Source organism: Ranitomeya imitator, chromosome 3 (assembly GCF_032444005.1).
Source record: "Ranitomeya imitator isolate aRanImi1 chromosome 3, aRanImi1.pri, whole genome shotgun sequence".
NCBI classification, from domain to species: domain Eukaryota; kingdom Metazoa; phylum Chordata; class Amphibia; order Anura; family Dendrobatidae; genus Ranitomeya; species Ranitomeya imitator.
In genome coordinates this window covers 522,764,085-522,836,173 of record NC_091284.1, presented here as the reverse complement: position 1 = coordinate 522,836,173, position 72,089 = coordinate 522,764,085, and positions in this window count along the sequence as shown.

The window sequence follows — 72,089 nt, the reverse complement described above, 5'->3', positions numbered from 1 at the left end:
ATCTCTCATAGCTACCCGCAACCCGGACCCAGATTCATTAACCCCTTCATGACCCAGCCTATTTTGACCTTAAAGACCTTGCCGTTTTTTGCAATTCTGACCAGTGTCCCTTTATGAGGTAATAACTCAGGAACGCTTCAATGGATCCTAGCGGTTCTAAGACTGTTTTTTCGTGACATATTGGGCTTCATGTTAGTGGTAAATTTAGGTCAATAAATTCTGTGTTTATTTGTGATAAAAACGGAAATTTGGCAAAAATTTTGAAAATTTCGCAATTTTCACATTTTGAATTTTTATTCTGTTAAACCAGAGAGTTATGTGACACAAAATAGTTAATAAATAACATTTCCCACATGTATACTTTACATCAGCACAATTTTGGAAACAAAATTTTTTTTTGCTAGGAAGTTATAAGGGTTAAAATTTGACCAGCGATTTCTCATTTTTACAACGAAATTTACAAATCCATTTTTTTTAGGGACCACCTCACATTTGAAGTCAGATTGAGGGGTCTATATGGCTGAAAATACCCAAAAGTGACATCATTCTAAAAACTGCACCCCTCAAGGTGCACAAAACCACATTCAAGAAGTTTATTAACCCTTCAGGTGATTCACAGCAGCAGAAGCAATATGGAAGGAAAAAATGAACATTTAACTTTTTAGTCACAAAAATGATTTTTCAGCAACAATTTTCTTATTTTCCCAATGGTAAAAGGAGAAACTGAACCACGAAAGCAGTTGTCCAATTTGTCCTGAGTACGTTGATACTTCATATGTGGGGGTAAACCACTGTTTGGGCGCACGGCAGGGCTTGGAAAGGAAGGAGCGCCATTTGACTTTTTGAATGAAAAATTGGCTGCACTCTTTAGGGGACACCATGTCACATTTGGAGAGCCCCCGTGTGCCTAAAAATTGGAGCTCCCCCACAAGTGACCCCATTTTGGAAACTAGACGCCCCAAGGAACTTATCTAGATGCATAGTGAGCACTTTAAAGCCCCAGGTGCTTCACAAATTGATCCGTAAAAATGAAAAAGTACTTTTTTTCACAAAAAAATTCTTTTAGCCTCAATTTTTTCATTTTCACATGGGCAACAGGATAAAATGGATCCTAAAATGTTGGGCAAATTCTCCTGAGTACACCGATACCTCACATGTGGGGGTAAACCACTGTTTGGGCACATGGTAAGGCTCGGAAGGGAAGGAGCGCCATTTGACTTTTTGAATGAAAAATTATCTCCATCGTTAGCGGACACCATGTCGCGTTTGGAGAGACCCTGTGTGCCTAAACATTGGAACTCCCCCACAAGTGACCCCATTTTGGAAACTGGACCCCCCAAAGAACTTATATAGATGCCTAGTGAGCACTTTAAACCCTCAGGTGCTTCACAAATTGATCCGTAAAAATGAAAAAGTACTTTTTTTTCACAAAAAATTTCTTTTCGCCTCAATTTTTTCATTTTCACATGGGCAATAGGATAAAATGGATCCTAAAATTTGTTGGGCAATTTCTCCCGAGTACGCTGATACTTCATATGTGGGGGTAAACCACTGTTTGGGCACACGGCAGGGCTCGGAAGGGAAGGCGCGCCTTTTGACGTTTTAAATGGAAAATTAGCTCCAATTGTTAGTGGACACCATGTCGCGTTTGGAGAGCCCCTGTGTGCCTATGCATTGGAGCTCCCCCACAAGTGACCCCATTTTGGAAACTAGACCCCCCAAGGAACTTATCTAGATGCAAACTGAGCACTTGAAACCCACAGGTGCTTCACAGAAGTTTATAACGCAGAGCCATGAAAATAAAAAATATTTTTTCTTTCCTCAAAAATGATTTTTTAGCCTGGAATTTCCTATTTTGCCAACGGTAATAGGAGAAATTGGACCATAAAAGTTGTTGTCCAGTTTGTCTTGAGTACGCAGATCCCCCATATGTGGGGGTAAGCCACTGTTTGGGCGCACGGCAGGGCTCGGAAGGGAAGCACGCCATTTGGCTTTTTAAATGGAAAATTAGCTCCAATCATTAGCGGACACCATGTCGCGTTTGGAGAGCCCCTGTGTGCCTAAACATTGGAGATCCCCCACAATTGACCCCATTTTGGAAACTAGAACCCCAAAGGAACTAATCTAGATGTGTGGTGAGCACTTTGAACCCTCAAGTGCTTCACAGAAGTTTATAACGCAGAGCCATGAAAAACAAAAAAAAATTTCTTTTCTCAAAAATGATTTTTTAGCCCGCAATTCATTATTTTCGCAAGGGTAACAGGAGAAATTTGACCCCAATATTTGTTGTCCAGTTTCTCATGAGTATAATGATACCCCATATGTGGGGGTAAACTACTGTTTGGGCACATGCCGGGGCTCGGAAGTGAAGTAGTGAAGTTTTAAAATGCAGACTTTGATGGAATGCTCTACGGGCGTCACGTTGCGTTTGCAGAGCCCCTGATGTGGCTAAACAGTAGAAACCCCCCACAAGTGACCCCATTTTGGAAACTAGACACTGAAAGGAACTTATCTAGATGTGAGGTGAGCACTTTGAACCTCCAAGTGTTTCACAGAAGTTTATAACACAGAGCAGTGAAAATAATAAATACGTTTTCTTTCCTCAAAAATAATTTTTTAGCCCAGAATTTTTTAATTTTCCCAAGGGTAACAGGAAAAATTTGACCCCAATATTTGTTGTTCAGTTTCTCCTGAGTACGGTGATACCCCATATGTGGGGGTAAACTACTGTTTGGGCACACGTCGGGGCTCGGAAGTGAAGTAGTGAAGTTTTGAAATGCAGACTTTGATGGAATGCTCTACAGGCGTCACGTTGCGTTTGCAGAGCCCCTGATGTGGCTAAACAGTAGAAACCCCCCACAAGTGACCCCATTTTGGAAACTAGACCCGGAAAGGAACTAATCTAGATATGAGGTGAGCACTTTCAACCCCCAAGTGCTTCACAGAAGTTTATAACGCAGAGCCGTGAAAATAATAAATACGTTTTCTTTCCTCAAAAATAAATTTTAGCCCAGAATTTTTTATTTTCCCAAGGGTTACAGGAGAAATTGGACCCCAAAAGTTGTTGTCCAGTTTCTCCTGAGTACGCTGATACCCCATGTGTGGGAGTAAACCACTGTTTGGGCACACGTCGGGGCTCAGAAGGGAAGTAGTGACTTTTGAAATGCAGACTTTGATGGAATGGTCTGCGGGCGTCACGTTGCGTTTGCAGAGCCCCTGGTGTGCCTAAATAGTAGAAACCCCCCACAAGTGACCCCATTTTGGAAAATGGACCCCCCAAGGAACTTATTTAGATGCCTAGTGAGCACTTTAAACCCTCAGGTGCTTCACAAATTGATCCGTAAAAATGAAAAAGTAATTTTTTTTCACAAAAAATTTCTTTTCGCCTCAATTTTTTCATTTTCACATGGGCAATAGGATAAAATGGACCCTAAAATTTGTTGGGCAATTTCTCCCGAGTACGCTGATACTTCATATGTGGGGGTAAACCACTGTTTGGGCACACGGCAGGGCTCGGAAGGGAAGGCGCGCCTTTTGACTTTTTGAATGGAAAATTAGCTCCAATTGTTAGCGGACACCATGTCGCGTTTGGAGAGCCCCTGTGTGCCTATGCATTGGAGCTCCCCCACAAGTGACCCCATTTTGGAAACTAGACCCCCCAAGGAACTTATCAAGATGCATACTGAGCACTTTAAACCCCCAGGTGCTTCACAGAAGTTTATAACGCAGAGCCATGAAAATGAAAAATAATTTTTCTTTCCTCAAAAATGATTTTTTAGCCTGAAATTTCCTTTTTTGCCAACGGTAATAGGAGAAATTGGACCATAAATGTTGTTGTCCAGTTTGTCTTGAGTACGCAGATACCCCATATGTGGGGGTAAACCACTGTTTGGGCGCACGGCAGGGCTCGGAAGGGAAGGCACGCCATTTGGCTTTTTAAATGGAAAATTAGCTCCAATCATTAGCGGACACCATGTCGCGTTTGGAGAGCCCCTGTGTGCCTAAACATTGGAGATCCCCCAGAATTGACCCCATTTTGGAAACTAGACCCCCAAAGGAACTAATCTAGATGTGTGGTGAGCACTTTGAACCCTCAAGTGCTTCACAGAAGTTTATAACGCAGAGCCATGAAAATAAAATAAAAAATTTCTTTTCTCAAAAATGATTTTTTAGCCCGCAATTCTTTATTTTCCCAAGGGTAACAGGAGAAATTTGACCCCAATATTTGTTGTCCAGTTTCTCATGAGTATAATGATACCCCATATGTGGGGGTAAACTACTGTTTGGGCACATGCCGGGGCTCGGAAGTGAAGTAGTGAAGTTTTAAAATGCAGACTTTGATGGAATGCTCTACGGGCGTCACGTTGCGTTTGCAGAGCCCCTGATGTGGCTAAACAGTAGAAACCCCCCACAAGTGACCCCATTTTGGAAACTAGACCCTGAAAGGAACTTATCTAGATGTGAGGTGAGCTGTTGTGAGTTCTGTTTTTGGGCTCCCTCTGCTGGTTACTGATGGTACTGGGTGATTTGTGTTCTGCTGTCTCTGGTGTCCACCTGTTCTATTAGGATTTGGGAGTTTCCTATTTAACCGGGCTTTCTTGTCATTTCCCCGCCGGCTATCAAGGTTATCAGAGTGTTTTGTTACCTCAGCTTCTGGCTTCAGTAATCTTCAGGACAAGCTAAGTTTTGATTTTCTTGTTCCACGTTTTGCTTTATTTTTGTCTTGTCCAGCTTGCATATAATTGTCTCTTTGCTGCTGGTTGCTTTAGTGGGCTATAATTGCTCCTCATGTTCCATGAGTTGGAACATGAGTTCAAGTAATTACAGGATGGTTTTTTGAAGGGTTTTTTGCTGACCGCACAGTTTACTTTTGTATCCTCTGCTATCTAGTTTTAGCGGGCCTCATTTTGCGGAATCTGTTTTCATACTGTGTATGTGCCTTCCTCTCATTTCACCGTCATTATATGTGGGGGGCTGCTATTTCTGTGGGGTATTTCTCTGGAGGCAAGAGAGGTCTGTGTTTCTTCTAATAGGGGAAGTTAGATCTTTGGCTGGTGCGAGACGTCTAGGATCAACGTAGGCACGTTCCCCGGCTATTGTTATTTGTGTGTTCAGGTTTAGGGTCGCGGTCAGCTCAGGTTCCATCACCCTAGAGCTCATTGGTGCTTGTCCTTTTGTGATTCCCTGCCATTGGAATCATGACAGTATAGCCGGCCAAAATGTTTGGGCTGAAGTAGGAGGAAAAGTAGTCTGAGGAAGTTTTTTTTTTTTTTTTTCTCCTCTGAGGTTGCTGCCTAGCCTTAATTGCAGCCAGGCTGATTTTTCTTTTTTTTCCTCCTCTTAATCCTTGAATGGCTCTGACCTTAGCTGTTTATCATGGACGTCCAGAGTTTAGCTTCCAGCTTGAATAATCTTGCTGCTAAGGTTCAAAATATACAAGATTTTGTTGTACATGCTCCTATGTCTGAACCTAGAATTCCTATTCCAGAGTTCTTTGCTGGAGATAGATCTAGTTTTCTGAATTTTAGGAACAATTGCAAGCTGTTCCTTTCTTTGAAATCTCGCTCTTCTGGAGACCCTGCTCAGCAGGTTAAGATTATTATATCTTTCCTGCGGGGTGACCCTCAAAATTGGGCATTTGCATTGGCACCAGGGGATCCTGCGTTGCTTAATGTGGATGCGTTTTTTCTGGCATTGGGTTTGCTCTATGAGGAACCTAACCAGGAGATTCAGGCTGAAAAAGCTTTATTAGCTCTCTCTCAGGGGCAAGATGAAGCAGAAATATATTGTCAAATATTTCGGAAATGGTCAGTGCTTACTCAGTGGAATGAGTGCGCCCTGGCTGCAAAGTTCAGAGATGGCCTTTCTGAGGCCATTAAAGATGTTATGGTGGGGTTCCCTGCGCCTACGGGTCTGAATGAGTCTATGACTAAGGCTATTCAGATTGATCGGCGTTTACGGGAGCGCAAACCTGTGCACCATTTGGCGGTGTCTTCTGAACAGGCACTTGAGACAATGCAATGTGATAGAGTTCAGTCTAGAAGTGAACGGCAAAACTATAGGCGGAAAAATGGGTTGTGCTTTTATTGTGGTGATTCAGCTCATGTTATATCAGCATGCTCTAAACGCACAAAAAAGGTTGATAAGTCTGTTGCCATTAGTACGTTACAGTCTAAGTTCATTCTGTCTGTGACTCTGATTTGCTCATTATCATCCATTTCCGTCGATGCCTATGTAGATTCAGGCGCTGCCCTGAGTCTTATGGATTGGTCATTTGCCAAGCGATGTGGGTTATGTCTTGAGCCTCTGGAAGTCCCTATTCCTTTGAAGGGAATTGACTCTACACCTTTAGCTATGAATAAACCTCAGTACTGGACACAAGTGACCATGCGTATGACTCCCGTTCATCAGGAGGTGATTCGCTTCCTGGTATTGTATAATTTACATGATGTTCTAGTACTTGGTCTGCCATGGTTACAAACTCATAATCCAGTCTTTGACTGGAAAACAATGTCTGTGTTAAGCTGGGGATGTCAGGGGGTTCATGATGATGCACCTCCGATTTCTATCGCTTCATCTACTCCTTCTGAGGTTCCTGTATTTTTGTCTGATTATCGGGATGTTTTTGAGGAGCCTAAGCTCAGTTCGCTTCCTCCTCACAGGGATTGCGATTGTGCTATAGATTTAATTCCTGGTAGTAAATTTCCTAAAGGTCGTTTGTTCAATCTGTCAGTGCCAGAGCATACTGCTATGCGGGATTATGTTAAGGAGTCCTTGGAAAAGGGACATATCCGTCCATCTTCGTCCCCTTTGGGAGCAGGTTTTTTTTTCGTGGCCAAAAAAGATGGGTCCTTGAGGCCTTGTATAGATTATCGTCTTTTGAATAAGATTACCGTAAAATATCAGTATCCTTTGCCTTTGTTGACTGATTTGTTTGCTCGCATTAAGGGGGCTAAATGGTTCACTAAGATTGATCTTCGGGGTGCGTATAATCTTATACGAATAAAGCAAGGTGATGAGTGGAAAACCGCATTTAATACGCCTGAGGGCCATTTTGAGTATTTGGTAATGCCTTTCGGACTTTCTAATGCTCCTTCAGTCTTCCAGTCCTTTATGCACGATATTTTCCGTGAATATCTGGATAAATTTATGATTGTGTATTTGGATGATATTTTGTTTTTTTCTGATGACTGGGAGTCTCATGTTCAGCAGGTCAGGAAAGTGTTTCAGGTCCTGCGGGCTAATTCCTTGTTTGTAAAGGGCTCAAAGTGTCTCTTTGGAGTCCAGAAGATTTCTTTCTTGGGGTATATTTTTTCCCCTTCTACTATTGAGATGGATCCCGTCAAGGTTCGGGCTATTTGTGACTGGACGCAGCCTGCATCTCTTAAGAGTCTGCAGAAGTTCTTAGGCTTTGCTAATTTCTATCGTCGTTTTATAACTAATTTTTCTAGTGTTGTTAAGCCTTTGACGGATTTGACTAAGAAGGGTGCTGATGTTGCTGATTGGTCTCCTGCGGCTGTGGAGGCCTTTCGGGAACTTAAACGCCGGTTTTCTTCTGCTCCTGTGTTGCGTCAGCCTGATGTTTCGCTTCCTTTCCAAGTTGAGGTTGATGCTTCCGAGATTGGAGCGGGGGCGGTTTTGTCACAGAGAAGCTCCGATTGCTCGGTGATGAAGCCATGTGCGTTCTTTTCTAGAAAATTTTCACCCGCTGAGCGGAATTATGATGTGGGTAATCGGGAACTTTTGGCCATGAAGTGGGCATTTGAGGAGTGGCGTCATTGGCTGGAGGGTGCTAGACATCGTGTGGTGGTCTTGACTGATCACAAAAATCTGATTTACCTTGAGTCTGCCAGGCGTCTGAATCCTAGACAGGCTCGTTGGTCACTGTTTTTCTCTCGTTTCAATTTTGTGGCTTCATACCTGCCAGGTTCAAAGAATGTGAAGGCGGATGCTCTTTCTAGGAGTTTTGTGCCTGACTCCCCTGGAAATTCTAAGCCCACTGGTATCCTTAGGGATGGGGTGATTTTGTCGGCCGTCTTCCCAGACTTGCGACGTGCTTTGCAGGAGTTTCAGGCGGGTAAACCTGATCGTTGTCCGCCTGAGAGACTGTTTGTTCCGGATAGTTGGACCAGTAGAGTCATCTCCGAGGTCCATTCTTCTGCGTTGGCAGGTCATCCTGGAATATTTGGTACTAGAGACTTGGTGGCCAGGTCTTTTTGGTGGCCTTCCTTGTCGAGGGATGTGCGTTCTTTTGTGCAGTCTTGTGAGGTTTGTGCTCGGGCTAAGCCTTGCTGTTCTCGAGCCAGTGGATTGTTGTCACCTTTGCCTATCCCGAAGAGGCCTTGGACGCACATTTCCATGGACTTTATTTCGGATCTCCCTGTCTCTCAAAAAATGTCTGTCATCTGGGTTGTGTGTGACCGCTTTTCTAAAATGGTTCATCTTGTACCCTTGCCTAAGTTGCCTTCCTCCTCTGAGTTGGTCCCTCTGTTTTTCCAGAACGTGGTTCGTTTGCATGGGATTCCGGAGAACATCGTTTCTGACAGGGGATCCCAGTTTGTGTCTAGATTTTGGCGGACGTTCTGTGCTAAGATGGGCATTGATTTGTCCTTTTCGTCTGCATTCCATCCTCAGACGAATGGCCAGACGGAGCGAACTAATCAGACCTTGGAAACTTATTTGAGGTGTTTTGTTTCTGCTGATCAGGATGACTGGGTTACCTTTTTGCCGCTTGCCGAATTTGCCCTTAATAATCGGGCTAGTTCTGCTACCTTGGTTTCTCCTTTCTTTTGTAATTTGGGGTTTCATCCTCGTTTTTCCTCTGGTCAGGTGGAGCCTTCTGATTATCCTGGAGTGGACATGGTGGTGGATGGGTTGCATCGGATTTGGAGTCATGTGGTGGACAATTTGAAGTTGTCCCAGGAGAAGGCTCAGCAGTTTGCTAATCGCCGTCGCCGCGTGGGTCCTCGACTTCGTGTTGGGGACTTGGTGTGGTTGTCTTCTCGTTTTGTTCCTATGAAGGTCTCTTCTCCTAAGTTCAAGCTTCGGTTCATCGGTCCTTATAGGATCTTGGAAATTCTTAACCCTGTGTCGTTTCGTTTGCATCTCCCGGCATCGTTTGCTATTCATAATGTGTTCCATCGGTCGTTGTTGCGGAGGTATGAGGTACCTGTTGTTCCTTCGCTTGAGCCTCCTGCTCCGGTGCTGGTGGAGGGAGAATGGAGTATGTTGTGGAGAAGATCTTGGATTCTCGTGTTTCCAGACGGAAACTCCAGTATTTGGTCAAGTGGAGGGGTTATGGTCAGGAGGATAATTCTTGGGTGGTTGCCTCTGATGTTCATGCTGATGATTTGGTCCGCGCTTTTCATAGGGCTCATCCTGGTCGCCCTGGTGGTTCTCGTGAGGGTTCGGTGACCCCTCCTCAAGGGGGGGGTACTGTTGTGAGTTCTGTTTTTGGGCTCCCTCTGGTGGTTACTGATGGTACTGGGTGATTTGTGTTCTGCTGTCTCTGGTGTCCACCTGTTTTATTAGGATTTGGGAGTTTCCTATTTAACCGGGCTTTCTTGTCATTTCCCCGCCGGCTATCAAGGTTATCAGAGTGTTTTGTTACCTCAGCTTCTGGCTTCAGTAATCTTCAGGATAAGCTAAGTTTTGATTTTCTTGTTCCACGTTTTGCTTTATTTTTGTCTTGTCCAGCTTGCATATAATTGTCTCTTTGCTGCTGGTTGCTTTAGTGGGCTATAATTGCTCCTCATGTTCCATGAGTTGGAACATGAGTTCAAGTAATTACAGGATGGTTTTTTGAAGGGTTTTTTGCTGACCGCGCAGTTTACTTTTGTATCCTCTGCTATCTAGTTTTAGCGGGCCTCATTTTGCGGAATCTGTTTTCATACTGTGTATGTGCCTTCCTCTCATTATATGTGGGGGGCTGCTATTTCTGTGGGGTATTTCTCTGGAGGCAAGAGAGGTCTGTGTTTCTTCTAATAGGGGAAGTTAGATCTTCGGCTGGTGCGAGACGTCTAGGATCAACGTAGGCACGTTCCCCGGCTATTGTTATTTGTGTGTTCAGGTTTAGGGTCGCGGTCAGCTCAGGTTCCATCACCCTAGAGCTCGTTGGTGCTTGTCCTTTTGTGATTCCCTGCCATTGGAATCATGACAGTGAGCACTTTGAACCCCCAAGTGTTTCACAGAAGTTTATAACACAGAGCAGTGAAAATAATAAATACGTTTTCTTTCCTCAAAAATAATTTTTTAGCCCAGAATTTTTTAATTTTCCCAAGGGTAACAGGAAAAATTTGACCCCAATATTTGTTGTTCAGTTTCTCCTGAGTACGGTGATACCCCATATGTGGGGGTAAACTACTGTTTGGGCACACGTCGGGGCTCGGAAGTGAAGTAGTGAAGTTTTGAAATGCAGACTTTGATGGAATGCTCTACAGGCGTCACGTTGCGTTTGCAGAGCCCCTGATGTGGCTAAACAGTAGAAACCCCCCACAAGTGACCCCATTTTGGAAACTAGACCCGGAAAGGAACTAATCTAGATATGAGGTGAGCACTTTCAACCCCCAAGTGCTTCACAGAAGTTTATAACGCAGAGCCGTGAAAATAATAAATAATAAATACGTTTTCTTTCCTCAAAAATAAATTTTAGCCCAGAATTTTTTATTTTCCCAAGGGTTACAGGAGAAATTGGACCCCAAAAGTTGTTGTCCAGTTTCTCCTGAGTACGCTGATACCCCATGTGTGGGGGTAAACCACTGTTTGGGCACACGTCGGGGCTCAGAAGGGAAGTAGTGACTTTTGAAATGCAGACTTTGATGGAATGGTCAAGTGACCCCATTTTGGAAAATGGACCCCCCAAGGAACTTATTTAGATGCCTAGTGAGCACTTTAAACCCTCAGGTGCTTCACAAATTGATCCGTAAAAATGAAAAAGTACTTTTTTTTCACAAAAAATTTCTTTTCGCCTCAATTTTTTCATTTTCACATGGGCAATAGGATAAAATGGATCCTAAAATTTGTTGGGCAATTTCTCCCGAGTACGCTGATACTTCATATGTGGGGGTAAACCACTGTTTGGGCACACGGCAGGTCTCGGAAGGCAAGGCGCGCCTTTTGACTTTTTGAATGGTAAATTAACTCCAATTGTTAGCGGACACCATGTCGCGTTTGGAGAGCCCCTGTGTGCCTATGCATTGGAGCTCCCCCACAAGTGACCCCATTTTGGAAACTAGACCCCCCAAGGAACTTATCAAAATGCATACTGAGCACTTTAAACCCCCAGGTGCTTCACAGAAGTTTATAACGCAGAGCCATGAAAATGAAAAATAATTTTTCTTTCCTCAAAAATGACTTTTTAGCCTGGAATTTCCTTTTTTGCCAACGGTAATAGGAGAAATTGGACCATAAATGTTGTTGTCCAGTTTGTCTTGAGTACGCAGATACCCCATATGTGGGGGTAAACCACTGTTTGGGCGCACGGCAGGGCTCGGAAGGGAAGGCACGCCATTTGGCTTTTTAAATGGAAAATTAGCTCCAATCATTAGCGGACACCATGTCGCGTTTGGAGAGCCCCTGTGTGCCTAAACATTGGAGATCCCCCACAAATGACCCCATTTTGGAAACTATACCCCCAAAGGAACTAATCTAGATGTGTGGTGAGCACTTTGAACCCTCAAGTGCTTCACAGAAGTTTATAACGCAGAGCCATGAAAATAAAAAAAAAATTTCTTTTCTCAAAAATGATTTTTTAGCCCGCAATTCTTTATTTTCCCAAGGGTAACAGGAGAAATTTGACCCCAATATTTATTGCTCAGTTTCTCCTGAGTACGGTGATACCCCATATGTGGGGGTAAACTACTGTTTGGGCACACGTCGGGGCTCGGAAATGAAGTAGTGAAGTTTTGAAATGCAGACTTTGATGGAATGCTCTACGGGCATCACGTTGCGTTTGCAGAGCCCCTGATGTGGCTAAACAGTAGAAACCCCCACAAGTGACCCCATTTTGGAAACCAGACCCTGAAAGGAACTAATCTAGATATGAGGTGAGCACTTTCAACCCCCAAGTGCTTCACAGAAGTTTATAACGCAGAGCCGTGAAAATAATAAATACGTTTTCTTTCCTCAAAAATAAATTTTAGCCCAGAATTTTTTATTTTCCCAAGGGTTACAGGAGAAATTGGACCCCAAAAGTTGTTGTCCAGTTTCTCCTGAGTACGCTGATACCCCATGTGTGGGGGTAAACCACTGTTTGGGCACACGTCGGGGCTCAGAAGGGAAGTAGTGACTTTTGAAATGCAGACTTTGATGGAATGGTCTGCGGGCGTCACGTTGCGTTTGCAGAGCCCCTGGTGTGCCTAAACAGTAGAAACCCCCCACAAGTGACCCCATTTTGGAAACTAGACCCCCCAAGGAACTTATCTAGATATGTGGTGAGCACTTTGAACCCCCAAGTGCTTCACAGACGTTTACAACGCAGAGCCGTGAAAATAAAAAATCATTTTTCTTTCCTCAAAAATGATGTTTTAGCAAGCAATTTTTTATTTTCTCAAGGGTAACAGGAGAAATTGGACCCCAGTAATTGTTGCGCAGTTTGTCCTGACTATACTGGTACCCCATATGTGGGGGTAAACCACTGTTTGGGCACACGTCGGGGCTCGGAAGGGAGGGAGCACCATTTGACTTTTTGAATAAAAGATTGGCTGGAATCAATGGTGGCACCATGTTGCGTTTGGAGACCCCCTGATGTGCCTAAACAGTGGAAACCCCTCAATTCTAATGCCAACACACCCCTAACCCTTATCCCAACTGTAGCCGTAACCCTAACCACAACCCTAACCCCAACACACCCCTAACCACATCCCTAACCCCAACACACCCCTAACCCTAACCACAACCCTAATTCCAACCCAACCCTAACCCTAAGGCTATGTGCCCACGTTGCGGATTCGTGTGAGATTTTTCCGCACTACTTTTGAAAAATCCGCGGGTAAAAGGCAAATCCGTTTTACATGCGGATTTGCCGCGGATTTCCAGTGTTTTTTGTGCGGATTTCACCTGCAGATTCCTATTGAGGATCAGGTGTAAAACGCTGCGGAATCCGCACAAAGAATTGACATGCTGCAGAAAATACAACGCAGCATTTCCGCGCGGTATTTTCCGCACCATGGGCACAGCGGATTTGGTTTTCCATATGTTTACATGGTACTGTAAACCTGATGGAACACTGCTGTGGATCCGCAGCGGCCAATCCGCTGTGGATCCGCAGCCAAATCCGCACAGTGTGCACATAGCCTAATTCTAAAGGTATGTGCACACGCTGCGGAAAACGCTACGGATCCGCAGCAGTTTCCCATGAGTTTACATTTCAATGTAAACCTATGGGAAACAAAAATCGCTGTACACATGCTGCGGAAAAACTGCACGGAAACGCAGCGGTTTACATTCTGCAGCATGTCACTTCTTTCTGCGGATTCCGCAGCGGTTTTACAACTGCTCCAATAGAAAATCGCAGTTGTAAAACCGCAGTGAAATGTGCAGAAAAACCGCGGTAAATCCGCCATAAATCCGCAGCGGTTTAGCACTGTGGATTTATCAAATCCGCTGCGGAAAAATCTGCAGAGGACCAGAATACGTGTGCACATACCGTTCCCTAACCCTACCCCTAACCCTACCCCTAACCCTTCCCCTAACCCTACCCCTAGTTCTAACTCCAACCTTAGTGGAAAAAAAAAAAATATATTTTATTATTGTCCCTACCTATGGGGGATAAAGGGGGGGGGGTCATTTACTGTTTTTTTTATTTTGATCACTGCGATAGGTTTTATCACAGTGATCAAAATTCACATTGGAACGAATCTGCCGGCCGGCAGATTCGGCGGGCGCACTGCGCATGCGCCCGCCATTTTGGAACATGGCGGCGCCCAGGAAAGAAGACGGACGGACCCCGGGAGGCTCGGTAAGTGTAAGGGGGGGAGATCAGGGCACAGGGGGGCGTCGGAGCACGGGGGGTGGATCGGAGCATGGGGGGTGGATCTGTGTGCGTGGGGTGGATCGGTGTGCGGGCGGGTGGATCGGTGTGCGGGGGGGTGGATCGGTGTGCGGGCGGGTGGATCGGTGTGCGGGGGGGTGGATCGGTGTGCAGGGGGGCTGGATTGGAGCACGGGGGGTGGGATTGGAGCACGGGGGGAGCGGACAGGAGGACGGGGGAGCGGAGCACAGGACGGAGGGGAGCTGACCACAGATTGGAGGGCTGGGGGGGCGATCGGAGGGCTGGGGGGGCGATCGGTGGGGTGGGGTGGGGGCACAAAAGTGTTTCCAGCCATGGCCGATGATATTGCAGCATCGGCCATGGCTGGATTGTAATATTTCACTAGTTTTTTTAGGTGAAATATGACAAATCGCTCTGATTGGCAGTTTCACTTTCAACAGCCAATCAGAGCGATCGTAGCCACGGGGGGGGGGGCTAAACTACCACTCCCCCTGTCGGCCGGGTGAAATTGGAGTTAACCCTTTCACCCGGCCTGCAGGAGCCCAATCCGGCCATGACGCATATGCTGCGTCACAGGTTGGATTGGCACGGGTTTTCATGATGCATACGCTGCGTCAAAGGTCGGGAAGGGGTTTAAACAACATCTTAGTGCTCATGTGCACCAAAGACCAAATATTCCGGGTTGCATTGTAGGGAGCATCTCGCAATATCAAGGGAGACTTACAGTGCAGAAGACCTCCTCCTCTGCAACACATGCCGGCCTATCTGTTATGATCTGGTGGTTTAGGAGCAACATGGGACGAGCTCTGAAGGAGGTGGTATCTGTACTGACCGCAAATCCTGAACCTAGCAGCGCAACTAAAAATAGCCGTGGGGGGTACCTGACACTCCCTAGACCCCACGGCACAGCCTAAGATCTAACTTCCCCTAAAGATAGAAGCAGGAAACCTATCTTGCCTCAGAGAAAATCCCCAAAGGAAAGATAGCCCCCCACAAATATTGACGGTGAGAGGAGAGGGAAATAACATACGCAGAAATGAAATCAGATTTTAGCATAGGAGGCCATACTAGCTAGATAGATAGGACAGGACAGGATACTGTGCGGTCAGTATTAAAACTACAAAAAAATCCACACAGAGTTTACAAAAATCTCCACACCTGACTAAAGGTGTGGAGGGTAAATCTGCTTCCCAGAGCTTCCAGTTTAACTGAATTAAGCCATACTGACAAGCTGGACAAAAAACATAGAATGTACCGAACAATGAAGTCCACAACATGTGGACAGAAAAAAGCAAGCAAGGACTTATCTTTGCTGAACAGGTCAGGATATCAGGGAAAACCAAGAGAGATGTGAATCCAACCAGGAACCATTGACAAGTGGCACAAGCTGAGGGGGGAGCCAGGCTAAATAGCCGAGCAGAATAGACAATTAGTGGAAGCAGCTGCTGACTGCTAAATCCAAGGAGCAGCCATTCCACTTAAAACCACCGGAGGGAGCCCAAGAGCAGAACTCACAAAAGTGCCACTTACAACCACCGGAGGGAGCCCAAGAGCGGAATTCACAACACCTATCACCACAATGCCAGACACTGTCTCACTATCCCCATTATGCCTCCATGCATGTCCTGGGGAACACATACAGTGCCCCCTAGCTATAACAGGGGTCACTGCATCACAGTACATACAGAGATGCTGATGCCAACAATGTGTCACTTACTGGGCTTCTTGGTGAAATTTTAATAAAATTACAATTTTATCAGCTGGAGATTATTAGTACAGGACCATTAAACCTGCTGCCAGGTAGTCAAGCATAGTCCTGAGATCTGGAAAACCCTGCCCAGTCACTGATTGTTAATTTTTGGTGTGGGCTGTGCATAGGAAGAAAGCTGCCAATCAGGGTTGTGGACAGGGTTATACAGAGCTCACCATTCAGAGAAAAACTAGATCTGCAGCAGCTAAAACAATGATTTTATCAAAATGACAGCAAGCAGTCCAGTAAGTAATAAATATCTGCTATCAGAGTCTCCGCCTAGTTATAGATTTCCTTTAAAGCTCAATGAGAATGATAAACTGTGATACACTTTCTACATGATCAAATCCATGTATTTCACAGTTTCAAGAAGTTATTTCTGTACAGGTTTTTTGAAAAAGAAATCACTGTAGTAGCCTATGTACTTTGTAATATATTAAAATGTAACCTTTTTTTATAATAATAAAACCTAAAAAATGTGACATAAGCAAACCACAAACAGAAAAGATCCACCATCCCCTTAAAAGAAAAGAATAGGAATTCAAAAGGTGCCTGATCCAATAAAGTTGCAATACCTATCCCGCCTTGCTGCGGAGGTTGGAACCCTGGATACACAGGAACTGGTCTGCAAGGCATCTGATAAGGGAGGAATTTAGTGATTCTTATCCTTGTTACCTGCAAGGAGATGTGCCATATAATATTTAATGATAAAGCTACATATAAGGTTCTAGCTCAAGATCCCACTGAAAACTTCAATGCTGAGCTCAAATCCCTATTGAGCTCAGCATTGGACCAAGGGCTCATTTCAAAAAATGAAAAAGATTTCATGATTCAAAAAACATCAAGGATTCCAGTTTTCTATTCTCTGCCAGATGTGCACAAGGGCCTAACCCCATAGTGTCAGGTAACAATTCAATTTGTCAAAACTTTGGTATTTATATTGACAAGATCCTAAGAGAATTTGTTATAACACTACCCTCCTACGACACCTCTGACCTATTACAAAAAATTGAGGACAAGGTATTATGTGAAAACAACAAACTTGCCTCCATTGATAAACAAAGCTTTATACAGCAGCATACCTCATAACATAGATACACAAGCAACAGAATTATTTTTGCTGTCTAGAGGTGTACACTTAGTTCCACACAAGCAGTGTGTCCTCAAACTCCTTGACTTTGCGTTAACACACAATTATTTCCTCTTTGATGACCACTTCTACCACCAGCTCAGGGGATGGCTATGGGCAGATCCTGCGCCCCCACTTATGCCAATTTGCTCCTGGGCTGGTGGGAGGACACAGTCGTTTTCGGCATAGACTGATCCGCCTGGTGGTGCCCCAGATACTATTCTGGGGATGTTACATAGATGATGTCATTATATTCTGGACCTGTGACACCCCCTGATTTAAATTGTTTATCCATGAACTAAGCAACAATACATTAGGACTTAGATTCATCATGAATCTCAGAAGAAAATCTATCAATTTTCTTGATATCAATATAAAGAAAAATATTGAAGGTCGTTTACAGACCAATATCTATAGAAAACCGACATTAACAAATAATATTCTTAGATGGGACAGTCACCACACTTTGGGCTTTAAAAAGGGGATCCCCAAGGGCCAATATCTACACGTCAGGAGGAACTGCTCTTCGCCGTCACTCTTTCATCCTTAGGCTCGCCAACTTAGCGACAGATTCCTCCAGAGAGATTACCCTAAAACTATCCTCAAGGAGGTGTTCATCCATGGCTAATCATAAACAAGAGCACGCCTATTGAAACCGAAAGAGAAAAATGAGAGGAATAATGTTTTGAAGAAAGTTGCCAACTTTGACAATTGTTCCAAGGAGGACAGGTCAGGAAAAACACTGGGACATTCTAAAAGCGGACACTGTTGTCTCTGATCTCCTTCCTTCCTCACTATCTATAGCCTATACGAAGGGTAGATTCATTGGAGATCGACTGGCGCATAGCACCTATATTCCACCCAAAAGGAGTGGTACATAGTTAGAAAGAAAAAGTAATGGGACCTTTCGATGTGGAGGGTGTACCTTCAGTAAATACACTGAGATAGGAACAATTGTTGAGAATGTCAGCACCGGTAGAAGATACCACTCAAGACACTTTGCCAATTGCAAAACGAAGGGTGTCATTTATTTATTCAAATGTCCCTATCCCATTAACTATATTATTAAAACCAAAAGAGAATTGAGAAGATGAATAGAGGAACACATAGGGGACATCAAACATGTGAGAGACATGTTAGAGAAAAACATAATGGTGACCTCAATTGATTCTCTTTCAGTGCCATTGAAGTGGTCTCCCCCTCCATCAGAGGAGGGAACTGGGATCACAATATTCTCCAGAAGGAGTTAAAGTGGATCCACAGATTTGAATCTGCACACACCAAATGGTTGAATGAACAGATGCACTTTGGCTGCTTCATCTAGCCTTCCTTTGTCTTCTTTTCCCTGTCCGTGAATTTTAAGAATTTTTGTCATGTTTTGGCCATACATTCTGAAAACCTGTAATTGTAGAAACTGACCCAAATAGGTTGCCATTTCTTGGTCCAGTGAAAAAAAAGGAAAAAATACCCGCACTGCTGCCTTACGCGATCATCTATCAGCGTGTCCTATGCTGCTATGCCAGTATCAATACCAACTACTCCATCTACCCCAACACATCAGACTTGCGCCTACCATAGAAACCTTCAAAAAGAACCTGAAGACTCATCTCTTCCAACAAGCCTACAGCCTGCAGTGATCCTCAACCTACTGAACAGCCGCACAGCCAGCTCTTCCCTCTCCTAGTGTATCCTCACCCAAACCCTGCAGACTGTGAGCCCTCGCGGGCAGGGTCCTCCCTCCTTATGTACTCGTGTGCCTTGTTATCTGCTCATGTTTAATGTATTTGTCTATATTTGCCCCGTATTCACATGTAAAGCGCCATGGAATAAATGGTGCTATAAAAATGTATAATAATAATAATAATAATAATAATAATATACGGGCGCTCAGGGTGCATAACCAAAAAAGTGCATGAAATCCAGAAAAAAAAGAAAAAAATAAGGTTTGCACTCACCCAGCCCGGTAAAACAATGAAGTCTTTATTAGGACATGTGCCAAATGGACAAGGAGATCATGTTGACCACAGGATGACAGCTGTTTTGCGCACACGGCGCTTCCACAGATCCCGGGATCTGCTCAAGCACATGTCATCCAAGCACATGACTAGGTGGGCCAAATGCCTGGGTCCACAATCAGTGTCTGCGGGAGACATCACTGCCTTTACCCCTGTGCTATGTGCTTACCAATCTCCTGTCCAGGGCCCAGACATGGATGCCTCTCACCCTACACATGTCATTGCACATTAGCAACCACCATCAGCAACCACATTCACTTCCTTGTCCCAGCACATCAATCAGCTGTCCCTACCCCTGGCCTTGGAACACAAGCGGAAATAAGCAACCACCCACCCACAGGCCTAAACACTAAACGGGCACATTTGCAGACTGCTTGCCCTGGAATGTAGCCATTTAGGTTTGTGGACACTGAAGCTTTCCACAACCTTATGGCAGTGGTCGTCCCTTGGTGTTTGGTCCCCAGCCGCCACTATTTCTCCTGTTTTGCTGTCCCTGCATTACATAAGCACGTGTCCCATGATATCTCCTGTGCCCTGACCAATGCAGCTACTGGGAAAGTCTACTTAACGACCGATACATGGACAAGTGCTTGTGGCCAGGAGTGCTACATTTCCCTTATGGCACTCTGGGTGAACATTGCAGAGGCCGGGAAAGAGTAGAACCCTGGGACACCACACGTGCTACCGATATCTCAAATTAAGGGCCATAGTTCCACCATGGTTTCCCAGACCTCTCACACCAGTTCCTGCACCTCCTCATTCTCCATGTCCGAAATATCCTCCAGATCTGTGAAAAGCTGAAAGCACTGCAGCAGTACCTCGGTGAAGTGGCAACAGGCTCTGCTAAAACTAATTTGCTTGGGTGACAGCAGCCCACTGCTGCAGATTTGGTGAAGGGTATATCAGACCTGACAGATCAGTGACTTTTGCCACTGAACCTACAACCAGGCATCATCATATGTGATTATGGCCACAACCTGGTTGTGGCTCTGAAGTTTGGCAAGCTGGCACATGTAGCATTCCTGGCCCACGTACTCAACTTAGAGGTTGATAACTTTCTGAAAACCTACCCAGATTTGCCTGAGCTGCTTGTGAACGTGTGTCCATTTCCACAAGTCACCTGTGAACTGATTACCTGGAACTCAACATTGCATATGTTGGCAAGGCTTTGTGAGCAGCAGAGGGCAGTAGTTGAGTTCCTGCTACAACATGCCCATTGGTATTCCGCTCAGCCTCCGCACAAGAGAACCGATGAGCGGATATGGATGTCTGATATTTGAGTGGTTCTCTAAAATTTTGCGGAATCAACTAAGATGGTGTGCGGTGATGAAGCCATAATCAGCATAACCATCCATCTTCTGTGTCTACTCAAACTCTTGCTACTAGCAATTAAAGAGGAAGCTTTGCATGTGGCCCAGATGGAGATGGAGGAAAGAAGTACACAAGATTATACTAGCCAGCCCAGCCTCATCTCATCTTCTCAGCACAGATTGGGTGATAATGAGCAGGAGGAAGCTGAAGGAGATAAAGCATCATCCTCTTAGTGGGGACAGGGAAGTTTTGCTTGTTGGGAGTTTGGCACACATGGCTGACTTTATGTCCGGCTGCCTTTCCCATGACCCTTGCATTATATTTATTTTGACCAACACTGATTACTGGTTAGTCACCCTTCTTAACCCACGCTACAAGGAGAATTTTCCTTATCTCCTTCCTGCGGTGGAGAGAGCTAGTAAAATGGTGAAATACCAGAAGGCCCTATTTGAAGAATTAGTCAAAAAAATCCCATCTGACAATGCTGTCCGCAGGGGTTAGAGTTTTTTTGGAAAACCTAGGAGTAGAGAGGAGGGAGACACACACCAGGTGCAACAGAGGCAGGGGAACGCTATCAAAAGTGTGGGACAGGTTCAATAGACCGCCCCAGGCCCTGATGCGAAGGGTACTTTGTCAAGGAAGGAAAAGTTTTGGAAGATGGTGAATGAGGACCTAGCTGACAATCAGCATCCACCGTGATTCATCTGTGTTATACAACTTTTGGGTATCCAAGCTGTACACATGGTATGAACTGTCCCTCTAAGCCTTTGAAGTGTTGGCCTGCCCTGCTACTAGCATTTGCCTGAGCGTGTTTTAGTGCCACCGCGGGTATAATAACTGATAGATTATTAGGGGCATGTATGTAGAGGCATGTATAAGAACCAATGAATTGGTGATTGAAAAATAATTTGCACAATCGTTGTACTCAATTAGTGGCCAATGGATACCAACTGATGGTAACAGACACTAATTATCCATTACAATGTAATTAAGGTAACTAACTATAGCATTAGTCAGCTATAAGAATAGCTAATGCAGTTAAGAGTAGTGGTACAACTGCTATAGGAGTCCACAAGGTGGAGCCATTTATCAAGTATAAGACCACACCTAACTAGGCAGAAATAACGTAAATAAGGCCTTTAGACAAAAGTCAAATCTATGCAAAAGAACTACAACATTTAGAAGGATACAATCCTGAAAACCCCTAAATAAATGCAAATAGAAAAACAATGTGGTGGGGAGAATAATACAACATGAAAGTGCATTGATCAATGCCCATGAAAACCAATATGGTAAAGAGCATATGGGAATATTATCTTAGTGATCCAGAGAGATGAATGTGGTGCACACTCCATATTATTTTTAATAAGTGTAGGGCTAGCTGATGGAAAAGGGGTAGTTTAGCAGCAGGGGTATATAGGCAGGGCTTATTGCCTTACAGTCCTTGCCGCTTCAAGTGGAGGATGCTAGCAGGTGCAAAAGATGCAGTGACAGACAGGAGGCAGAACAAGGGTTAACAGGTTCTTTATGTATAAGAACTGTTCAGACTGGAGGGACAGACTAGAAGGATAAGGACACACAGGGCGCAGAGCGGGAGCAGAGCAAAGCAGAACTGCTGGAGGCGGAGCAGAGCCGCAAGAGGTGTAGCAGAGCAGAACCACAGGAGGCGGAGCAGAGCAGAACCGCAGGAAGCGGAACAAAGCAGAACCACAGGAAGTGGAGCAGAGCAGAACCGCAGGAGGCGGAGAAGAGCAGAGCAACAGGAGGCGGAGCAGAGCAGAACCACAGGAGGTGGAACGGAGCAGAACCGCAGGAGGCAGAGCAGAGCAGAGCCGTAGGAGGTGGAGCAGAGCAGAACCGCAGGAGGCACAGAAGAGCAGAGCCACAAGGTGCGCAGCAGAGCGGAGCCGCAAGGTGCACAGCCAAGAGCAGAGACATAGGATGCAGAGCAAAGAGCAGAGCCTCAGGACGTGGAGCAAAGAGCAGAGCCGCAGGATGCAGAGCAAAGAGTAGAGCCGCAGGACATGGAGCAAAGTGCAGAGCCACAGGTTGCAGAGCAAAGAGAATTGTTGCAGGATGCAGAGCCACAGTTTGCAGAGCAATGAGCAGATCCGCAGGTTGTGGAGCAAAGAGCAGAGCCACAGGATGCGGAGCAAAGGGCAGAAGGAGTGAACACAAGGAAACACACAGTGGGATAGGAAAGGCTATAGACAGGGATACAAACTGACACAGGTATAGGTCTTAGTTAAGACAGGGTCAGGTATGGGGCAAGGTACAGTAACATAGATTCAGACCAGAGTATGCTGCCCCCTGGGAAGGCAGAAATGAGAGACACAGGATACAGGTACAGACCAGGGTACGAAGCCCTCCTGGGTGGCTGAAACGAGAGACACAGTAAGACAGGACCTGGCAACTCAGCAACAAGTGAGTAACACTATCTGAGAAAATACGTTGCTCAGGCATCTCCCTAGGGATGGGGAATCCTTAAGTACCTGAGGCTTCTTGTCAATTGGTTGGGGACACCTTAGGAAGGTGCACATTGTCTCAATAAGAACCAGGAAGTGCTGGGGCCGACGCCCCAAACATACAACCAGGAGGTATGCAGCAAGCATACAGGAAACATGAGGTTCACAGCATGAAGCAGGCAGGGGTCAGAATTCACAGCATGGCCTGGAGGGGTAAGTAGGATTGTGTATCTGCCTGATGAGAGATGGAAAGCCATGCGATGATGCCAACAGTAATGTTACACAGGCTTTACCAGTCTAGGAATCTCACCCCTTAAAAATGGGAAAAAAAGGTTTTATGAGGCCCTCCGCTACGTGTCTTCCATAATGTATTGGAGTTCCTGCTTCAAATTTGTGGCAGCCATTTCATTTATTTTGTATGCTTCATGAGTCTAGATGTCCCACTACCTGACAATTTTAACAAAATGTGTATGAGTCCCTTTTCCTTCTAATTTTTGGCAGTTTTTGCATTGTCCGCACAGGCTTTGCGAGTTTCAGAGTTTCCATCATGAATTAAGCAGAATGTGTCACACCATGTCACACACACAGCACATACCCAGATAAGGTAGTAAACTGTTAAAATTACACCTTCCAGTAAATGGTTATTTCACCATTGAAAGCAATGAGAATGTGCAAAAACACAGCAAAAACGTTACGTGTGAACATGGCATAAGGGGTGGAGGAGGCTTTTTTTTCTTTTTAATTTTGCCTTATATACAAGTCATATATAGGAAATAATTTTTCCTAGCATTTTTCTTGTAAAATCCATTTTATCTTCGGTTTTAAACGTTATATTGTCACTCAATAAGAGATGCTTCCAGGTGTCTTCACCATGCTGTACCCATTCTATTTGAGCGCTTTTTCCATCCACTTCAGCGATTTTCTTGCCCTCCTGTTAGGGTCTTAAGGAAAAATTCTCATGTTTCCCTTCGACTTCCATTATACTTGTGACTCAAGTCGAGCTCATCCGAGTGTCCGACCTGCTTGATTTGAGTACTGAGCACTAGAGCATTTTAGTGCTCGATCATCACTAGTTAGTACCTTAAACAAACTACAACTCCTGGCAAAAATTATGGAATCACCGGCCTTGGAGGATGTTTATTTAGCTGTTTAATTTTGTAGAAAAAAAGCAGATCACAGACATGGCACAAAACTAAATTCATTTCAAATGGCAACTTTCTAGCTTTAAGAATCACTAAAAGAAATCAAGAACAAAAAATGTGGTAGTCTCATTTCTTCAGATAAATAAAACATTACATACAACACAATAGAGGTAAATATTGTACTTTACATACTAAACTTGCCAAGGACATATTTACCAGATAAAGAAATGTTAATATATTATCACATACATACAAAACATGCAAGCATTTTGTCTAAAAAGGAGACGGAAAAGGCTAAATATTCTTTAACTAGTAAAAAAATAAATAATACACAACACACTACCTAGTTGTTATTTGTCAACAGAATGTTGTGATCCTTGTGGTCTAATATTGTTAACAAGGTTCTCAGTCTCTGAAGGGGATTAGTTTTAGCAGATAAAGTGGAATTTCAGTTATGTTGGACATGATGGATACAAACTATTTATAGAACTTTCAAAATATGTTAAAACATCTAAATAAGTACCGTATATACTCGAGTATAAGCCGACCCGAGTATAAGCCGACCCCCCTAATTTTGCCACAAAAAACTGGGAAAACTTATTGACTCGAGTATAAGCCTAGGGTGGAAATGCAGCATTTACAGGTGAATTTCAAAAATAAAAATAGATCATTATTTCCCCATAGCTGTGCCAAATAGTGCTCTGCACTGTTCATATTGCCCCATAGATGCTGCACAGATGCCCCATACAGTGCTCTGCACCGTTCATATTGCCCCATAGATGCTGCACAGATGCCCCATACAGTGCTCTGCACCGTTCATATTGCCCCATAGATGCTGCACAGATGCCCCATATAGTGCTCTGCACCGTTCATATTGCCCCATAGATGCTGCACAGATGCCCCATATAGTGCTGTGTGCCGTTCATATTGCCCCATAGATGCTGCACAGATGCCCCATATAGTGCTGTGTGCCGTTCATATTGCCCCATAGATGCTGCACAGATGCCCCATATAGTGCTGTGTGCCGTTCATATTGCCCCATAGATGCTGCACAGATGCCCCATATAGTGCTGTGTGCCGTTCATATTGCCCCATAGATGCTGCACAGATGCCCCATATAGTGCTGTGTGCCGTTCATACTGCCCCATAGATGCTGCACATAAATCTGTGCCATGGCCGCTGCTGCAATAAAAAAAAAAAAAACACATACTCACCTCTCTTGATTGCAGCTCCCAGCGTCCGGTCCCGGCGCCTCCATCTTCCCGGCGTCTCTGCTCTGACTGATCAGGTTGAGGGCGCCGCGCACACTATATGCGTCATCGCGCCCTCTGACCTGAACAGTCAGAGCGCAGACGCCGGGAAGATGGAGGCGCCGGGAAGATGGAGCGGCACCCGGCGGCTGGAACAGGGACAGGTAAGTATGATATACTTACCTAGTCCCATCGATCCTGACGCTCCCCGCCTTCCTCCCCGTCTTCTGTGCTGCAGCCTCTTCCTGTCAGCGGTCACCGGCACCGCTGATTAGAGAAATGAATAGGCGGCTCCACCCCTATGGGAGGTGGAGCCGCCTATTCATTTCTGTAATGAGCGGTCCCACGTGACCGCTGAAGAGGGGAAGAAGCTGCAGCACAGAAGACCGTGGGACGGCAGGGACAGCGCGTGGATCGCTGGGACTAGGTAAGTATGCCTCAGCGCCCTCTACCCCTCACCCGCCGACCCCACCGCTACCGTGACTCGAGTATAAGCCGAGAGGGGCACTTTCAGCCCAAAAATTTGGGCTGAAAATCTCAGCTTATACTCGAGTATATACGGTAATACTCTCCTCACTGGTCCGCCTTGCTCTTATTCTGTCACTCCATAATTATTCTGTGATTGGTTGCAGGGGTCACATGTGCAGCCCAGACCAAGCAGAAATTTGTCTTGCAGTGACCAGTGCAAACGGTAATTGGCTGCATTAGTGTAGCATTCTGAGAGTTTTTAAATTTATAAAAGACAACCCCTTTCTGTTGGGATAGAGAATAGAAGAGTAACCCCTTAAAGGGAACCTGTCACCCCGTTTTTTCAAGAAGAGCTAAAAATAGCGTTAAATAGGGGCAGAGCTGTGCTTTACATTAGTGTATTTTGGAGCCTTTATTCCCCACCTATGCTGCCGAAATACCTTTGTAAAGTCGCCGTTTTGGGCTGTCACTCACGCTGGTCAGGTCATATGGGCGTGGTGACAGCGCTGTTTCTCCCCCAGATCTCCGTTGGTGGCGTAGTGGTGTGCGCATGTCCAAGTGGTGAATCCACTGCGCAGCTTGAAGGAAAATAGCGCGATCTGCGCTATTCAGCCGTTTATTGGTGGGCGCGGCCATCTTTGTGAGGCCGTGCGTGCGCAGATGGTTCTTCTCGGCTTCCCGTGGCTTCAGGAAAATGGCCGTGGGATGCCGCGCGTGCGCAGAGGGCGATCGCGGCGGCCATTTTCCTGCAGCCGAGATGCGAACTCGGCTTCAGGAAAAAGGCCGCCGAGATCTCCATCTGCGCACGTGTGGTATCCCGCGGCCATTTTCCTGAAGCCCCGGGAAGCCGAGAACAACCATCTGCGCACGCTCGGCCTCACAAAGATGGCCGCGCCCACCGATAAATGGCTGAATAGCGCAGATCGCGCTATTTTCGTTCAAGCTGCGCAGTGGATTCGCCACTTGGACATGCGCACACCACTACGCCACCAACGGAGATCTGGGGGAGAAACAGCGCTGTCACCACGCCCATATGACCTGACCAGTGTGAGTGACAGCCCAAAACGGCGACTTTACAAAGGTATTTCGGCAGCATAGGTGGGGAATAAAGGCTCCAAAATACACTAATGTAAAGCACAGCTCTGCCCCTATTTAACGCTATTTTTAGCTCTTCTTGAAAAAACGGGGTGACAGGTTCCCTTTAACCCCTTTCTGACCTCGGTCGGGATAGTACGTCCGAGGTCAGATCCCCTGCTTTGATGCAGGGCTCCGCGGTGAGCCCGCATCAAAGCCGGGACATGTCAGCTGTTTTGAACAGCTGACATGTGCCCATAATAGGCGCGGGCAGAATCGCGATCTGCCCGCACCTATTAACTAGTTAAATGCCGCTGTCAAACGCAGACAGCGGCATTTAACTACCGCTTCCGGCCGGGCGGCCGGAAATGACGTCATCGCCGACCCCCGTCACATGATCGGGGGTCGGCGATGCGTCAGGATGGTAACCATAGAGGTCCTAGAGACCTCTATGGTTACTGATCACCGGTGGCTGTGAGCGCCACCCTGTGGTCGGCGCTCACAGCACACCTCCATTTCTGCTACATAGCAGCGATCAGCAGATCGCTGCTATGTAGCAGAGGCGATCGTGCTGTGCCTGCTTCTAGCCTCCCATGGAGGCTATTGAAGCATGGCAAAAGTAAAAAAAAAAATTAAAAAAAATGTGAAAAAATAAAAAAAATATAAAAGTTTAAATCACCCCCCTTTCGCCCCAATCAAAATAAATCAATAAAAAAATCAAATCTACACATATTTGGTATTGCCGCGCTCAGAATCGCCCGATCTATCAATTAAAAAAAGCATTAACCTGATCGCTAAACGGCGTAGCGAGAAAAAAATTCGAAACGCCAGAATTACGTTTTTAGGTTGCCACAACATTGCATTAAAATGCAATAACGGACGATCAAAAGAACGTATCTGCACCAAAATGCTATCATTAAAAACGTCATTTCGGCACGCAAAAAATAAGCCCTCAACCGACTCCAGATCACGAAAAATGAAGACGCTACGAGTATCGGAAAATGGCGCAATTTTTTTTTTTTTTTAGCAAAGTTTGGAATTTTTTTTCACCACTTAGATAAAAAATAACCTAGTCATGTTAGGCGTCTATGAACTCGCACTGACCTGGAGAATCATAATGGCAGGTCAGTTTTAGCATTTAGTGAACCTAGCAAAAAAGCCAAACAAAAAACAAGTGTGGGATTGCACTTTTTTTGCAATTTCACCGCACTTGGAATTTTTTTCCCGTTTTCTAGTACACGACATGCTAAAACCAATGATGTCGTTCAAAAGTACAACTTGTCCCGCAAAAAATAAGCCCTCACGTGGCCAAATTGACAGAAAAGTAAAAAAGTTATGGCTCTGGGAAGGAGGGGAGTGAAAAACGAACACGGAAAACCAAAAAATCCCAAGGTCATGAAGGGGTTAATAACTGACAACATGCCTTTTTATGGAGGCCATTAAGGGGCCTTATTCCTCAGCACTGTAAAAATGCGAAATGCTGAATAAGTAAATAGTAAGCAATAATGCAGCTGCATATTATAGCTGACACTCTGTTGCATAGATAATGTATGGTTTTTGCACCGATCGTGGTCATTTATCCCCCGATATGCTGTTATCAAATAAAGATGGCTGCATTTAGATAGTAATGAAGGAAAAAAGCTCCCTCTTTAACCCTCATGGGTTTTGATAGTTTCTATAGCAATCCAAGGCCAAGTAATGGCCTCAAGGTATGGTGACTTCTTAGGCCTTACAATATGCAGGGTTTAACAGGCTGTCAATGTACAGCTGACAGATGTCATACACTGGAATACAGAAATATCGCAGCGCATGAGACAAGCGGTCAAACCATTAAAAGTACATGTCCCATAGAGGGACCAAGTAAAAAAGATTCAAAGAATTGTGAAAATGTAAAAAAACACACACAAAAACATGAAGAAAATCAAGTAAACTTTTTTTCCACTAAAAAAGCAGTTTTTATCTTAATATATACTTACCTTGTAATGTCTTCACATCCTGTTCTGTCCAGATGTGTCCAGATCTCAGAATTCCAAGCGGTGGAAGTTCATGACCTCCATATTAGGATACCCAAGTGATGGTTGTCTCAGTATGGAAACTGCTGGTGGTACCAGCCTCTTGCGCAGTTCTATCAGTGGAACACCATCACAGCACACACACACACACACACACACACACACTGCATAAACCGTACGCACCACACACACAAACACACTGTATATGCCGTACACACCACACACACACCCACACACATACATACACACACTGTATATGCCACACGTACCACACACAAACACACATACACATACACTGTATACACCGTATACAGCCTTTTGCGCGGTACCACCAGCGGAACACCGTCGGGAACACGTCACCCCAGGACCAGCCAAATGATTCACTGACCGCTGCCATCTTTGTACAGGAGGCGCGTATGCGCAGTTTTAATGTGGCTGCCGCTATCTGTCTGCACAAAGATGGCGGCGGTCTGATTTACTGCGCCTGTGCGAATTCCGTGCAGGCGCAGTGAATCATTCAGCTGATCCAGGTGGCAGATGTGCGACGCGTTTTCAGGCAGGAGAAGCCGGTCACATTAAAGGGGTTTCCCACGAATGAAAGTTAATTTTAAAAATTGTCTGTGTCTGACTGTGTACGGAGCATAACACATCTCCTGGTCAGGGGAGGAAGCAAAAGACAATACTGACCTTACAGCAGGGGATCACAGAGGATTTCTTTTGTCAGGTAAAATATTTCTCTGACTGTTTTTAAACAATATTTTACCTCAAAATGTATCCTCTGCGATCAAAGCGCACAGGAGTGAGAGAGACAGAGCAAAGGGGAGAGACAGCTCAAAGGGGAGGGGACATGAGGGGAGAACACAGCACAGGAAGGAGAGAGACAGCAGACAAGGGGGATAGCACATGGGGTAGACAGGTCAAAGAAGAGAGCACAGGCTGGAGAAGTCAGCACATGGGGAAAGAGAGAGTGGATAGGTGAGTGAGCACTTGGGGAGGATAGTTTCTCAACGCTGCAAAGCCTGCCCCCATCGTGACATTACCGCCCTCCCGATTCGATAGCATCGGGCCTCCATCTAGTTTTTAAATAAGAGCAAAAGCAAGAAAAAGTGTACACGATTGGTATTGCGATATCTGGAGTGACCCAAACTCTAAAACTGTTAAATTTTTTTCCTGTACAGTGAATAGTCAGAGCACAAAAATAAATAAGAAAGACGCCCAAAATATGTAGCTTTTTATCTGACCCACAAAAAATGGACTAAGAAGTGATCAAAAAATTGTATGTAAATGTCAATAGTAACAGTAGAAACATCAAGTCTTTAAAAAAGCAAATCCTCAAATGCCTGTGTCAGCAGAAAAAAAAAGTTACATCTCTCAGAATATGGCATCGCAAAAAAATTTTTTTTTTTTATAAAATATGGATTTTAGTGTGCAAAGTAGCAAAGCATAAAAAACTATATAACCTGGTATTACTGTAATCGCACAGACCTGAAGAGCAATTCTTGTCTTATCATTTTTACCACCCAGTGAACAGCATGAAAACATAAATGAATAAAAACAGTTCCTGAATTGCTGGGTTTTGTTCATTCTGCTTCTGAAAAAATCCATATAAAAAGTGATCAAAAAAATATTATGAATCTCAAAATAGTGCCAATAAAAAATTCAACTTATCCTGCAAAAAAGTCCTCATATAGCTCTATCGACCACAGATAATAGTAAATAAGTTATAGCTCTCATAATATGGCAATAAAAAAAATATATTTTTTTTATAACAAATTGCTTTTTGTGTGCAAAAGTAGCAAAACATAAATATTTCTAAATCATTCTGTTATCACTGAAATCGTACTTTCTCAAAGAACATATCTGTCTTATCACTTATATCAAATGGTAGAGGCATAAAAAATAAAATGAATTCTTGATCTGCTAGTTACTTGTTAATTCTCCCTCTCAAAAATCACTAGAAGGCACAGATTATATTTATCCTGTGATCCAGGCTTGCCACTTTCCTCGGGGTTTTCTAAATCCCCAAAAATGCAATTCAGATTAAATCTCCAAAAGAGCCATTGACTATTAAACAACATGTGTGGAAGAACCTGCATGATTATGAAGTGATTAACCAGAGCCAGCTAGGGTTTGTAACCAAGAAGTCATGTCAAAATTAACTTAATTTCCTTTTATAACAGAATCAATATCTGGGTGGATCAGAGAAATGCGGTAGATATAGTATATTTTAACTTCAGAAAAGCATTGACAAGGTATCTCATACCATCCTTATTGAAAAAATGACCAACTATGAAATGGACAAAGTAACTGTTAGGTGGATTCATAACTGGCTTAGTGATTGTACCCAAAGAGTGGTAATAAATGGTTGCACATCCAGTTTGAGGAATGTCTCCAGTGGGGTACTACTGGGCTCTGTCCTGGGCCCTGTGTTGTTCAACATCTTTGTCAATTATTTAGATGAAGGAATCAAGAGTAAGCTGATTAAATTTGCTCACAAAGTTAGGAGGGATAGCTAATACTAGAGAAGAGAGTGATAGGATTCAAAAATATGTAAGCAAACTGGAGCATTGGGCAGCAACTAACAGAATGGTTTTTAACAAGGAGAAATGCAAAGTCCTACATCTGAGCAAGAAAAATAAATAAAACATATACAGAATGGGAGGAATAGGGTTAAGCAATAGCACATGCGACATGAAAAAGACTTGGGTATACTAATAGATCACAGACTGAACATGAGTCAACAGTGTGATGCAGTGTGATGCACCAGGAAAAAAACAAAACACAATTCTGGGCTGCATTAACAGAAGCATATAGTCTAGATCACGTGAAGTAATTATCGACTTCTGCTTCTCTTTGGTCAAACCTCATCTGGAATACTGTTTCCAGTTCTGGGCACTACATTATAGAAAAGACATGAACAAACTGGAGCAAGTTCAGAGAAGAGCGACCAGAATGGTGACCGGTCTCCAAACAAAATCCTATGAGAAGCGCTTAGAAGATTTGGAAATGTTTGACTTGCAAAATAGAAGACTGGTAATAGACTTAATAACAAATATCTCAAGGGCTGTCCCACTGAAGAGCTATCGGCTTTATTCTCATTTGCACTAGAAAGACTAGAAGCAATGGGATGAAACTGAACGGGTAGATACAAATTAGATGTTAGAAAAAATGTTTTGTCAGTAAGGGTGATCAACTGGTGGAACAGGCTGCCACAAGAGGTGGTGAGTCCTCCTTCAATGGACGTTTTCAAACAGAGGCTAGACAGGCATCTGTCTCGAATGATTTAGTGAATCCTGCATTTAGCAGGTGGTTGGACCACATGACCCTGGAAGTCTCTTTTAGTTCAATCTTTCTATGACTCTGCAATTCTATGATTATATGATTCAGGATTCTGTACAGAACACTGACTCAAAATGACAGTGTCTCTGTCAGAGATAACATCACCCTGCTGAGACTGAGATGAATAATGGGCCATGTAATCCATAACATCCTACACTTTTTCCCCACCAATATACTTGCTAGAAGTAAAGCAGGCCAGTTGTGGCATGCTTTTGGTAGTACTGTTGTCCGGATGGCTAGTTCTAGTGATGGTGTTTCTGCTGCTGCTAGTGGCTTCAACATTCTTAGCCATGGTATGTTTTATTTGTTTTTTTTATTTTACACTAATAATTTATGCTGATTTATTTCAATTACCACATTTCTTTAATCATATATTTTATACAACAATATAATTAATTTTTGACAATCTTTTCAACCCCAACTTTTCAACCATTTCTCAAAAGGACATAATAAGAACTGCTAAGCAGGAAGGTACTATTATTGGGACTGGCGTAAATTTTTTTCTACTTTATTTTCAACAAGTTTCAACCTCCTTACCAAAAATGAAGTGATTAGAAATGCTAGCTAGGTACATTACTAAAAGAACAATAATAAATGCTTACTACACTCACATTTTGAGGAGTAGGCTGTCACAGTTAAATGTCTGGATTTTAGGCAATGTTCATTTGAAATTAAAACAAGCATATACAATATGAAAAGAAATGGGGCACTCACCACCTTACACTAGAATTTCACTTTATCGCGGTTCCGTAAAATAGAATGTGGAGATAATGATGGCTGACACTCATTTTATGTGTAAATCATGATTCCTCTGATCCTTGTGATGGAATTTTCAGGTTACTTGCACTGTGCTGGACTTTCGGTAGTCATGGCACCTGCAAAGGTTCGGCACAGGAGGTTACATCACACATCATGACATCATGGCACCATTAATCTCCTGCATGCCTGCAACGAACCCTACCAGGCACCATGACACCTAAAGGTCCAGCACTTTGCGAGAGTACTGAAGATTCAGATGCAACTAAGGGGAGTCAAAAGATGTGTTGATAGCCAGCCAGGTGGTGGTGAGTCCAGAGAGGTGAGCGGAGGATGAGTAAAACTATTTTCTTTACTTTTTTACATAATATGTTTACTATGTTCTGGGGTGTGGCAAGGGATATGAAATTTGCGGAAGAAACGTATCTGCACATTGAATTCCCTGAGAAAAACTGCATAAACAGGCATTCGAATTGATCTGCTCAACTCTAATACATAGGTAGCTGTGTCAACGTGTCTAAATCACATTCACCGCATTGTAACATGCTGTCATATTGTCATAAATTATGAATTTTTTAAAAACTATTAATAATGTTTTTTGCTCATCTTTGAATAAGCATAGACACTTCTGAATTTCCGCACAGTAAATGCAGAATATGGGAGAATATGTTATCATTTGTACTTACAGAAAACCAACCACTAGGTGGCAAAAGATATGCAAGTACAACCATTCTAATTTCTTATATACATTACACACACTAAATAGTAGGCCAAATTGGAATATCTTATATACTGTAAGCACTTTGCAGTACTGTACATAGTCATAAGAATTCATATAAATATTTCTGGGTAGTACAACAAGTTCCAGTGTTGAATGTACTGATTTATCTTTTTCTGCCTTCAAAAGGTTGAATGTGAAATATATGTTTTAGAGATGAGAGAACATATTTGAGTGGAACTTAATTCTATTCGAATATTACAAAAAATCTGCTTTGGCCAAAATGAGGATTTGCCTTCACTTCCCATAGTGAATCCCCTGTACTCTCCTTATGTTGCAGACACCATAAACACCTTACATAGTGAGGTCTACTCAACTCAATTCATGGATTTCTGTAATAGACATGCACACAATGACACAGACCCACTTCTTCCTGTTTCTTGACAGAGCCCATTGATATCTCCCCACCTTCTCTGGTAGTTTGTCCATATTCTGGTTCATGCTTCGGTATGCTCTACGGCTTCCTCATCGCCTTCTCAATATGGAACCATTTTGTATCATAGAATCATAGAAAGAGTTGGAAGGGACCTCGAGGGTCATCGTGTCCAACCCCCTGCTCAATGCAGGATTCACAATTCACAGTAAGCACCACTATAATACTCATGATTCAGTGAGTAAAATCACTTATCTGCAACCTGTTTTCACAACACTCCAACTCATTTCTTCTCATCTGAGAGATTATCGAGATCACTCCAAACTACTCTCACTGTGTCAATTCCTTCTTCTTCAGTACCAGACAGTTGCTCACCTCCCCTACAGCACCGTTCATTAAGACCTCATCAACTCCCACATTTTGACATGAGCAAACCAATTTAGGAGTCACTCAGAACAGTTTTGCGCCAATTAACCCCATGAGAACCCCAAGTTAGGATAAAGCTCTTCTGTAAATAACATTTTTTTGTGATAACCCATCATACAAAAAACTAACAGTGTGGCAAAAGAGAGAAATTGTCTCAATACATACTTATTTTTTTCTGTGAACAAGGGGCTAAGGGAGTTGCGCTCACTCAACTAAATTACAGTAGCACCAGGGTGGCAAGTTGGATTGCAATGTACTATGTACCAGTTTTCATCTGTTCATCTACTGTTGGTGATTCAGAGGTTTTCTAAGTGTTACATATATGACATACAGTTCATATGCTGGACTCTATAACTATGTGCATAGGAATAGTGACGCTGTCAGTCACTGAAAAGTGGGAATGGGTCAGAAAGCAGAAAATACAGTTCATTCATTGCAGATGTGATGAAAGTAGTGTAAATCCACTTTTTATTTAATCAAACCATTTTATGGATAATTAGGTTCATACAAACCTAGATAACTGTATTGTCAGCATTTGCTTTCAGATCAACTCAGTATGGAACGTGACAAAAGAAAACTCAGGCCGCAATTACAGTGAACAATACCTTGGCAGTAGTCACATATGTGCCGTTTTCTGTCTTCTCTACAGTTACATTACTTCTTGTCAGCATCAGAATTTGGTCACGATGGAATTATTGATCTAGTGAGCATTTTGCTACAGGATGGTATAAGCAAATCGTGGATCAATAGCTAAATAAACAACATATCTCAGTTGCAAACATTTTGAAGGCAGCCAGGAAGCAGAGCATTTCTCTCCATAAAAAAAATGAAATGATCCCCCAAATAATAAATATTAAATGGCAAAAGGCAATTACATGCAGATGTATTCAGCCATAATAGAAACCATACCCCAAGAGTCACATGTTTTACAGGTGCAAAGAGTATAAATCCATATTTAAAGGTCAGTTTTGAAGAGTTGAAAATAATGGTATGACCCCTGTAAAGTATTTTATTACAGCTAAGCCTATGACCTAATAATATTTTTATCTATGACTTTCTAGAGGACTTCTCTTTTGTATAATAAGATTCTACTGAAAAAGAGCAAGCAAAATTAAATTCAAAAGTCCCTCAACCACACATTCTACATCAAAATATTAAAAATTACACACCTACAAAAGAATCAAATAGTCCCCAAGAATAGATTCAATAACCAATGATAACTACTACTCAAAAAACACTATAACCACATATAACCCTTTCTATAATTAGAAACTAGAAAGAAGGTCCGAGAGTATTTATGTAAAAAATCTAACAAATTTTATTTTACAAAAGATAATAAAATAATAATAAAAAATTGGATTACAGAATGACACTAATAGCAGGGATATAGGGGATACTAAAGGTTATATCCATATAAAAATATCAGTAATATTACATGAAAATGCACTAGAAATATGCTAAATCTACATAAGATTGGTACCAAAAGGGATCCTAGTATATAGAAAATTAGACATAATCAGTATGGCTAATTGCAGCAACAACAATGTCTCCCATATAGATATATATAGTTAGTTAATCAGTCAAGTCTGAAATAGAAGGGTAATGCTGCATGTTTGAGCTGAAAATAAAGTGCAATAGTGCGTACTACTTGTATGTAACATAGGTACTTGAGTGCAGAGATAACTGACACATGATAAAGTAGTGCAACTTACATGGAAATGTAGATGGTAAGTAGTAGATCCCCACCTGCCGCCTCAACGCGCGTTTTGACGGTCTTCTTCAGGAGGTGTGGTTTACTAACGCGTGTGTGTCGGTATAAATAGCTCAAGGAGCCAATCAGATCTTGTGTTCCGCCTGACGTCAATCTATACGGCGCATGCGTAGATATCGCCGCACTACGTAGGAGCTCTTCCGCCCATGCTCAATGGAACGCACGCCATCCACCGCTGCTAAGCAGCGGGGATCACGTGTGTATACCGGGAGAGCATATCTGGAAGGCTGAGTGCAGAGGATCTGAGCATGCATACTGATTGCCGATCAGCGGGAATTGTATGTGCCTATAAATAAATCATACTGCTGGAGCTAAATGCAAGAAATTTAAGATTACATACTAGCTATACTAATTGTGTAAACTATAGGCCGCATGCCAGGAATATGTGTAATAAATCTAAAATTCATATCTGCATATATGAAAATGCTACACATATACAACGAAAGCATATCGGGAAAGCTGAGTGCAAGGAATCCGAGCATGCGTACTGACTGCCGATCAGCAGGAATTTATATATGCATGTAAATAAATCATATCAGGGAGACTAAGTGCAAAAAATCCAAGCTTACATACAAGCTGTACTAATTGTGTAAATTATAAAACATATGCCCGGAATGTTAGGTGTCGAGTTCCTGCTTCTGCACAAGGGGAATCTTGAGCCATCTCCCATTCTTATCCAGCCGCAGTGGAGTCTGCTCAGCAGAGACGTCGGTCCCAGCGTCTTGCTCAGTCTCACTCTGTACAAAGAGTTACTGCTGCTTTTCCTGCTTCTGCCATTGAAGTCAGTGTTGGGCAGCGGCGAGCAGATGCTTTTGGGGCTAAGTCCTGCTTTTCTCTTTCTGAGCATGCACAGGGCAAGATCTCCCATTGGAGATCGAGGGTCACATGCTCAGGTACTGCAGCACATCCCATTGGTCCTCCAGGAAGGTCCTGAAAGGGCAAAACTTTGGTAGCAGCTTCCCATTGGTCCTTTATTGGAAGGTCCTGAACGTGCTGCAACTATATAAGCTGCGCATGACTGCACGGCCATGCGCTAGTGTACATTTGTAAATGTGTGTGTGTTGTGAGTGAAAGTCGCTCTTTAAATAACCCTCCCTATTGGATGACTGTTCGCGGAAGGTGTATGTTTGCTATTTAGCGCCCGACTTAGCCATCAGCACATAAACACACAATACAGCGCCTTATTGCTGTGACCGCCAGTGCGGCGCCTCATGCTTTCACAGCGCTTTCCTGACCCAAGCCTGGGTGGTTAGTGGCGTTCGCCAGTGCGGCACTGCATGCACTCTCGTGCTTCTATTGCTGTCACTCTGACACCTCAGTAGCGGTGTCGAGCGCATGAGGTCTATGTACTCAAATCCTGTTTCTTGGGATTGAGTTCTGAGACTCGTTGCTTGCGCTCTTGGTGCGGTACCACGGCCCTGTGACGTAACAGGGTTCGCTTCCTTCACACAGGGTGAGGTTAGCCCATGTGTGTATTCACTTTGTACCGCCATATAGTCCGTCATTACTTGGCAGCAGGTTCCATCTCTGCACGGTGGACCCCGGGCTGCGAACGCACCATACTCTATCTGTCTTATTATTTGGTGCATTCCGCTAGCCCTAACATTACACTAGCGCCAGGGTCTGGCTAGTAATGATGGACAAACAGCAATCCTTGCGGTATATCCAGCAGCTGAAGGGTAGGTTGGCAGCTCTCGAGAGCTCAACCTCAGCTGTGGATGTTACCGCAGTTGCTGTACAGGCTGCTAGCGTGGCTGCAGCAACCTTGTCCATTGCCACCCCTGTTCCGACATTATCTCGCCTCCCGCTGCCAGAAAAATTTTCTGGTGATAGCAAATTTTGTAGGGGATTCGTGAGTCAGTGCTCTATTCACCTCGAGCTCCTGGCTGCACGTTTTCCCACAGAGCGGGCTAAGGTGGGATTTATAGTGTCTCTCTTGTCGGACAGGGCGTTGGAATGGGCTACGCCGCTGTGGGAGCGTGGCGATCATGTGGTGCAGAGTGCTCCGCTGTTCCTGAGCACTCTGAAACAGGTCTTTTTAGGACCTCAAGTCACCCATGATACTGCGCTCCAACTGCTGGCATTAACTCAGGGTGAGTCCTTGGTCAGTCATTTTGCCGTCCAATTCCGCATTTTAGCTTCTGAGCTGGACTGGTCGGATAAAGCCCTTATCTCCATATTTTGGAGGGGCCTGGCTGATCACGTTAAGGACGCTCTGGCCACTAGGGAGATTCCTGCCACACTGGAGGAGTTAATAACTGTCTCCACTCGAATTGACCTCCGTTTTAACGAGCGGAAATTAGAGCGAGCCCAGTGTAGGCAGAGGTTTCGGCTGGCTCCTACCTTCGCCAAACCTCTGGAATCTCCGGTCCTGGTTCCTGAGTCACATGAGGCCATGGAAGTGTCACAAGTGGGATCTAAGTCCCGGACCGCTTGTGCACTCAAGGTCTGTCATGTTTGCCAGCAGTCAGGACATCTAGCCACCAGATGTCCTCAGCGGTCGAGGAAACGTCAGCGTCTAGTGGTAGTAGGTGGAGGAACACTAGACACGGCGACGTTTGCCTCTAAATTGTCCTTTAAGGGGACAATTATTATAGGCTCATTCTCCCACTCGGTAGAGCTCTGCGTGGATTCTGGGGCGGAGGGCAATTTTATGTCTTCTGCCTTTGCCCAACGTCACGCAATACCCCTGGTTATGCTAGCTCAACCAGTAACGGTACGAGTGGTGAATGGGTCGACACTGCCCTCACAGATAACACACCAGACCATCCCTTTTACTCTGTCCATGTCGCCATCTCATCAGGAGATTATATCTCTGCTCGTCATTCCTGAGGGAATTGATGAGGTCCTATTGGGAATACCTTGGCTACGGTACCACTCTCCTCATATCGAGTGGTCCTCAGGCAGAATTCTGGGATGGGGCGAATCTTGTGGGGGTAGGTGTCAGAGGGAGTGTGTTCAGGTTGCTACTACAGAGGTACCCGCAGATCTATCCTCTCTCCCCAAGCAGTATTGGTCTTATGCAGACGTGTTCTCCAAAAAGGCGGCGGAGATCCTTCCGCCTCATCGCCCCTATGACTGTCCTATTGATCTCTTGCCTGGTGCTGAGCCTCCCCGGGGTCGAGTCTATCCGTTATCTCTCCCGGAGACGGAGGCAATGTCACAGTACATCCAGGAAAATCTGGCAAGAGGATTCATTAGGAAGTCAGTGTCACCTGCTGGGGCAGGGTTCTTCTTCGTGCAGAAGAAGAATGGGGAATTGCGTCCATGCATAGACTAGAGGGGTCTTAACGCCATCACCGTTAAGAATAAGTATCCTTTGCCCTTGATATCTGTGCTCTTCGATAGGCTTCAGGGAGCAAGGGTATTTACTAAATTAGATCTGCAGGGTGCTTACAACCTGATTCGCATCCGTGAGGGGGACGAATGGAAGACGGCTTTTAACACCAGGGATGGGCACTATGAATATCTGGTGATGCCCTTCGGGCTCTGTAATGCCCCAGCCGTTTTCCAAGACTTTGTGAACGACATCTTCCTGGATATGCTTTCCACCTCGGTCGTAGTCTATCTGGATGATATTCTCATCTACTCTCCAGATATTGACTCCCACCGGAGAGATGTTTGCAAAGTCTTCGACCTCCTACAGGCAAACTCCCTCTATGCCAAGTTGGAGAAGTGTATGTTCGAGCAGGAGTCCTTACCTTTCCTAGGCTACATCATCTCTGCCCAGGGATTGGCTATGGATCCTGCCAAACTACAGGCTGTGATGGACTGGCAGGAACCCCATTCTCTTAAAGCGGTGCAGCGCTTTATGGGGTTCATTAATTACTATCGCCAGTTCATTCCGCACTTCTCAACTTTGGTAGCTCCCTTGGTTGCCCTCACCAAGAAGGGGGCAAATCCCAAATTGTGGTCTGAGGAGGTCTCCAAGGCCTTTAACTCCATAAAGTCACACTTCGCTAGCGCTCCCATCCTACATCGCCCCAATGTTGATAAGCCATTTATCATGGAGGTGGATGCCTCTTCTGTTGGTGCTGGAGCAGTCCTCTTCCAAAAGGATGCTCAAGGTTGGAAGCATCCTTGCTTCTTCTTTTCTAAGACCTTCTCACCAGCAGAGAGGAATTATTCCATCGGGGACAGGGAGTTGCTAGCCATGAAGTTGGCTTTCTCGGAGTGGAGACATCTCTTGGAGGGAGCACGTTTTCCCTTCCAAGTCTTCACAGACCATAAAAATTTGGTGTACCTGCAGACAGCCCAGCGGTTGAATTCTCGCCAGGCCAGATGGTCCTTATTCTTCTCCCGGTTTCATTTCACCCTCCATTTTCTTTCTGGGGAGAAGAACATTCGGGCCGACGCTCTCTCCCGCTCCGTTGTGTCATCTGCGGAGGAGGAAGAGGAGCCTCGGCTTATTGTCCCCACCGAGAGCTTGAGAACTGTGGCCCCGGTTTCACTAGAGTCTGTGCCTCCGGGCAAGACTTTTGTACCATCCAGTTTGCGACCGGAGGTTCTCTCTTGGGCACACTCGTCCAGGGTGGGTGGACATTTTGGTTCCAAAAGGACATTTGAGTTACTGGCGAGGACATACTGGTGGCCGCATATGGCTCGTGATGTCGCAGAATATGTTCGGGCGTGTGTCTCTTGCGCCAAGAACAAGTCCCCTCGGCAACGGCCAGCTGGTTTGCTTTACCCTCTGCCGGTGGCGGACAGGCCCTGGGAGATGGTCGGGATGGACTTTGTGGTGGGCTTACCCAAGTCTCGTAACTGCACCATTATCTGGGTGATCACCGACCATTTTTCCAAAATGGTGCACTTGGTGCCTCTTCCACGGCTACCATCTGCACGGGCGTTGGCTGTCTTGTTCATCAAACATATCTTTCGCCTACACGGTATGCCAGACAAAATTGTTAGTGACCAGGGTCCCCAGTTTGCGTATCGATTCTGGAGAGAGCTTTGTCGTCTACTCAGTATTGAGTTGAATGTCTCTTCGGCATATCATCCCGAGACGAATGGGTTGGTAGAGAGGGCCAACCAGACCTTGGTCACATATTTACGACATTTTGTTTCTGCCAGGCAGGATGACTGGGCATCCTTGCTACCATGGGCAGAGTTTGCGCTTAACAACGCCGTAGCCGACTCCACCGGTCAGACTCCATTCCTCCTAAATTACGGCCAGCATCCGCGTGTCCCTGTGCCCATGCCTGTGTCTTCTGCTGACTCCAGGGTGGCAGACTGGGCTGTGGAGGCACGAGACATTTGGGACCGCACTCAGGATGCCATTCGGGCCTCAAAGGAGAGAATGAGGTCCTCTGCCGATGCTCATCGGCGTCCCGCTCCGACCTTTGCTCCTGGCGACTTAGTGTGGCTCTCCACCCGTAACATCAGGCTGCGTGTTGAGTCCACTAAGTTTGCACCTCGCTACTTGGGTCCCTTCAAGGTCCTTGAACAGGTTAACCCTGTGGTCTACCGTCTGGCCCTTCCTCCACGCTTGGGTATCACCGACACCTTTCATGTGTCCCTCTTGAAACCCGTATACATGTCCCGGTTTTCCGAGTCATCTGCTGGGACATCGGGTTCGTCTACGGACGATTACGAGGTGAACGCTATTTTGGGGTGCAAGGTGGTACGTGGCAAAAAGTTCTATCTGGTGGATTGGAAGGGTTATGGCCCAGAGGACAGGTCCTGGGAGCCTGTTGAAAACATTCGGGCCCCACAGCTCATTGCCGCCTTCGAGCATAGCGAGGCCAAAGGAGGGGGGGGGTCATGTTAGGTGTCGAGTTCCCGCTTCTGCACAAGGGGAATCTCGAGCCATCTCTGCTGCGGTCTCCCATTCTTATCCAGCCGCAGTGGAGTCTGCTCAGCAGAGACGTCGGTCCCAGCGTCTTGCTCAGTCTCACTCTGTACAAAGAGTTACTGCTGCTTTTCCTGCTTCTGCCATTGAAGTCAGTGTTGGGCAGCGGCGAGCAGATGCTTTTGGGGCTAAGTCCTGCTTTTCTCTTTCTGAGCATGCCCAGGGCAAGATCTCCCATTGGAGATCGAGGGTCACATGCTCAGGTACTGCAGCACATCCCATTGGTCCTCCAGGAAGGTCCTGAAAGGGCAAAACTTTGGTAGCAGCTTCCCATTGGTCCTTTATTGGAAGGTACTGAACGTGCTGCAACTATATAAGCTGCGCATGACCATGCGCTAGTGTACATTTGTAAATGTGTGTGTGTTGTGAGTGAAAGTCGCTCTTTAAATAACCCTCCCTATTGGATGACTGTTCGCGGAAATTGTATGTTAGGAGTCTAGTTTCCTCTGCTGCACAGGGGGAATCTTGATCCGTCTCCGCTGCGGTCTCCCATTCTCCAGCCGCAGTAGAGTCTGCTCAGCAGGGACGTCGATCCCAGCATCTCGCTCAGTCTGACTCTGTGCGAAGAGTTACTGCTGCTTTTCCTGCTTCTGCCATTGAAGCCAGTGCTGGGCAGCGGCGAGTGAACGTTTCTGGATCTAAGTCCTGCTTTTCTCTGTCTGAGCATGCCCAGGGCAGGATCTCCCGTTGGAGATCGAGGGTCACATGCTCAGGTGCTGCAGCACATCCCATTGGTCCTTTTGGCAGGTCCTGAAAAGGCAAAACTTCTGTAGCTGTTTCCTGTGCTGCAGCTATATAAACTGCGCATGACCGCACGGCCATGCGCTAGTATTGTCTTGTAAATATGTGTGTGTGTTGTGAGTGAAAGTCGCTCTTTAAATAACCCTCCCTATTGAATGTCTGTTCGCGGAAGGTGTATGTTTGCTATCTAGCGCCCGACTTATCCAACAGCACGAAACACACATTACAGCTACCAGTTGCTGTGTCCGCCAGTACGGCGCTGTGCGCTTGCTCTGCGCTTTCCTGACCCAAGCCTGGGTGGTTAGTGGCGTCCATCAGTGCGGCACCGCATGCACTCTTGTGCCTTAATATTATTATTTATGTTCCTCTGACACACCCAGTTGTGGTGTTGTGCCAGCAAGTGTCTAATCGGACTTCAATCCTGTGTAGGGGTTGAGTCCGCTGACTTCTTGCTCGCGCTTTATGTGCGGTACTGCGGTCCTGTGACGCAACAGGATTGCTTCCTTCATGCAGGGTGAAGTTAACCCATGTGTGTATACTTAGTACCGCCATATAGTCCGTCTTACTAGCAGCAGGGTCTTTTACCTGCACGGTGGACCTCGGACTGCGAACACACCTAATACCATAACATCTGATTCTTGGTGCGTTCCGCCAGTCCCTAACAGAATACTAGCGCCAAGGTCTGGCTAGTAATGACGGACGATCAGCGTTCACAGTGGTACATCCAACAGCTGGAGTGTAGGTTGGCGGTTCTAGAGCGTGCAACCTCAGCTGTGGACGTTACTGCTGTCGCTGTTCAGGCTGCAAGTGCAGTTGCAGCCAGTTTGTCCGCTGCCACCCCTGCTCCGACCTTATCCCATCTCCCGCTTCCAGACAAGTTTGCTGGTGATGACAGTAAGCTATGTCGGGGATTCGTGAGCCAGTGCTCCATACATCTCGAGCTACTGGCTGCACGTTTTCCTACGGAACGGGCGAGGGTGGGATTCATCTTGTCTCTTTTGTCGGGAAGGGCGTTGGAGTGGGCAACGCCGCTTTGGGAACGTGGTGATCGTGTGGTACAGAGTGCTCCTATCTTCCTGGACGCTCTGAGGCAGGTCTTTTTGGGACCCCGTGTCACCCACGATACCGCGCTCCAATTGTTGGCAATTACTCAGGCTTCGTCCATGGTCAGCCAGTTCGCCATCCTATTCCGGACTCTAGCTTCTGAGCTGGAATGGCCGGATAAAGTCCTTATTCCGGTGTTCTGGAAAGGACTGGCAGATCATGTAAAGGACGCCTTGGCCACCAGGGAGATTCCCGCCACACTGGAGGAGCTTATTACTATAGCTATCCGCATCGATCTCCGTTTTAACGATTGGAGGTTGGAGCGGACCCAGTGTAGGCAGAGGTTTCGGCTGGCTCCCACCTTTGCCAAACCTCTAGAATCTCCTGTTATGGCGTCTGACTCCCACGAGGCCATGGAGGTTTCTCGAGCGGGACCTAGGTCTCAGACCGCTCGAGTACCTGTGGTGTGTAAAAATTGCCAGCAACCGGGACATTACGCTAATAAATGTCCACGGTGGTCGGGAAAACGATCGCGTCTAGTGACCATTGGAGGAGGTTCACTGGACACAGCGGCATTTTCCTCCAAATTGTCCTTTAAAGGGACAATCCTGTTAGGCACATCCTCTCTTACAGTAGAGCTTTGTGTGGATTCAGGAGCAGAAGGAAATTTTATGTCTTCTGCTTTTGCTCTGCGCCACGCAGTACCTCTGGTTATGCTTGCCAAACTAGTAACCGTTAGAGTGGTGAATGGGTCGACACTTCCGCTACAGATCACACATCAGACTGTCCCTTTCACGTTAGCCATGTCCCCATCCCACCAGGAGATTATTTCCGATCTTGTCCTTCCTGAGGGAATGGATGAGATTCTGCTGGGAATACCCTGGCTCCGTTTCCACTCCCCACATATTGAGTGGACCTCTGGGAGGATATTGGGTTGGAGTGAATCCTGTAAGGGCAGATGTGTGAAAGAGTGCGTTCAGGTTTCCACCACTGAGATGCCCGCAGATCTCTCTACTTTCCCCAAATACTATTGGTCTTATGCAGACGTCTTCTCCAAAAAGGCCGCGGAGACCCTTCCGCCTCACCGTCCCTATGACTGTCCTATAGATCTCTTGCCTGGAGCAGAACCTCCTCGGGGACGTGTCTATCCCCTCTCTCTCCCGGAAACGGAGGCTATGTCCCAGTACATCCAGGAGAATTTGGCAAGAGGGTTTATTAGGAAGTCAGTGTCACCAGCAGGGGCAGGGTTCTTCTTCGTACAGAAGAATGGAGAATTGCGTCCTTGCATAGACTACAGGGGTCTTAACGCCATCACCGTTAAGAATAAGTACCCGCTGCCCCTGATTTCTGAGCTTTTTGATAGGCTACGGGGAGCTAAGGTATTTACCAAATTAGACCTGCGGGGAGCTTATAACGTGATTCGCATCCGTGAGGGGGACGAATGGAAGACGGCGTTTAACACCAGAGATGGGCACTATGAGTATCTGGTGATGCCCTTCGGGCTCTGTAATGCCCCAGCCGTTTTCCAAGACTTTGTCAACGACATCTTCCGGGATATGCTTTCCACCTCGGTCGTAGTCTATCTGGATGATATTCTCATCTACTCTCCAGATATTGACTCCCACCGGAGAGATGTTGGCAGAGTCTTCGACCTCTTACGGGCAAACTCTCTTTACGCAAAGTTGGAGAAGTGTGTGTTTGAGCAGGAGTCTTTACCTTTCCTGGGCTATATCATCTCTGCCCAGGGATTGGCTATGGATCCTGCCAAACTACAGGCTGTGATGGACTGGCAAGAACCCCATTCACTTAAAGCGGTGCAGCGCTTTATGGGGTTCATTAATTATTACCGCCAGTTCATTCCCCATTTCTCAACTTTGGTAGCTCCGTTGGTAGCCCTCACCAAGAAGGGAGCAAATCCCAAAGTGTGGTCTGAAGAGTAGAGTTGAGCGACCTTGACCTTTTTAGAGTCGAGCCGGGTTTCGCGAAACCCGACTATCTCAAAAGTCGGGTCGAGTGAAATCGGCCGATTATGACGTAAAGTCGGGATCGACCGAAACACGAAACCCAATGCAAGTCAATGGGGCAGCATAGTCGGCAGTGAGTGGGGGCCAGGAAAACACCTAGAGTGCCCATTTTAATGTCAAAACCATCCATTCTTCTTAATGAAGCTTGTCAAGCGTAATTTACCTTATAATAATTGGAAGGCATTTGAAATTGGGGGTCATTTGGCTAAAGTTGTGGTGGGTAGGGCTGGTTCAAGTAATTAGTGGGCCCAGGAAATCTGGACCACGTCACGGCAGTGGAGCAGGGAGAGGTAAGTATTTCAACTTTGCAAGTGCTGTGAACCTGAGCAAGCAGGGGGGGCCCACTCGTTGGCATTGGCACTGGCACAGGGCCCCTCAAAGTACAGCGGTGTGTTTGCACGGCGGGGGCGCCTCCCACCGGCAGCAACACTTTTGCGTACTATGAGAGGCCCTGTGCCAGTGACGTCGCCAACTAGTATTCCTCCCCCCACCTGATGAAGGAACCTGCACTTTCATCTGCACCTTCCTCTTTGTCCCCGTGTAAGGTGGTATGGTATTGCGGGAAGAGCAACCTGACTTTCAGCAGGGTCAAAATGTTGTTGTGTAGCGTGCACGGGGAATGTTGCGTTATGGGTCAATGTACCAGCAGACTCATCTATCACTGGCTGGGCAATGGGCAGGATGAGGAGGAAACACAGATATAGGCCCAAAGAATAAAGTTGGCTAAATGCAGTTCAAAATTGGTAACACAGGAATAACCAGGGGGCATTGCAGTGGAGGACAACTGGAATGAGAGGCTGACACAGAGAGTAGGCCCAAATCAGTAAGTAGTCGAAATGCAGTTCAAAATTGGCAACCGTAGTAAACAGGTGGCACAGCTTTGTTCAGTGGAGGAGAACAGCAAGGAGTGGCAGACACCGATAGTAGGCCCCAACCCAACTAGTAGGCCAAATGCAGTCTAACATTAACAACTACTTAACGAGCGCCTGAAAATGGAATTTCAGGACAGGAAACCAGGAGAACAGCAAGGAGTGGCAGACACCGATAGTAGGCCACAAACCAACTAGTACGCCAAATGCAGTTGTTCCGTTTAACCACAATTTAATGAGAGACTGAAGATAGAAGTTCAGGAAAGGCAACCTGGAGAACACCTTGGAGTGGAACACACCATCTCTCTACAACCCATACCCAATTTGTAGGCCTAATGCAGTGTAGTTTCCAAGAACTACTAAACGAGAGCCGGAAGATCGAAGCTCAGGAAAGGCAACCTGGAGAACACCTTGGAGTGGAACACACCATCTCTCTACACCCCATACCCAATTTGTAGGCCTAATGCAGCGTAGTTTCCAACAACTACTAAACGAGAGCCGGAAGATCGAAGCTCAGGAAAGGCAACCTGGAGAACACCTTGGAGTGGAACACACCATCTCTCTACACCCCATACCCAATTTGTAGGCCTAATGCAGCGTAGTTTCCAACAAATACTAAACGAGAGCATGAAGATCGAAGCATTGGCGAGGAAACCTGGGGAACACCTTGGAGTGGAACACACCATCTCTCTACACCCCATACCCAATTTGTAGGCCTAATGCAGCGTAGTTTCCAACAACTACTAAACGAGAGCCGGAAGATCGAAGCTCAGGAAAGGCAACCTGGAGAACACCTTGGAGTGGAAAACACCATCTCTCTACACCCCATACCCAATTTGTAGGCCTAATGCAGTGTAGTTTCCAACAACTACTAAACGAGAGCCGGAAGATCGAAGCTCAGGAAAGGCAACCTGGAGAACACCTTGGAGTGGAACACACCATCTCTCTACACCCCATACCCAATTTGTAGGCCTAATGCAGTGTAGTTTCCAACAACTACTAAACGAGAGCCGGAAGATCGAAGCTCAGGAAAGGCAACCTGGAGAACACCTTGGAGTGGAACACACCATCTCTCTACACCCCATACCCAATTTGTAGGCCTAATGCAGCGTAGTTTCCAACAACTACTAAACGAGAGCATGAAGATCGAAGCATTGGCGAGGAAACCTGGGGAACACCTTGGAGTGGAACACACCATCTCTCTACACCCCTTACCCAATTTGTAGGCCTAATGCAGCGTAGTTTCCAACAACTACTAAACGAGAGCATGAAGATCGAAGCATTGGCGAGGAAACCTGGGGAACACCTTGGAGTGGAACACACCATCTCTCTACACCCCATACCCAATTTGTAGGCCTAATGCAGCGTAGTTTCCAACAACTACTAAACGAGAGCCGGAAGATCGAAGCTCAGGAAAGGCAACCTGGAGAACACCTTGGAGTGGAACACACCATCTCTCTACACCCCATACCCAATTTGTAGGCCTAATGCAGTGTAGTTTCCAAGAACTACTAAACGAGATCCGGAAGATCGAAGCTCAGGAAAGGCAACCTGGAGAACACCTTGGAGTGGAACACACCATCTCTCTACACCCCATACCCAATTTGTAGGCCTAATGCAGTGTAGTTTCCAAGAACTACTAAACGAGATCCGGAAGATTGAAGCTCAGGAAAGGCAACCTGGAGAACACCTTGGAGTGGAACACACCATCTCTCTACACCCCATACCCAATTTGTAGGCCTAATGCAGCCTACTTTCCGACAACTACTAAACGAGAGCATGAAGATCGAAGCTCAGGAAAGGCAACCTGGGGAACACCTTGGAGTGTACCAAACCCTCACTCTACACCACGGAAGGGCTGATTCTTAGGAAGGAAGGCTGTCGGAAAGAAGCAGGGCGCGTCCGAGGGTGATTATATTCTTATTAGGTATATACTCACCCTCGGACGCGCCCTGCTTCTTTATTTGTAATGAATGTTTATTTGCAATGTGGTTTTGACTTACTCTATTTTTTTGGTAAATAATGATTTTATTATTTTCATTGTTTTGCATCTTCTTGGCAATAATATAAAGAAGACGTGACAGGACAACACTCGGTGGATGCCATATCTGTGTTTTAAATTGAAAAAAACTTTCAGTTAACTACTTGCAGGAGAAAGTTATTGTAGCTGGTGGCCATTTTTAGTACTGTACCAGATTTTTGTTGTATGTGTTTGTTTTTAATGTTAAAATGTCTGCATTTGATATCTCTCCAGTATTTTCTTTTTTATAAGCAAAATACTTATTTTTATATTTTCTGATGTTGGTTCAAGGGGTACACGGGCAGCAGTAGACAGGTCAGTGGAGGCCTAGTGGAAGGAGGGACCGCAGACAGGCTTCGAAGCCCTAACATAATAAATTGGGCTGGCTGTAGGCAATTTAAAATTGGTTCCAGGGGAACACGGGCGGCAGTAGCCAGGTCAGTGTAGTAGTAGTGGAAAGAACGGGCCGCAGACAGGCTTCGAAGGCCTAACATAACAAATATTGGGCTGTAGGCAATTTAAAATTGGTTCCAGGGGAACACGGGCGGCAGTAGCTAGGTCAGTGTAGTAGTAGTGGAAAGAACGGGCCGCAGACAGGCTTCGAAGGCCTAACATAACAAAAATTGGGCTGTAGGCAATTTAAAATTGGTTCCAGGGGAACACGGGCGGCAGTAGACAGGTCAGTGGAGGCCTAGTGGAAGGAGGGACCGCAGACAGGCTTCGAAGGCCTAACATAAGAAAAATGTCAATACAATGGTATTGACAGTGCCAGGCATTGAAGGATGTCAGCGCATAGACTAAACATTGGTGGAGCTGTGAGAGAAAATTTTGCAAGTCGTAGAGCACTGTTTGACCTGGGGGGCGGACTGTCTTGTGGACGGCGGTACAGGCCCAGGGCCCCTCATATTACAACGGTGTGTCTGACGTTGGGTGCGCACCACCACCGCCAGACACTTTATTGTACTATGAGGGACCTAGTGGCAGTGCCGTCGACCAAAAGCGGGCACACCCACCTCTTCAGACAAACAGTACTCTCACGGGTGCTGGCGCCAAGTGGCGATACCACGGCCCCGTGTGGGGACTTTGGCCATTTAGGGAGGTGTTAACATGTCGGATGCTGGACAATCAGGTGCTGCAAATTACGAGATTGGAAAAGTCGTTCAGAATAGTCCACAGGCAAGACCGTTACATAGGAAAGCTAGGTGTCAGCCGGGCAAGGTGGGGCAAAAGATTTCGAAATCCAGTTGTGGTTCATTTTAATGAAGGTTAGATCATCTACATTTTGGGTAGCCAGACGAGTCCTTTTTTCTGTTAGTATTGAACCTGCAGCACTGAATACTCTTTCTGATAGGACACTAGCTGCCGGGCAAGCAAGCTCCTGCAATGCATATTCTGCCAATTTTGGCCAGGTGTCTAATTTTGATGCCCAGTAATCAAATGGGAATGACGGTTGAGGGAGAACATCGATAAGGGATGAAAAATAGTTTGTAACCATACTGGACAAATGTTGTCTCCTGTCACTTTGAATTGATGCTGCAGTACCTGTCCTGTCTGCGGTCATAGCAAAATCACTCCACAACCTGGTCAGAAAACCCCTCTGGCCAACGCCACTTCTGATTTCTGCCCCTCTAACTCCTCTGGTCTGCTGGCCCCTGCAGCTCGTGTGAGAACGATCACGGGCGCTGTGTGCAGGGAATGCCAGAAGCAAACGGTCAACAAGAGTTGATTGTTTGGTTGCTAATATTAGTTCCAAGTTCTCATGTGGCATTATATTTTGCAATTTGCCTTTATAGCGAGGATCAAGGAGGCAGGCCAACCAGTAATCGTCATTGTTCATCATTTTAGTTATGCGTGTGTCCCTTTTGAGGATACGTAAGGCATAATCCGCCATGTGGCCCAAAGTTCCAGTTCTCAAATCTCCGGTTGTGCTTGGTTGAGGGGCAGTTTCAGGCAAATCCACGTCACTTGTGTCCCTCCAAAAACCAGAACCCGGCCTTGCCGCGCCACCAATTTCCAGTGGCCCCGGAAAAGCTTCCTCATTACAAATATAATCATCCCCATCATCCTCCTCGTCCTCCTCCTCCTCTTCGCCCGCTAACTCGTCCTGTACACTGCCCTGGCCAGACAATGGCTGACTGTCATCAAGGCTTTCCTCTTCCTCAGCTGCAGACGCCTGATCCTTTATGTGCGTCAAACTTTGCATCAGCAGACGCATTAGGGGGATGCTCATGCTTATTATGGCGTTGTCTGCACTAACCAGCCGTGTGCATTCCTCAAAACACTGAAGGACTTGACACATGTCTTGAATCTTCGACCACTGCACACCTGACAACTCCATGTTTGCCATCCTACTGCCTGCCCGTGTATGTGTATCCTCCCACAAAAACATAACAGCCCGCCTCTGTTCCCACAGTCTCTGAAGCATGTGCAGTGTTGAGTTCCACCTTGTTGCAAAATCTATGATTTGGCGATGCTGGGGAAGGTTCAAAGAACGCTGATAGGTCTGCATACGGCTGGAGTGTACGGGCGAACGGCGGATATGTGAGCAAAGTCCACGCACTTTGAGGAGCAGGTCGGATAACCCCGGATAACTTTTCAGGAAGCACTGCACCACCAGGTTTAAGGTGTGAGCCAGGCAAGGAATGTGTTTCAGTTGGGAAAGGGAGATGGCAGCCATGAAATTCCTTCCGTTATCACTCACTACCTTGCCTGCCTCAAGATCTACAGTGCCCAGCCACGACTGCGTTTCTTTCTGCAAGAACTCGGACAGAACTTCCGCGGTGTGTCTGTTGTCGCCCAAACACTTCATAGCCAATACAGCCTGCTGACGTTTGCCAGTAGCTGCCCCATAATGGGAGACCTGGTGTGCAACAGTGGCAGCTGCGGATGGAGTGGTTGTGCGACTGCGGTCTGTGGACGAGCTCTCGCTTCTGCAGGAGGACGAAGAGGAGGAGGAGGGGGTGCGAACGGCTACAGCCAACTGTTTCCTAGACCGTGGGCTAGGCAGAACTGTCCCAAACTTGTTGTCCCCTGTGGACCCTGCATCCACCACATTTACCCAGTGTGCCGTGATGGACACGTAACGTCCCTGGCCATGCCTACTGGTCCATGCATCTGTTGTCAGGTGCACCTTTGTGCTCACAGATTGCCTGAGTGCATGGACGATGCGCTCTTTAACATGCTGGTGGAGGGCTGGGATGGCTTTTCTGGAAAAAAAGTGTCGACTGGGTAGCTCGTAGCGTGGTACAGCGTAGTCCATCAGGGCTTTGAAAGCTTCGCTTTCAACTAACCGGTAGGGCATCATCTCTAACGAGATTAGTCTAGCTATGTGGGCGTTCAAACCCTGTGTACGCGGATGCTAGGCTAAGTACTTCCTTTTTCTAACCATAGTCTCATGTAGGGTGATGTTGTGAATTCTGTGGCTGAATTCACTCCTGTGGTCACAAGTGGTACTGCAGCTTCTGAGCTTCCTCCCTCAGGTGTTCTGGTGAGCTCGTTAACTGCTTCATTACTTAACTCCGCCTGATGCTGCTATCCTTGCTCCTTGTCAATGTTTCAGTGTTGGATCTGAGCTTCTCCTGATTGTTCCTGTGACCTGCTGCTCTGTATAGCTAAGTGCTTTTTGCTTTTTTGTTGCTTTTTTTCTGTCCAGCTTGTCTTTTGTTTTGCTGGAAGCTCTGAGACGCAAAGGGTGTACCGCCGTGCCGTTAGTTCGGCACGGTGGGTTTTTTTGCCCCCTTTGCGTGGTTTTGCTTTAGGGTTTTTTGTAGACTGCAAAGTTCGCTTTACTGTCCTCGCTCTGTCCTAGAATATCGGGCCCCACTTTGCTGAATCTATTTCATCCCTACGTTTTGTCTTTTCATCTTACTCACAGTCATTATATGTGGGGGGCTGCCTTTTCCTTTGGGGAATTTCTCTGGGGCAAGTCAGGCCTATTTTTCTATCTTCAGGCTAGCTAGTTTCTTAGGCTGTGCCGAGTTGCCTAGGTAGTTGTTAGGCGCAATCCACAGCCGCTTTTAGTTGTGTTTAGGATAGGATCAGGTGTGCAGTCTACAGAGTTTCCACGTCTCAGAGCTCGTTCTTGTATTTTTGGGTATTTGTCAGATCACTGTGTGCGCTCTGATCGCTAAGCACACTGTGTTTCTGGATTGCCTTCATAACACCTGTCATTAGCAAACATAACAGTACAAGGAGCCAAACTAATGATTCTCAATAGAGGGAAAGAAAAAGTTCTGACATCATTTTTTTTTTTTTTTTTTTCTCAGCTCTGTGTTCACTTTTTTTTTTTCCCCTAGACATTTGGGTGATTCTGGACACAGGTGTGGACATGGATATTCAGGGTCTGTGCTCTTCAATGGATAATCTCGTTATAAATGTACAAAAAATTCAAGATACTATTGATCAGAAATCTATGTTAGAACCAAGAATTCCTATTCCTGATTTGTTTTTTGGAGATAGAACTAAGTTTCTAAGTTTCAAAAATAATTGTAAGCTATTTCTGGCCTTGAAACCTCATTCTTCTGGTAATCCTATTCAACAGGTTTTGATTATTATTTCTTTTTTGCGCGGCGACCCTCAAGACTGGGCATTTTCTCTTGCGCCAGGAGACCCTGCATTGAGTAGTGTCGATGCGTTTTTCCTGGCGCTCGGATTGCTGTACGATGAGCCTAATTCAGTGGATCAGGCTGAGAAAAATTTGCTGGCTTTGTGCCAGGGTCAGGATGATATAGAAGTATATTGTCAGAAATTTGGGAAATGGTCAGTACTCACTCAGTGGAATGAATCTGCGCTGGCAGCTTTGTTCAGAAAGGGTCTCTCTGAGGCTCTTAAGGATGTCATGGTGGGATTTCCTATGCCTGCTGGTTTGAATGAGTCTTTGTCTTTGGCCATTCAGATCGGTCGACGCTTGCGCGAGCGTAAATCTGTGCACCATTTGGCGGTACTGCCTGAGGTTAAACCTGAGCCTATGCAGTGCGATAGGACTATGACTAGAGTTGAACGGCAGGAATACAGACGTCTGAATGGTCTGTGTTTCTACTGTGGTGATTCCACTCATGCTATTTCTGATTGTCCTAAGCGCACTAAGCGGTCCGCTAGGTCTGCCGTCATTGGTACTGTACAGTCCAAATTCCTTCTGTCCATTACCTTGATATGCTCTTTGTCGTCGTTTTCTGTCATGGCGTTTGTGGATTCGGGCGCTGCCCTGAATCTGATGGATTTGGATTATGCTAAACGTTGTGGGTTTTTCTTGGAGCCTTTGCGGTGTCCTATTCCATTGAGAGGAATTGATGCTACACCTTTGGCCAAGAATAAACCTCAATACTGGGCCCAGCTGACCATGTGCATGGCTCCTGCACATCAGGAAGTTATTCGCTTTCTGGTGTTGCATAATCTGCATGATGTGGTCGTGTTGGGGTTGCCATGGCTACAAACCCATAATCCAGTATTGGATTGGAATTCCATGTCGGTATCCAGCTGGGGTTGTAAGGGGGTACATGGTGATGTTCCATTTTTGTCGATTTCGTCATCCACCCCTTCTGAGGTCCCAGAGTTCTTGTCTGATTATCAGGATGTATTTGAAGAGCCCAAGTCCGATGCTCTACCTCCGCATAGGGATTGTGATTGTGCTATCAATTTGATTCCTGGTAGTAAATTCCCTAAAGGTCGATTATTTAATTTATCCGTGCCCGAACACGCCGCTATGCGCAGTTATGTGAAGGAATCCCTGGAGAAGGGACATATTCGCCCATTGTCATCACCACTGGGAGCAGGGTTCTTCTTTGTAGCCAAGAAGGATGGTTCGCTGAGACCGTGTATTGATTACCGCCTTCTTAATAAGATCACTGTTAAATTTCAGTATCCCTTGCCATTGTTATCTGACTTGTTTGCTCGGATTAAGGGGGCTAGTTGGTTCACTAAGATAGATCTTCGTGGTGCGTATAATCTGGTGAGAATCAGGCAAGGAGATGAATGGAAAACTGCATTCAATACGCCCGAGGGTCATTTTGAGTATCTAGTGATGCCATTCGGACTTGCCAATGCTCCATCTGTGTTTCAGTCTTTTATGCATGACATCTTCCGTGAGTATCTGGATAAATTCCTGATTGTTTACTTGGATGACATTTTGATCTTCTCAGATGATTGGGAGTCTCATGTGAAGCAGGTCAGAATGGTTTTTCAGGTCCTGCGTGCTAACTCTTTGTTTGTGAAGGGATCAAAGTGTCTCTTCGGTGTGCAGAAAGTTTCATTTTTGGGGTTCATCTTTACCCCTTCTACTATCGAGATGGATCCAGTTAAGGTCCAAGCCATCCAGGATTGGATTCAGCCGACATCTCTGAAAAGTCTGCAAAAGTTCCTGGGCTTTGCTAATTTTTATCGTCGCTTCATCTGTAATTTTTCTAGCATTGCCAAACCATTGACCGATTTGACCAAGAAGGGTGCTGATTTGGTTAATTGGTCTTCTGCTGCTGTGGAAGCTTTTCAGGAGTTGAAGCGTTGTTTTTGTTCTGCCCCTGTGTTGTGTCAGCCAGTTGTTTCTCTTCCGTTCCAGGTCGAGGTTGATGCTTCTGAGATTGGAGCAGGGGCGGTTTTGTCACAGAGAGGTTCTGATTGCTCAGTGATGAAACCATGTGCTTTCTTTTCCAGGAAGTTTTCGCCCGCTGAGCGTAATTATGATGTGGGCAATCGAGAGTTGCTGGCCATGAAGTGGGCATTCGAGGAGTGGCGTCATTGGCTTGAAGGAGCTAAGCATCGCGTGGTGGTATTGACTGATCATAAGAACTTGACTTATCTCGAGTCTGCCAAGCGCTTGAATGCTAGACAGGCCCGTTGGTCGTTATTTTTTGCCCGCTTCGACTTTGTGATTTCGTACCTTCCGGGCTCTAAAAATGTGAAGGCGGATGCTCTGTCTAGGAGTTTTGTGCCCGACTCTCCGGGTTTATCTGAGCCAGCGGGTATCCTCAAGGAAGGAGTCATTGTGTCTGCCATCTCCCCTGATTTGCGGCGGGTGCTGCAAAAATTTCAGGCGAATAAACCTGATCGTTGTCCAGCAGAGAAACTGTTCGTCCCTGATAGGTGGACTAATAAACTTATCTCTGAACTTCATTGTTCGGTGTTGGCTGGTCATCCTAGAATCTTTGGTACCAGAGAGTTAGTGGCTAGATCCTTCTGGTGGCCATCTCTGTCACGGGATGTACGTACTTTTGTGCAGTCCTGTGGGATTTGTGCTAGGGCTAAGCCCTGCTGTTCTCGTGCCAGTGGGTTGCTTTTGCCCTTGCCGGTCCCAAAGAGGCCTTGGACACATATTTCGATGGATTTCATTTCTGACCTTCCCGTTTCTCAAAAGATGTCAGTCATTTGGGTGGTCTGTGATCGCTTTTCTAAAATGGTCCATCTGGTGCCCTTGGCTAAATTGCCTTCCTCCTCTGATTTGGTACCTTTGTTCTTTCAGCATGTGGTTCGGTTGCATGGCATTCCTGAGAATATTGTTTCTGACAGAGGTTCCCAGTTTGTTTCAAGGTTTTGGCGAGCCTTTTGTGGTAGGATGGGCATTGACCTATCCTTTTCCTCGGCTTTCCATCCTCAGACTAATGGCCAGACCGAACGAACCAATCAGACCTTGGAAACATATCTGAGATGTTTTGTTTCTGCAGACCAGGATGATTGGGTGTCCTTTTTGCCGTTGGCTGAGTTCGCCCTTAATAATCGGGCCAGCTCGGCTACCTTGGTTTCTCCATTTTTTTGCAATTCTGGGTTCCATCCTCGTTTCTCTTCAGGACAGGTTGAGTCTTCGGACTGTCCTGGTGTGGATTCTGTGGTGGATAGGTTGCAGCAGATCTGGACTCAGGTAGTGGACAATTTGATCTTGTCCCAGGAGAAAGCTCAACTTTTCGCTAATCGCAGACGCCGTGTGGGTCCCCGACTTCGTGTTGGGGATCTGGTTTGGTTATCTTCTCGTCATATTCCTATGAAGGTTTCCTCTCCTAAATTTAAACCTCGTTTTATTGGTCCGTATAGGATTTCTGAGGTTCTCAATCCTGTGTCTTTTCGTTTGACCCTCCCAGACTCCTTTTCCATACATAATGTATTCCATAGGTCGTTGTTGCGGAGATACGTGGCACCTATGGTTCCATCTGTTGAGCCTCCTGCCCCGGTTTTGGTGGAGGGGGAATTGGAGTATATTGTGGAGAAGATTTTGGATTCTCGTGTTTCTAGACGGAAACTCCAGTATCTGGTTAAATGGAAGGGTTATGCTCAGGAAGATAATTCCTGGGTTTTTGCCTCTGATGTTCATGCTTCCGATCTTGTTCGTGCCTTTCATGCGGCTCATCCTGGTCGGCCTGGGGGCTCTGGTGAGGGTTCGGTGACCCCTCCTCAAGGGGGGGGTACTGTTGTGAATTCTGTGGCTGAATTCACTCCTGTGGTCACAAGTGGTACTGCAGCTTCTGAGCTTCCTCCCTCAGGTGTTCTGGTGAGCTCGTTAACTGCTTCATTACTTAACTCCGCCTGATGCTGCTATCCTTGCTCCTTGTCAATGTTTCAGTGTTGGATCTGAGCTTCTCCTGATTGTTCCTGTGACCTGCTGCTCTGTATAGCTAAGTGCTTTTTGCTTTTTTGTTGCTTTTTTTCTGTCCAGCTTGTCTTTTGTTTTGCTGGAAGCTCTGAGACGCAAAGGGTGTACCGCCGTGCCGTTAGTTCAGCACGGTGGGTTTTTTTGCCCCCTTTGCGTGGTTTTGCTTTAGGGTTTTTTGTAGACTGCAAAGTTCGCTTTACTGTCCTCGCTCTGTCCTAGAATATCGGGCCCCACTTTGCTGAATCTATTTCATCCCTACGTTTTGTCTTTTCATCTTACTCACAGTCATTATATGTGGGGGGCTGCCTTTTCCTTTGGGGAATTTCTCTGGGGCAAGTCAGGCCTATTTTTCTATCTTCAGGCTAGCTAGTTTCTTAGGCTGTGCCGAGTTGCCTAGGTAGTTGTTAGGCGCAATCCACAGCCGCTTTTAGTTGTGTTTAGGATAGGATCAGGTGTGCAGTCTACAGAGTTTCCACGTCTCAGAGCTCGTTTTTGTATTTTTGGGTATTTGTCAGATCACTGTGTGCGCTCTGATCGCTAAGCACACTGTGTTTCTGGATTGCCTTCATAACACCTATCATTAGCAAACATAACAGGGTGAGCTGGACTGGAGAGCTGGAGATCGTGGAACTAGCGGGGGTGCCGGTGGACATGGCAGAGTGAGAGACGGTGGGAGATGGTATTGTTGCCGCCGGTGTCCTAGATGCAGTGTTTCCTACTACGAAACTGGTGATTCCCTGACCCTGACTGCTTTGGCCTGGCAAAGAAACCTGCACAGATACTGCAGGTGGTGCGGAAAATGGTGGCCCTACACTGCCGGAAGGGATGTTGCGTTGCTGACTAGCTTCATTGGCCGAGGGTGCTACAACCTTAAGGGACGTTTGGTAGTTAGTCCAGGCTTGCAAATGCATGGTGGTTAAATGTCTATGCATGCAATTTGTATTGAGACTTTTCAGATTCTGTCCTCTGCTTAAGGTAGTTGAACATTTTTGACAGATGACTTTGCGCTGATCAATTGGATGTTGTTTAAAAAAATGCCAGACTGCACTCTTTCTAGCATCGGATACCTTTTCAGGCATTGCAGACTGAGCTTTAACCGGATGGCCACGCTGTCCTCCAACAGGTTTTGGCTTTGCCACGCGTTTTGGGCAAGATACGGGCCCGGCAGATGAAACCTGTTGCGATGTTGATGCCTGCTGCGGCCCCTCCTCCTCCGCTTCAGAACTGCTGCCGCCTGCACCCTGTTCCCCCAATGGCTGCCAATCGGGGTCAAGAACTGGGTCATCTATTACCTCTTCTTGTAGCTCGTGTGCAACTTCGTCTGTGTCACCGTGTCGGTCGGTGGTATAGCGTTCGTGATGGGGCAACATAGTCTCATCAGGGTCTGATTCTTGATCATTACCCTGCGAGGGCAATGTTGTGGTCTGAGTCAAAGGACCAGCATAGTAGTCTGGCTGTGGCTGTGCATCAGTGCACTCCATGTCAGATTCAACTTGTAATGGGCATGGACTGTTAACTGCTTCACTTTCTAAGCCAGGGACGGTATGTTTAAAGAGCTCCATGGAGTAACCCGTTGTGTCGCCTGCTGCATTCTTCTCTGTTGTTGTTTTTGCTGAAGAGGACAAGGAAGCGACTTGTCCCTGACCGTGAACATCCACTAACGACGCGCTGCTTTGACATTTACCAGTTTCACGAGAGGAGGCAAAAGAGCTAGAGGCTGAGTCAGCAAGATAAGCCAAAACTTGCTCTTGCTGCTCCGGCTTTAAAAGCGGTTTTCCTACTCCCAGAAAAGGGAGCGTTCGAGGCCTTGTGTAGCCAGACGATGAACCTGGCTCCACAGCTCCAGACTTAGGTGCAATATTTTTTTTCCCACGACCAGCTGATGCTCCACCACTACCACTACCCTCATTACCAGCTGACAATGAACGCCCCCGGCCACGACCTCTTCCACCAGACTTCCTCATTGTTTTAAAAACGTAAACAAACTAACGGTATTTGTTGCTGTCACACAAATTGCACGGTGAGCTATAACTTCAGTATGATTTAGCTACCCCTTTACAGGTGAGTGAGACCACAACGAAAATCAGGCACAATGTTACACACTCTGTTGTTGGTGGCAACAAATGAGAGAGATGCCACACACGCAGGACTGTCACTGAAGCACAAATGTAAATATTAATCTCCCACTGATTTGATTTTTTTTTTTTTTCAGGGAGACTTTAGGAAAAAAAAATAATAGAATAAAATGATTTTTTCAGGAAGAATTTAGAAACCAAATACAATAAAATGATTTTTTCAGGGAGAATTTAGAAAACAAATAAAACAAAAAAAGGCTTTCTATGGCCCACTGAGTGAGAGATGACTCACACAGGAGTCAGGAGTGGCACACAAGCCCAGAGGCCAATATTTATCTCCCACTGATTGATGTAGTGATTTTTTTCAGGTAGATTTTGGAACCCAAATCAAGCTAAAAAAATAATAGGCTTTCTATGGCCCACAATTGGAGAGAGAGAGAGAGATGGCACACCCAGGAGTCAAGACTGGCACACAAGCAGAAAGGGCAATATTAATCTCCCACTAATTTGTTTTTTTTTTTTTTTCAGGGAGACTTTAGGAAAAAAAAATAATAGAATAAAATGATTTTTTCAGGAAGAATTTAGAAACCAAATAAAATAAAATGATTTTTTCAGGGAGAATTTAGAAAACAAATAAAACAAAAAAAGGCTTTCTATGGCCCACTGAGTGAGAGATGACGCACACAGGAGTCAGGAGTGGCACACAAGCCCAGAGGCCAATATTTATCTCCCACTTTTTTTTTTTTGTTCCAGGGAAAATTTATAAACCCAATAAAAAAAATAATAAATAGGCTTTCTATGGCCCACTATCTGAGAGAGAGAGAGAGATGGCACGCTTAGGACTGGCACACAAGCCCAAAGGCCAATATTAATCTCCCTTTTTTTTTCAGGGAGAATTTATAAAACCAAAAAAAAATAAATAAATAGGCTTTCTATGGCCCACTATTTGTGAGAGAGATGGCACGCTCAGGACTGGCACACAAGCCCAGAGGCCAATATTAATCTCCCACTTTTTTTTTTTTTGTTCCAGGGAAAATTTATAAACCCAATAAAAAAAATAATAAATAGGCTTTCTATGGCCCACTATCTGAGAGAGAGAGATGGCACGCTTAGGACTGGCACACAAGCCCAAAGGCCAATATTAATCTCCCACTGATTGATTTATTGATTTTTTCAGGTAGAATTTAGAACCCAAATAAAGCAAAAAAAAAAAAATGGGCTTTCTATGGCCCACTGAGTGAGTGATGATGCACACAGGAGTCAGGAGTGGCACACAAGCCCTGAGGCCAATATTTTTCTCCCACTGATCGATGTAGTGATTTTTTCAGGTAGATTTTAGAACCCAAATCAAGCAAAAAAATAAATAGGCTTTCTATGGCCCACTATTTGTGAGAGAGATGGCACGCTTAGGACTGGCACACAAGCCCAAAGGCCAATATTAATCTCCCACTGATTGATTTATTGATTTTTTCAGGTAGAATTTAGAACCCAAATAAAGCAAAAAAAAAAAAAAAATGGGCTTTCTATGGCCCACTGAGTGGGTGATGATGCACACAGGAGTCAGGAGTGGCACACAAGCCCTGAGGCCAATATTTTTCTCCCACTGATTGATGTAGTGATTTTTTCAGGTAGATTTTAGAACCAAAATCAAGCAAAAAAATAAATAGGCTTTCTATGGCCCACTGACTGAGAGATGGCACACACAGGAGTCAAGAGTGGCACACAAGCCCTGAGGCCAATATTTTTCTCCCACTGATTGATGTAGTGATTTTTTCAGGTAGATTTTATAACCCAAATCAAGCAAAAAAATAAATAGGCTTTCTATGGCCCACTGAGTGAGAGATGGCACACACAGTGATGGCACTCTAGCAGAAATGTCAATCTTAATCTCCCACAAAAAAAAAAAAAACAGGGAGTGTCCTTCAATTACTATCTCCCTGCAGTAATCTCAGCCAGGTATGGCAGGCAGCAATAAGGAGTGGACTGATGCACAAATTAAATAAAAAGTGTGTACAAACAAAAAAGATAGCTGTGCAGAAAGGAAGGAACAAGAGGATTTGTGCTTTGAAAAAAGCAGTTGGTTTGCACAGCGGCGTACACACAGCAATGCAGCTATCAGGGAGCCTTCTAGGGCAGCCCAATGAGCTACAGCGCTGAGGGGAGAAAAAAAAAAAAATGTAGCTTCCACTGTCCCTGCACACCGAAGGTGGTGTTGAGCAGTGGAAATCGCTACAGCACAAGCGGTTTGGTGGTTAATGGACCCTGCCTAACGCTATCCCTGCTTCTGACGAAGCGGCAGCAACCTCTCCCTAAGCTCAGATCAGCAGCAGTAACATGGCGGTCGGCGGGAACGCCCCTTTATAGCCCCTGTGACGCCGCAGACAGCAAGCCAATCACTGCAATGCCCTTCTCTAAGATGGTGGGGACGAGGACCTATGTCATCACGCTGCCCACACTCTGCGTTTACCTTCATTGGCTGAGAAATGGCGCTTTTCGCGTCATTGAAACGCGACTTTGGCGCGAAAGTCGCGTACCGCATGGCCGACCCCGCACAGGGGTCGGATCGGGTTTCATGAAACCCGACTTTGCCAAAAGTCGGCGACTTTTGAAAATGAACGACCCGTTTCGCTCAACCCTACTGAAGAGGTCTCCAAGGCCTTTTCTTCTACTAAGTCTCATTTTGTCAGCGCTCCCATCCTACATCGTCCCGATGTCGATAAGCCGTTTATAATGGAGGTGGATGCCTCTTCCGTTGGTTCTGGAGCAGTCCTCTTCCAAAAGGATGCTCAAGGTCGGAAGCATCCATGCTTCTTCTTCTCCAAGACCTTCACACCAGCGGAGAGGAATTATTTCATCGGGGACAGGGAGTTGCTAGCGATGAAATTGGCTTTCTCAGAGTGGAGACATCTCTTGGAGGGGGCTCGTTTTCCCTTTCAAGTTTTTACAGACCACAAAAATTTGCTCTATTTGCAAACAGCCCAGCGGCTAAATTCTCGCCAGGCCAGATGGTCCTTATTCTTCTCCCGATTCCACTTCACCCTCCATTATCTCGCTGGGGAGAAGAATATTCGAGCTGATGCTCTTTCTCGCTCTGTTGTGTCATCTGAGGAGGAGGAAGGAGAGCCTCGGCTTATTGTTCCTTCTGAGAGCTTGAGAACCGTGGCTCCGGTGTCGCTTGAGTCTGTGCCTCTGGGCAAGACTTTTGTGCCCATAAATTTGCGACCGGAGGTTCTCTCTTGGGCTCATTCCTCCAGGGTGGGTGGACACTTTGGGACAAAAAGGACATCTGAGCTGCTGGCGAGGACGTACTGGTGGCCGCATATGCTCCGAGATGTCAGAGATTACGTTCTGGCGTGTGTCTCATGCGCCAAAAATAAGTCTCCTCGACAACGGCCGTCTGGGTTACTCTATCCCTTGCCGGTGGCAGACAGGTCCTGGGAGATGGTCGGGATGGACTTTGTAGTGGGCTTGCCCAAGTCTCGCGGCTGTACCATCATTTGGGTTATTACCGATCATTTCTCGAAAATGGTGCATTTGGTGCCGCTCCCACGGTTACCTTCTGCACGGGCCTTGGCAGCGTTGTTCATAAGACACATCTTCCGCCTACACGGCATGCCAGACAAAATTGTCAGTGACCGGGGTCCCCAGTTTGCGTCTCGGTTCTGGAGAGAGCTTTGTCGTCTTCTCAGCATTGAGTTAAATCTCTCTTCCGCATATCATCCCGAGACGAATGGGTTGGTAGAGAGGGCCAATCAGACTCTGGTCACATATCTACGACATTTTGTTTCTGCCAGGCAGGATGACTGGGCATCTTTATTACCATGGGCAGAGTTCGCCCTTAATAACGCTGTAGCCGACTCCACCGGTCAGACTCCTTTCCTCCTTAATTACGGCCAGCATCCGCGGGTTCCTGTGCCTATGCCCGTGTCCTCTGCTGACTCCAGGGTGGCAGACTGGGCAGTGGAGGCACGGGACATTTGGGACTGCACTCAGGATGCCATTCGGGCCTCGAAGGAGAGAATGAGGTCCTCCGCCGATGCACATCGGCGCCCTGCCCCGACCTTTGCTCCTGGCGATTTAGTGTGGCTCTCCGCCCGTAACATCAGGCTGCGAGTTGATTCCACTAAGTTTGCTCCTCGCTACTTGGGCCCATTCAAGGTCCTCGAGCAGGTTAATCCTGTGGTCTATCGTTTGGCCCTTCCGCCACGCCTGGGTATCACCGACACCTTTCATGTGTCCCTCTTGAAACCCGTGTATATGTCCCGGTTTTCCGAGTCATCTGCTGGGACATCGGGTTCGTCTACGGACGATTATGAGGTGAACGCTATTTTGGGGTTCAAGGTGGTACTTGGCAAAAAATTTTATTTGGTGGACTGGAAGGGTTATGGCCCCGAGGATAGGTCCTGGGAGCCTGTTGAGCACATTCGGGCCCCGCAGCTCATTGCTGCCTTCGAACGTAGCGAGGCCCAAGGAGGGGGGGGCCCTAGAAGGGGGGGTAATGTTAGGAGTCGAGTTTCCTCTGCTGCACAGGGGGAATCTCGATCCGTCTCCGCTGCGGTCTCCCATTTTTCTCCAGCCACAGTGGAGTCTGCTCAGCAGGGACGTCGATCCCAGCGTCTCGCTGAGTCTGACTCTGTGCGAAGAGTTACTGCTGCTTTTCCTGCTTCTGCCATTGAAGCCAGTGCTGGGCAGCGGCGAGTGGACGTTTCTGGATCTAAGTCCTGCTTTTCTCTGTCTGAGCATGCCCAGGGCAGGATCTCCCGTTGGAGATCGAGGGTCACATGCTCAGGTACTGCAGCACATCCCATTGGTCCTTTTGGCAGGTCCTGAAAGGGCAAAACTTCTGTAGCTGTTTCCTGTGCTGCAGCTATATAAACTGCGCATGACCGCACGGCCATGCGCTAGTATTGTCTTGTAAATATGTGTGTGTTTTGTGAGTGAAAGTCACTCTTTAAATAACCCTCCCTATTGAATGTCTGTTCGCGGAAGGTGTATGTTTGCTATCTAGCGCCCGACTTATCCAACAGCACGAAACACACATTACAGCTACCATTTGCTGTGTCCGCCAGTACGGCGCTGTGCGCTTGCTCTGTGCTTTCCTGACCCAAGCCTGGGTGGTTAGTGGCGTCCGTCAGTGCGGCACCGCACGCACTCTTGTGCCTTAATATTATTATTTATGTTCCTCTGACACACCCAGTTGTGGTGTTGTGCCAGCAAGTGTCTAATCGGACTTCAATCCTGTGTAGGGGTTGAGTCCGCTGACTTCTTGCTCGCGCTTTATGTGCGGTACTGCGGTCCTGTGACGCAACAGGATTGCTTCCTTCACGCAGGGTGAAGTTAACCCATGTGTGTATACTTAGTACCGCCATATAGTCCGTCTTACTAGCAGCAGGGTCTTTTACCTGCACGGTGGACCTCGGACTGCGAACGCACCTAATACCATAACATCTGATTCTTGGTGCGTTCCGCCAGTCCCTAACAGTGTATGTTTGCTATCTAGCGCCCGACTTAGTCATCAGCACGTAAACACACAATACAGCGTCTTATTGCTGTGACCGCCAGTGCGGCGCCTTGTGCTTTCACAGCGCTTTCCTGACCCAAGCCTGGGTGGTTAGTGGCGTTCGCCAGTGCGGCACTGCATGCACTCTCGTGCTTCTATTGCTGTCACTCTGACACCTGACACATAAACCAAATACCAGGTGGTATTTCACCAACAAAAAACATGCCCAAATAGACAGGTCTGACCGTACAGAGCCCTGCAGCCTTATGTACTCCGTAACCGGCTAAGGCTAGTATACCCTAAAGAGTCCCTAGCGAAGAGTCCCTGCCTTTCAGCGGAGGTTGGCACCTTCTTGAACGCAAAATGGTGCCCCCGCTCCTCGGCGGCTGTCCCTGTTGGCCCTTACTACGTCCCTATAAACAAGGGAGACCTAAACAGAGGGGGTGCCTTAGGGGCTAAAGCGGTGACCCGTAGCTCTAAATCCCTCAGCCTTCGGCCAGACCAAAAAACGGGATACAGACTGTGTAAAGGCACACAAACTAATGTTAACTGCGATCTATTTAAATATCTCTTGGAAAAGGACACAGCTTATACACAGGCTGGAGAATGGATATTACACCTCTACCACCTAAGCATGTATACAGAAGTGAAGATATTCTTTATTTTGATAGTATAACCGAAATAATATCCCCAATGATAATAGCTGGAGTATATAAAGCACTTTCTAAGGTTCTGAACATGAGGTGGCTAATGAGCATTGCATCTCCACCATTTAAAGATATATACATAGACGAAGACGCACTGGCCTCAACAATATAGCCAGAATTATACCCCCAGTCACGATAGAACACATGGTGAATATTCACATAAGTAATGCAATGAAGGTTCTATCCCAAATACAAAAAACACTCATGTCCTATGTATGCCAATTATACGTCCACAGTTGGTGAAAATACCTGAAAACAAAAAATAAAAAACCAGATCCACTTATCTGCGGTCAGGTTTTGCCTCTACGCGTTTCCCCCCCATGATATGGTTCCTCAGGAGGCAAATGGGAAATTAGACTTCCGTGTGTTCAAGTCACATCGGAGATGCATGCTGTGCCTAGTTGTAGGTCTAATTTCCCATGGTGGTAGAGGTGTAATATCCATTCTCCAGCCTGTGTATAAGCTGTGTCCTTTTCCAAGAGATATTTAATAATTTGCTCAAAGATCTTTCCTGGTATAGAAGTAAGGTTCACAGATCTATAATGCTCTGAGTCCACCTTCTTCCCCTTTTTGAAGATAGGGACAACATTCACTCTTCTCCAGTCTTTTTGGACTTCTGTTCTCCAACATTCTTCGAACATTATGGAGAGTGGCTCAATAATTTTCTCTGCTATCTCCTTCAGTACTTTAGGATGTAATTCATCTGGACCTGGAGACTTCATTTATGTTAGCTAAGTTTACCCTCAGTATCTCTCTGTTTATAGATAGTGTGGATTTTTCCCTTTCCTTCAATAGTACAGTGGAGATCACTTGATGTTACATTTACTTTCTGAGAGAAAACAGATGAAAAATAGGAATATAAAAGTTCGGTCTTCTCAACATCATTTTTTACCAGTTTACCATTTTCATCTTGTAAAACTCCTATTGCATCTTTGACTTTTTCTTTTACTTTTGACATACCCCCCAAATCCTTTCTTATTGCTTTTGATATCTCTAGAAAACCTTCATTCATTACCAGATTTAGCTAATCTGATGCGAGCACTGTAGGTTCTGCAGACAGCATTATATTCTTTAGATATGCATCCATCTTTCCATTCGATAAACATTTGTTTCTTCCTTTTTAGCATGTGTTTAAGTTTTGTGTTCATCCATCATGGATTCCTTAAATGTTTCCGATACTTCACTCTTTTAAGGATTGGTATTGATTGTTGAGAATCTTATTTTTCAAAATTTCCCAGCCTTCCTTGACATTTCTGTTCTTAAGGACATCCAGCAATTGGATCCCTCCCATCCTCTTTTGCTTTCCTTTATAAATCTGCCTTTCTGAAATCCAACCTTGAAGTCTGAATCTTCACAGGTCTTTCTCCTTTAGTAATCTAAAGTTCTATGCATGATAGCATGAAAGACGTTGTATCCTTCTAGCCTTGCATTTCAAACGTGTATCATCCCACCAAGTTTCAGAGATACCAATGACATCATATTTTTTTATCCTGCGTTATTGGCTCCATTTATCCTTGTTTGCTGCCCATGCTCTTGGCATTTGTGTAGAAACATCTTAGTTTGTGATCGGTTTCTCTTTCTCCAATATTTGTATTATTATGATTTTTTTTGTCTTTATTCTTTCCACTTCTAATAGCAGAGTTCTCAATAGCATTTGTTCTCTCGCTGGCCTTTTGGTTCCCTTCCCATGATCACAAATGACTAAGAGGGATAATTTCTGGACCATGTTTTAATAGAAAAAAAAAATGAAAAATCTTTCAGTGCATTGTATTATTAAAAGAGCTGTTGGTTACTACCAGCTTACGATTCATTTCAATAATGATGTCACTTTAACATTACTAAACTTATATTTGAATTTCAGAGATTTTAGAGGGTTGAGTACAGTTCTAGGAGACCTCAGAGTGTTTCACACACATATGTTTAAGGCAATTGTTGCACCTATATGATTCACAGCAAATTTATTCGCCTTGAATAAAATATTTGTAAAAAATTCACCAAATCCGGCAAATTTGAATTTTGAAAGATTCAATCATGTCTAGTTTGGGTACAAAAAGGTCTTATTTGTATTTTAAGTGTTCTAGACAATTCTTATGGCCACTGTTGGACTACTCCATTTGCCATCATCTGTGTGGAATAATTTCAGGGAGAACTGTATGTATTGATTTCAATTGGCACTACTATGCTTATGACAATTGAAAGTCACCATGGAAATGTTCATAATCTCAATGTGTTGCACTAGTCAAATGGTCACTGTATGGCTCTAAGCATTTGGGCACGTTATATCACAATTTAATTGGGTGCTAAGTCAGCAGCCTGGGAATGTGAACAATAATTGTTAGAAATTGCTAGGACAGGGGCGTGGCTTGCTAGGGATCAGGAGCAGACCTGTGACACAGGAGCTCCCACTGAATCCCTTATTATTAGCGGCAATTTGTATACTATTTGGGAAGAAACTGCTCAAAACTTTATTTGAAGTGTTCAGGATTAGGACACATAATGAAAAAAACAGCTTTAAAGAAGGCACAAGCAATTCAAGGACATGCGGACCCCAGCCAGGGCCTTGCTGCAGCCCTGCACAAAAAGGAGGACAAGAGGCTGCACTCATCGGTACTATCAAGCCCCAGACCAGCCTCGTCTGCAGGAGGACCCCTGGACAAGACCCCGTCCACAGCAACCCCCGTGATGAAATCCGCAAGATCCCCCACTGCAGATGCACGGACCAGAGCTGCCTCCAGAGGTAGGCCCAAAGCCACGGCCTCGTCTGAGCAAACGAGTCTGGGCGGAAGGAGAGAAGCTGGAGCTCCGCCCATAACTCCACCCACCCAGCATGGCAGCCCCGCTCCCAGAGAGATGAGCCCGAACCTGGCCACAGAGAGAGCCCCAGGTGAGCTCCAGTCATGGGCTACTTCCGTTCCAGGGTCCCGGGGCATAGCAATCCACCATCGCAGACCCGCAGACCGGCAAGACCTCCGGAATCAGCCAGGGTGCGGCGGCCTTACAAGTGCAGGCGGAGCAGGGAAGCTGAATAGGGGATGAAACCCTGCCCACAGACCCGCCCACGGCAAGCGGCGGCATCGCTCACAGAAGATGGAGCCGCAGCACAACCACGAAGGAAGCAGCAGGTGAGCCTGCGCAGCAAGCGACTCACGCTCTGGAGTCCTTGGGGCATTACGCTCTGATATCTCGGGTCGACGCAACCTCCGGGATGGGACTCAGAGCTGCGGGGTCGGGGAACAAGAAAGAAGGCGGTGCTCTGCTTGTAGCTCCACCCACGGCAAGTGGCGCTGCTCTAAGGCAGAAGACCACAGACCTGGCCTCAAAGATAGTTACAGGTGAACGCTAACCACAGGCGACCCCTGCTCTGAAGTCCCTGGGACGCTCAGCTAAAACATCTAAAGCTGGTGCGGTCCCCAAGATTAGAATAAATGCCACAGCTCTCCATATGAAGGCGGAACAGGGGAATCGGAGAGATGATGAGACCCCGCCCACAACCCCACCCACAAACCGCAGCAACACCGCATCTAGCAATGTCAATAAACAGACTGCCAGTCGTACCCTAAGATATGATGCCCCTGCATTTATACCCCAAGCCAGACACCAGGGATTAGAGAAGCATCGGGTCACAGACCCCAGAGCAACGCCGTCTAAACTAGATGGAGTGGCACAGATGGATTGCTGCTTGCAGGATACACCACTGCAGGGATCTAGCAGCAGCATCAATCAGGGGGAGGTGAACACCATAGAATCAACATGCCATTTCTCCAGTACAGAGGGGGCGAGTGCTACCGAAAGACCCCCCACTGAATTAGATATAGACAATCTGTTGAAGGATTTCTGTGACTATTTCAACAAAAAAATGGATGAACAATCCCTAATACTAGATAAATTCTTGCTTTCTTTTAAATCGTCAAGCACTGGTTCATCTTGTATGGATACAGCATCTGGGTCATACATAAAGGACGCGTTGACATCCATTGCAGAAAGCCTAGACTCCTCCTCGTCCTTATCTTCCTCAAATTCTTCCCTCTGCGATTATTCTCCATCAACACAAGATTCATACGCATCCTCTGTAATCTCTTCAGACAGCAGTATGGAGGACTTTTCCCCTGGGAACTATGGTCTTCCCCATTCGGATCTTTCACCAACCTCTCCAATACCTTCAGCTTTGCTAGAAAGTCTTCAAAAAGACATAGACTCACTCAAATGTAACTTGGCAACTCTTGAAGACCATAGACGTAGAAGCAACGTGAAAATCAGGGGAATCCCAGAGTCTGTTAAACCCCCCACTTGAAAAACTATATTCACAAAATTATCTCTAAATTCATTCCTGACATCAACGAACCCAATATCATAGAAAGAGTCTACCGAATTAAAAGACCTGTGTCCCTCCCACCAGATGTGCCAAGAGACATCATTGTCTCCTTTTTCCCAGCCTGGGTTAGGGGTAAACTATTTGACCTCTCTTCTGAAAAAAGCTTCCTGCTCTCCCCATACAGCCACCTAACATTCTTCAGAGACTTGTCTAAAGACACTTTGAAAAAGCAACAAGATTTTTCACCAGTTACACGGGAGCTCCGGAGGTCTCATTTTGCCTATTCATGGTCGCCTTGCTCTACTCTTTTGGTAAAACTCTTGTCCGGAACTGTACATATTGCAACCCCGGCGAAGGGTTTATCCTTCCTGCAGCAACATGGTCTGTAACCTTCTGGAACCTACAATGGTCCTACCTGCATTGTAACTTTGTTCTGCTCATATTGACATCTATTTTTACTATGCCTCTTACAAACTATAGATGTATTTCTTCCCAATAATTAGCCTTGATAATGAGCCAGATACTTTTACTGCCCACATAGTCGCAGGGTCACCCAAGGGTGTTCCCGGACACTGATAAGCTATCACATAACATACATTAAGCTTAAAGTTCAAAACAGGCCTTTGTTTTCTATTGCCTACTGATTACCTAATATAGTAATGATGCTTACTTAGCGAATTTACACAAAGTTTTACTTATGCCATTTCAATAGCATACTGCGTCATTACGTTTTAAACCACTATGTTTATACTAATCTACTTTATGATCGCCTGTCTCCCCTATTGCTATAGGGGTTTACTTTCCTCACCTCCATATCCCACCCTTTCCCCTCCATCCCTTCCTAACCAATCCTTCCTTATTAAAAGTTAAAATCCCAATAAAAACATTTGAAAAAGAAATTGCTAGGACAAAGCAATGTTTATGAATTTCACGCCTGAGTCTGAAGATCCTTTGAAATGCATTTTTCTTTCAGAGTGATTTTACACGCAACATTTTTTTTGCAGCACATGATGATGTTGTCCAATGTCAGCTGTATGCCAATAGGAAAATATTGAACATGCTACAAATAGTGCATTTTTATAAACTTCAGTAAATTTCCTTTCCAAATGCAGTGTGCTCTGGGCTTACCTTTTTTCATTTGCGTATTAAAAAAATATCACATACAAATGTGTTATATTCATAGTAGTTTTTCTTCACAAGCAAGAATAATATGCTAAAATTTGCGGGACATGTATTTAAAGGGATGCTACAATCATAAAATGACCTATTGTTTAAATCAGGCTTTTGTGTTACAGTTGAGCTCAAAAGTTTACATACCAAAGCAGAATTTTTGCTTTCCTGACCTTTTTTCAGAGAATATGAATGATAACACCAAAACTTTATCTCCACTCATGGTTAGTGGTTGGGTTAAGCCATTTATTGTCAAACTACTGTGTTTTCTCTTTTTAAATCATAATGACAACCCAAAATATCCAAATGATCCTGATCAAAACTTCACATACCTAATTTCTTAATACCGTTTATTGGCCCCTCTAAGATCAATGACAGCTTGAAGTCTTTTGTGGTAGTTGTGGATGAGGTTCTTTATTTTCTCAGATGGTAAAGCTGAGCACTCTTCTTGGCAAAAAGCCTCCAATTCCAGTAAATTCCTGGGCTGTCTGGCATGAACTGCCTGTTTGAGCTCTCCCGGAACATACTTACTACCTGCCTGTTCTGCCCTGTGACAATCTCTCCCAGCTCTGGCAGCAAATCTTCTGCTTGCTTTACCCTCACATTGACAAACTAGCTCTTCTTGTTTTGCTCTGTCAATGGGGAGTCAGTGCCAATGTCATGCAAATTGACAAGCAATTAGGCATCGGGGAGCCAGCTATCAGTCAGGATGACCTTGGCAGTGATGCCCTGTTGACAAAATAGACAGAAGACAAGAAACTGCTCTGTATTCATGATGTCGCAGAAAGGAGAGTAACCAGTAGGAGGGGGCTGTGACCTCTTTCACCTGGAAGAGATTGTTGTAAGGCAGGAAGTCAGCAACTACTGCCATTAAGTTCTTAGCCCCATAGGGAAAAAAGTTAATGAATAACTCCTTTAAGGACAGAACCCTTATGGTGTGCTAAAACAGGCCACCTGTGACAGGTCAAAGCCTTCCCACCCACCCATGGCAGGGAAAAGCCTGTATGATCGTGAAATAAAATTGCTCTCTAGTTGATCATCACGATGGATGGAGTTTTGGCCATTTGTGGCCACATCATTTGACAATACCATTATAACCTTATATACAGATCATTTATATATAGACCATGAGAAGCTGAATGAGAAACATTTGCTCTG